Raw genomic sequence first — 72,089 nt, 5'->3', positions numbered from 1 at the left:
ACACGGAAGCAACCAAAATGTCCATCACCATATCAGTTGACAAAGAAGAAGTGGTCCATGTACACAATGGAATATTAGCCATGGAAAACAATGAAACACTGCTCTTTGAGGCACCATAGTTGAGCCTAGAGATAATCACAGAACATGAGGTAAGTCGGAAAGCAAGACACATATCCTATGATATCACTTATAGGCGTTATCTAACAACTGACACAAATGAACATATTTGCACAGAGAATGACACACACACACTTAGAAAACAAACTATGCTTATCTAAAAGGAAAGGTGGGGGGAATGGAACAATTAGAGATTAGGGTTACCATACGTGTACAAATACCTATTAAATACATATATCAAAAGACCGACCATATAACAAGGGAGGTCTATGGAACACTCTGCAATAATTTACATGGGAAGTGGATCTGTACATGAATATATATATATATATATATATATATATATATATATATATATATATATATATATATGTTATGCACAAATGACCCAGATTGTGTACACCTAGGACAAACAATATTCTAAACATTACCCCAATTAAAGAAACTAAAACAACAAACAAGAAATAATGTAACATAAACTTATGGGGGTTTCTCCTGGCACATTCCATTTTAATTTACAACCTAGGAACAGGGATTCCAGAACGGCTCTGCTGCCCTAGTAACCAGATTTGGGAATGGAGAAATGCTGCCGCCTAGTGGCCGTTTACCACAACAGCAGCTTTAAACCCAGTGCTAATGGTCACTAAATATTCACACTCATTACAGGCCTGTGAATGACACCTGCCCTCAAAAAAAATCCTGGGGGCGAATATTGACAAAAAAATTCAATTTTGAGGGCAACCTTTTAAGGAGATAATTTCAAGAGGTTAATTGTATTCTCCGTTTTTTTTCATTTTTTCTTTAACAGAAATTTAAAAAGGTGTGGGAAAATGAACCTTAGAAATAATTATAGACATGCAAATCCAAATTACAAAAGTCCTATCAGTTCACACCAGTCAGAATGGCCATCCCCAAAAATTCTGCAAACAATAAATGCTGAAGGGGTTGTGGAGAAACGCCTAGCCTTGGTTCAACGTGGGACATGGTAAGAGTCAGTAAGGTAAACACAAAGGAGGTGCCTTGAAAAGGTAAATACTGAGCTACCATTCAATCAAGCATACCCACTGCTGGGCCTATCGCCTGAGAGGATGAGAATCAAAAAGATACAGCCTGGACTTCACTGGTGGCGCAGTGGTTGAGGGTCCTCCGCTGAAGCAGGGGACACGGGTTCATGCCCCGGTTCGGGAAAATCACACGTGCCCCGGAGTGGCTGCTCCCGTGAGCTATGGCTGCTGGGCCTGTGCGTCCAGAGCCTGTGCTCTGCAATGGGAGTGGCCATGGCAGTGAGTGGCCCACGTACCGCAAAAAATAAAATAAAAAAAAACACAGGCTGGCAATCCTACACTCCAGCAATATTTATCATAGCCAACACTTGGAAGCTATGAAAATGTCCATCAACAGAGAAATGCACAAAGAAAAAGTGCTCCATGTACACAATGGAATATGACTCCAATAAAAAAATATAAATTCAATCTAGAAAACAAACATAAGTAAAGAAACATCAGCTTTTGGGGGTTTATCCAGGCACATTCCACTCTAATTTATAACCGAGGAATACCACTGCAAGGTACTCTGTTTCCCTAGTTAAAAGCTTGGGAAAAGCAGAAATGCTGCCACCCTCTGTCCATGACCTGCAACAGCAGCTTTCAAACCTGTGCTAAGGGTCACTTCATATGCACCAGTACTGGAGGGCTGTAAATGAAACCTGCCCTAAAAATGTCTTGAGGGGGGTAATGGCCAAAATATTTCTAAATGTCACACATACTTCAAGAAAACAATTTGAAGAGGTAAGCTGTACTCACAGTTTGAAGAAAATAAGGACATGCCAGAAAGCTCAATTTCAATGGATTATGAGACGCATGCAAATCCTACCACAAACATGTACCAGCTCACACTAGTCAGAATAAACATCGGCAAAAAATCTACAAACAATAAATGCTGAAGGTGTTGTGCAGAAGTGCATACCCTCAACGTTAAGTGGGACGTGACCTGGTAAGAGCCACTGATGAGAACAGAATGGAGGTGCCTTTAAAGGTAAACATTCTGCTACCATATGATCCAGCAGGCCCACTCCTGGGCCTATAACCTAAGAAGACAGAATTGGAAAGACACAGGCAGGCGAATGTGCATTGCCGCAGCATTACAATAGCCAAGTCATGGAAGCAACCAAAAAGTCCATCAACAGATGAGTGGACAAAGAAGAACTGGTACATGTACAGACGGAGTATTAGCCAAGGAAAAATAGGACACGATGCCATTTGCAGCACTGTAGATGAGCCTAGAGGTAATCACACAGCTTGTAGTATGGCAGGAAGAGAAAGACACATATCGTATGATATCACTTTTAGGTATTACCTATAAATTGATACCAGTGAAGATATTTCCACAGAGAAGGGCAACCACACATTCATTAAACAAACTTATGGTTCCCCAATGGAAACTTGTGAGGACTGGATACATTAGGATATTGGGGTTAACAGACATATACAAACACAGGTGAAATATATAATTACCAAAGACCTACGGAATACCAAGAGAAGCCTACTCAACATTCTGTCATAACGTACATGGGAAAAGGATTCCAGGAAGAAAAGACATATGTTTATGTGTACAAGAACCACATCTTGCACACCTAGAACAAGCCAAATATTGTAATCAAACTTGCTGTGGTAAAAATAAAAATTAAATTAAAAAAATGAACAAGAAGTAGGGAGACATATACTTAAGGGGCTTTTTCCTGGCACCTTCCATTCTAAATTACAACCTAGAACACGACTTCCATTGAGGCTCTTTTGCCCTACTAACCAGATTTGGTAAAGTAGAACTGCTGCCACTTTGTGGGTGTTTTGCAAAACAGCAGCTTTCATCCCAGCATCAATGGTCAGTTGATATTCAAAATAATTGCAGGCCTGTAAATCACACCTGCCCGGAAAACCAATCCTGGGGTCGTATATCGACCAAAAAATTCAAAAGGCGTCCATATTTCAAACCGACAGTTTCAAGAGGCATAATTTATGCACATTTGTTTTCCGTTTCTTTTTCTTTCTTTCTTTTTTGTTAAAAAAACGGGAACGGAAAAAGGCTGAACATCAGGAATTAATAAAGCCATGCAAATCCAGTGTACACAAACGTTCACCTGACAGCCGTCAGAATGATCATCAGCAAAAAAAGTCTACAAAGAATAAATGCTGAAGGGGTTTTAGAGAACTGCGTACCCTTTAGCTGCCGGTGGGATGTAACCTGGTAACAGCCAGTAGTGAGAGCAGAATGGAGGTGCGTTTAAGGGTAAAAATGGAGCTACCATGTGATGTGGTAGGCCCACTCATGGGCCTATCACCTGAAGAGAGCAGAATCAAAAAGACACAGGCTGGCAATCCTGCATTGCAGCAACATGTACCATAGCCAAGACCTGGAAGAAACCAAAATGTCCATCAACAGAAAAACGCACCAAGAAGAAGTCACCCATGTACACAATGGAATATTAACGATGAAAAAGCATGGAACAGTGCCGTTGGCACCACCATAGAAGGACCAAGAGATAATCACCCAACTTGAAGTAAGAAAGAAACAGAAAGGCCGACATCCTACGACATCACTTAGAGGTGTTACCTAAAAATTGATACCCATGAAATAATTTCCAAGAGAAGGACACACATAGATTCAGAAAACCAAATTATGTTTAACCAAATGGAAAGGTGTAAGGAATGTATGAATTAGGATATGGGGGTTAACAGACATATACTAATACATAGGAAATATATAATCACAAAATACCTATGGAATACGAAGAGAGGTCTACTCAACACTCTATAATAACACACACGGGAAGCGATCCAAACAGGAATAGACAGATACATTGATAGGATGAACCAGAAACTGTCCACCTAGGAGAATCTCCATTTTGATCAAATTGGCTCTGATAATTAATAAAAATTAAATTTAAATAACAAACAACAATTTAGGAGATATAAGCTCTTGGGGGTTTGGGCTGGCACATTCCACTCTAATTCGCAGCTTACTAACACGATTGCCGGGAAACCTCTGTTGCCCAAAAACCCAGAGTTGGAAATGTAGAAATGCTGCCGCCTTGTGGCCGTTTCCCACAAGAGCGGCTTTAAACCCACAGCTAATGGTCACTTAACATTCACAAGGATTCAGGGCTGTAAAGGACACCAGCCCTAAAAAATTGTGCGGAGGTAGGGAATGGCCAAAAAATTTCAAAACTGTCCAATGTTTCAAGGAGATTGTATGGCGGGGTAAGTTTTACTCACTCATTTTCAAAAAAGAGGAAATGGATAAAAGCTCAACATCAGTAATTATTAGACTCATGCAAATCTAACCTCCAAAAAGGTTTCAACTCACACATGTCAACTACCATCAACTAAAAGTCTACGAACATTACATGCTGAAGGGGTTTTAGAGAACTGTGTACCCTCTAGCTGCTGGTGAGATGTAAAGTGGTGACAGCCAATAATGAGAATAGAAAGGAGCTGCGTTTAAAAGTAAAAATTGAGCCACCATTCCGTTCAGCAGGCCCACCGCTGAGACTCTCACCTGACAAGTCCAGAGTCGAGAAGGCACAGGCTTCAACAGCTGCACTGCAGGAATTTTCACAGTCGCCAAGACACGGAAGCAACCAAAATGTCCATCACCATATCAGTTGAAAAAGAAGAAGTGGTCCATGTACACAATGGAATATTAGCCATGGAAAACAATGAAACACTGCTCTTTGAGGCACCATAGTTGAGCCTAGAGATAATCACAGAACATGAGGTAAGTCGGAAAGCAAAACACATATCCTATGATATCACTTATAGGCGTTATCTAACAACTGACACAAATGAACATATTTGCACAGAGAATGACACACACACACTTGGAAAACAAACTATGCTTATCTAAAAGGAAAGGTGGGGGGAATGGAACAATTAGAGATTAGGGTTACCATATGTGTACAAATACCTATTAAATACATATATCAAAAGAACGACCATATAACAAGGGAGGTCTATGGAACACTCTGCAATAATTTACATGGGAAGTGGATCTGTACATGAATATATATATATATATATATATATATATATATATGTTATGCACAAATGACCCAGATTGTGTACACCTAGGACAAACAATATTCTAAACATTACCCCAATTAAAGAAACTAAAACAACAAACAAGAAATAATGTAACATAAACTTATGGGGGTTTCTCCTGGCACATTCCATTTTAATTTACAACCTAGGAACAGGGATTCCAGAACGGCTCTGCTGCCCTAGTAACCAGATTTGGGAATGGAGAAATGCTGCCGCCTAGTGGCCGTTTACCACAACAGCAGCTTTAAACCCAGTGCTAATGGTCACTAAATATTCACACTCATTACAGGCCTGTGAATGACACCTGCCCTCAAAAAAAATCCTGGGGGCGAATATTGACCAAAAAAATTCAATTTTGAGGGCAACCTTTTAAGGAGATAATTTCAAGAGGTTAACTGTATTCTCCATTTTTTTTCATTTTTTCTTTAACAGAAATTTAAAAAGGTGTGGGAAAATGAACCTTAGAAATAATTATAGACATGCAAATCCAAATTACAAAAGTCCTATCAGTTCACACCAGTCAGAATGGCCATCCCCAAAAATTCTGCAAACAATAAATGCTGAAGGGGTTGTGGAGAAACGCCTAGCCTTGGTTCAACGTGGGACATGGTAAGAGCCAGTAAGGAAAACACAAAGGAGGTGCCTTGAAAAGGTAAATACTGAGCTACCATTCAATCAAGCATACCCACTGCTGGGCCTATCGCCTGAGAGGATGAGAATGAAAAAGATACAGGCTGGACTTCACTGGTGGTGCAGTGGTTGAGGGTCTTCCGCTGAAGCAGGGGACACGGGATCATGCCCTGGTTCGGGAAAATCACACGTGCCCCGGAGCGGATGGTCCCTTGAGCTATGGCTGCTGGGCCTGTGCGTCCAGAGCCTGTGCTCTGCAGTGGGAGTGGCCATGGCAGTGAGTGGCCCACGTACCGCAAATAATAAAAAAAAAACACAGGCTGGCAATCCTACACTCCAGCAATATTTATCATAGCCAACACTTGGAAGCTATGAAAATATCCATCAACAGAGGAATGCACAAAGAAAAAGTGGTCCATGTACACAATGGAATATGACTCCAATAAAAAAAATATAAATTCAATCTAGAAAACAAACATAACTAAAGAAACATCAGCTTTTGGGGGTTTATCAGGGCACATTCCACTCTAGTTTATAACTGAGGAATACCACTGCAAGGTACTCTGTTTCCCTAGTTAAAAGCTTGGGAAAAGCAGAAATGCTGCCACCCTCTGTCCATGATCTGCAACAGCAGCGTTAAAACCTGTGCTAAGGGTCACTTCATATGCACCAGTACTGGAGGGCTGTAAATGAAACCTGCTCTCAAAATGTCTTGAGGGGGGTAATGGCCAAAATATTTCTAAATGTCACACATACTTCAAGAAAACAATTTGAAGAGGTAAGCTGTACTCACAGTTTGAAGAAAATAAGGACATGCCAGAAAGCTCAATTTCAATGGATTATGAGACGCATGCAAATCCTACCACAAACATGTACCAGCTCACACTAGTCAGAATAAACATTGGCAAAAAATCTACAAACAATAAATGCTGAAGGTGTTGTGCAGAAGTGCATACCCTCAACGTTAAGTGGGACGTGACCTGGTAAGAGCCACTAATGAGAACAGAATGGAGGTGCCTTTAAAGGTAAACATTTTGCTACCATATGATCCAGCAGGCCCACTCCTGGGCCTATAACCTAAGAAGACAGAATTGGAAAGACACAGGCAGGCAAATGTGCATTGCCGCAGCATTACAATAGCCAAGTCATGGAAGCAACCAAAAAGTCCATCAACAGATGAGTGGACAAAGAAGAACTGGTACATGTACAGACGGAGTATTAGCCAAGGAAAAATAGGACACGATGCCATTTGCAGCACTGTAGATGAGCCTAGAGGTAATCACACAACTTGTACTATGTCAGGAAAAGAAAGACACATATCGTATGATATCACTTATAGGTATTACCTATAAATTGATACCAGTGAAGATATTTCCACAGAGAAGGGCAACCACATATTCATTAAACAAACTTATGGTTCCCCAATGGAAACTTGTGAGGACTGGATACATTAGGATATTGGGGTTAACAGACATATACAAACACAGGTGAAATATACAATTACCAAACACCTACGGAATACCAAGAGAAGACTACTCAACATTCTGTCATAAAGTACGTGGGAAAAGGATTCCAGGAAGAAAAGACATATGTTTATGTGTACAAGAGCCACATCTTGCACACCTAGAACAAGCCAAATATTGTAATCAAACTTGCTGTGGTAAAAATAAAAATTCAATTAAAAAAATGAACAAGAAGTAGGGAGACATATACTTAAGGGGCTTTTCCCTGGCACCTTTCATTCTAAATTACAACCTAGAACACGACTTCCATTGAGGCTCTGTTGCCCTAGTAACCAGATTTGGTAAAGTAGAACTGCTGCCACCTTTTGGGCGTTTCGCACAACAGCAGCTTTCATCCCAGCATCGATGGTCAGTTGATATTCAAAATAATTGCAGGCCTTTATATCACACCTGCCCGGAAAACCAATCCTGGGGTCGTATATCGACCAAAAAATTCAAAAGGCGTCCATATTTCAAACCGACAGTTTCAAGAGGCATAATTTATGCACATTTGTCTTCTGTTTCTTTTTCTTTCTTTCTTTTTTGTTAAAAAAAGGGAATGGAAAAAGGCTGAACATCAGGAATTAATAAAGCCATGCAAATCCAGTGTACACAAACGTTCACCTGACAGCCGTCAGAATGATCATCAGCAAAAAAAGTCTACAAAGAATAAATGCTGAAGGGGTTTTAGAGAACTGCGTACCCTTTAGCTGCCGGTGAGATGTAACCTGGTAACAGCCAGTAGTGAGAGCAGAATGGAGGTGCGTTTAAGGGTAAAAATGGAGCTACCATATGATGTGGTAGGCCCATGAGTGGGCCTATCACCTGAAGAGAGCAGAATCAAAAAGACACAGGCTGGCAATCCTGCACTGCAGCAACATGTACCATAGCCAAGACCTGGAAGAAACCAAAATGTCCATCAACAGAGAAATGCACCAAGAAGAAGTCGCCCATGTACACAATGGAATATTAGCCATGAAAAAGCATGGATCAGTGAGTGCCGTTGGCACCACCATAGAAGGACCAAGAGATAATCACCCAACTTGAAGTAAGAAAGAAACAGAAAGGCCGACATCCTACGACATCACTTAGAGGTGTTACCTAAAAATTGATACCCATGAAATAATTTCCAAGAGAAGGACACACATAGATTCAGAAAACCAAATTATCTTTAACCAAATGGAAAGGTGTAAGGAATGTATGAATTAGGATAGGGGGGTTAACAGACATATACTAATACATAGGAAATATATAATCACAAAATACCTATGGAATACGAAGAGAGGTCTACTCAACACTCTATAATAACATACACGGGAAAGGATCCAAACAGGAATAGACAGATACATTGATAGGATGAACCAGAAACTGTCCACCTAGGAGAATCTCCATTTTGATCAAATTGGCTCTGATAATTAATAAAAATTAAATTTAAATAACAAACAACAATTTAGGAGATATAAGCTCTTGGGGGTTTGGGCTGGCACATTCCACTCTAATTCGCAGCTTACTAACACGATTGCCGGGAAACCTCTGTTGCCCAAAAACCCATAGTTGGAAATGTAGAAATGCTGCCGCCTTGTGGCCGTTTCCCACAAGAGCGGCTTTAAACCCACAGCTAATGATCACTTAACATTCACAAGGATTCAGGGCTGTAAAGGACACCTGCCCTAAAAAATTGTGCGGAGGTAGGGAATGGCCAAAAAATTTCAAAACTCTCAAATTTTTCAAGGAGATTGTATGGAGGGGTGAGTTTTACTCACTCATTTTCAAAAAAGAGGAAAATGGATAAAAGCTCAACATCAGTAATTATTAGACTCATGCAAATCTAACCTCCAAAACGGTTTCAACTCACACATGTCAACTACCATCAACTAAAAGTCTACAAACATAACATGCTGAAGGGGTTTTAGAGAACTGTGTACCCTCTAGCTGCTGGTGAGATGTAAAGTGGTGACAGCCAATAATGAGAATAGAAAGGAGCTGCGTTTAAAAGTAAACATTGAGCCACCATTCCGTTCAGCAGGCCCACCGCTGAGACTCTCACCTGACAAGTCCAGAGTCGAGAAGGCACAGGCTTCAACAGCTGCACTGCAGGAATTTTCACAGTAGCCAAGACACGGAAGCAACCAAAATGTCCATCACCATATCAGTTGACAAAGAAGAAGTGGTCCATGTACACAATGGAATATTAGCCATGGAAAACAATGAAACACTGCTCTTTGAGGCACCATAGTTGAGCCTAGAGATAATCACAGAACATGAGGTAAGTCGGAAAGCAAAACACATATCCTATGATATCACTTATAGGCGTTATCTAACAACTGACACAAATGAACATATTTGCACAGAGAATGACACACACACACTTAGAAAACAAACTATGCTTATCTATAAGGAAAGGTGGGGGGAAAGGAAAAATTAGAGATTAGGGTTACCATACGTGTACAAATACCTATTAAATACATATATCAAAAGAACGACCATATAACAAGGGAGGTCTATGGAACACTGCAATAATTTACATGGGAAGTGGATCTGTACATATATATATATATATATATATATATATATATATATATAATATAAATATATGTTATCCACAAATGACCCAGATTGTGTACACCTAGGACAAACAATATTCTAAATATTACCCCAGTTAAAAAAACTAAAACAAGAAACAAGAAATAATGTAACATAAACTTATGGGGGTTTCTCCTGGCACATTCCATTTTAATTTACAACCTAGGAACAGGGATTCCAGAACGGCTCTGCTGCCCTAGTAACCAGATTTGGGAATGGAGAAATGCTGCCGCCTAGTGGCCGTTTACCACAACAGCAGCTTTAAACCCAGTGCTAATGGTCACTAAATATTCACACTCATTACAGGCCTGTGAATGACACCTGCCCTCAAAAAAAATCCTGGGGGCGAATATTGACCAAAAAATTCAATTTTGAGGGCAAACTTTCAAGAAGATAATTTCAAGAGGTTAATTGTATTCTCCGATTTTTTTCATTTTTTCTTTAACAGAAATTTAAAAAGGTGTGGGAAAATGAACATTAGAAATAATTAAAGACATGCAAATCCAAATTACAAAAGTCCTATCAGTTCACACCAGTCAGAATGGCCATCCCCAAAAATTCTGCAAACAATAAATGCTGAAGGGGTTGTGGAGAAATGCCTAGCCTTGGTTCAATGTGGGACATGGTAAGAGCCAGTAAGGAAAACACAAAGGAGGTGCCTTGAAAAGGTAAATACTGAGCTACCATTCAATCAAGCATACCCACTGCTGGGCCTATCGCCTGAGAGGATGAGAATCAAAAACATACAGGCTGGACTTCACTGGTGGCGCAGTGGTTGAGGGTCCTCCGCTGAAGCAGGGGACACGGGTTCACGCACCGGTTCGGGAAAATCACACATGCCCCGGAGAGTCTGGTCCCGTGAGCTATGGCTGCTGGACCTGTGCGTCCAGAGCCTGTGCTCTGCAATGGGAGTGGCCATGGCAGTGAGTGGCCCACGTACCGCCAATAATAAAAAAAAAAAAACACAGGCTGGCAATCCTACACTCCAGCAATATTTATCATAGCCAACACTTGGAAGCTATGAAAATGTCCATCAACAGAGGAATGCACAAAGAAAAAGTGGTCCATGTACACAATGGAATATGACTCCAATAAAAAAATATAAATTCAATCTAGAAAACAAACATAAGTAAAGAAACATCAGCTTTTGGGGGTTTATCCAGGCACATTCCACTCTAGTTTATAACTGAGGAATACCACTGCAAGGTACTCTGTTTCCCTAGTTAAAAGCTTGGGAAAAGCAGAAATGCTGCCACCCTCTGTCCATGACCTGCAACAGCAGCGTTAAAACCTGTGCTAAGGGTCACTTCATATGCACCAGTACTGGAGGGCTGTAAATGAAACCTGCCCTCAAAATGTCTTGAGGGCGGTAATGGCCAAAATATTTCTAAATGTCACACATACTTCAAGAAAACAATTTGAAGAGGTAAGCTGTACTCACAGTTTGAAGAAAATAAGGACATGCCAGAAAGCTCAATTTCAATGGATTATGAGACGCATGCAAATCCCACCACAAACATGTGCCAGCTCACACTAGTCAGAATAAACATCGGCAAAAAATCTACAAACAATAGATGCTGAAGGTGTTGTGCAGAAGTGCATACCCTCAACGTTAAGTGGGACGTGACCTGGTAAGAGCCACTAATGAGAACAGAATGGAGGTGCCTTTAAAGGTAAACATTTTGCTACCATATGATCCAGCAGGCCCACTCCTGGGCCTATAACCTAAGAAGACAAAATTGGAAAGACACAGGCAGGCAAATGTGCATTGCCGCAGCATTACTATAGCCAAGTCATGGAAGCAACCAAAAAGTCCATCAACAGATGAGTGGACAAAGAAGAACTGGTACATGTACAGACGGAGTATTAGCCAAGGAAAAATAGGACACGATGCCATTTGCAGCACTGTAGATGAGCCTAGAGGTAATCACACAACTTGTACTATGTCAGGAAAAGAAAGACACATATCGTATGATATCACTTTTAGGTATTACCTATAAATTGATACCAGTGAAGATATTTCCACAGAGAAGGGCAACCACACATTCATTAAACAAACTTATGGTTCCCCAATGGAAACTTGTGAGGACTGGATACATTAGGATATTGGGGTTAACAGACATATACAAACACAGGTGAAATATATAATTACCAAACACCTACGCAATACCAACAGAAGACTACTCAACATTCTGTCATAACGTACATGGGAAAAGGATTCCAGGAAGAAAAGACATATGTTTATGTGTACAAGAACCACATCTTGCACACCTAGAACAAGCCAAATATTGTAATCAAACTTGCTGTGGTAAAAATAAAAATTAAATTAAAAAAATGAACAAGAAGTAGGGAGACATATACTTAAGGGGCTTTTTCCTGGCACATTCCATTCTAAATTACAACCTAGAACACGACTTCCATTGAGGCTCTGTTGCCCTAGTAACCAGATTTGATAAAGTAGAACTGCTGCCACCTTGTGGGCGTTTCGCACAACAGCAGCTTTCATCCCGGCATCAATGGTCAGTTGATATTCAAAATAATTGCAGGCCTGTAAATCACACCTGCCCGGAAAACCAATCCTGGGGTCGTATATCGACCAAAAAATTCAAAAGGCGTCCATATTTCAAACCGACAGTTTCAAGAGGCATAATTTATGCACATTTGTCTTCTGGTTCTTTTTCTTTCTTTCTTTTTTGTTAAAAAATCGGGAATGGAAAAAGGCTGAACATCAGGAATTAATAAAGCCATGCAAATCCAGTGTACACAAACGTTCACCTGACAGCCGTCAGAATGATCATCAGCAAAAAAAGTCTACAAAGAATAAATGCTGAAGGGGTTTTAGAGAACTGCATACCCTTTAGCTGCCGGTGAGATGTAACCTGGTAACAGCCAGTAGTGAGAGCAGAATGGAGGTGCGTTTAAGGGTAAAAATGGAGCTACCATGTGATGTGGTAGGCCCACTCATGGGCCTATCACCTGAAGAGAGCAGAATCAAAAAGACACAGGCTGGCAATCCTGCACTGCAGCAACATGTACCATAGCCAAGACCTGGAAGAAACCAAAATGTCCATCAACAGAAAAACGCACCAAGAAGAAGTCGCCCATGTACACAATGGAATATTAGCCATGAAAAAGCATGGAACAGTGCCGTTGGCACCACCATAGAAGGACCAAGAGATAATCACCCAACTTGAAGTAAGAAAGAAACAGAAAGGCCGACATCCTACGACATCACTTAGAGGTGTTACCTAAAAATTGATACCCATGAAATAATTTCCAAGAGAAGGACACACATAGATTCAGAAAACCAAATTATGTTTAACCAAATGGAAAGGTGTAAGGAATGTATGAATTAGGATATGGGGGTTAACAGACATATGCTAATACATAGGAAATATATAATCACAAAATACCTATGGAATACGAAGAGAGGTCTACTCAACACTCTATAATAACACACACGGGAAAGGATACAAACAGGAATAGACAGATACATTGATAGGATGAACCAGAAACTCTCCACCTAGGAGAATCTCCATTTTGATCAAATTGGCTCTGATAATTAATAAAAATTAAATTTAAATAACAAACAACAATTTAGGAGATATAAGCTCTTGGGGGTTTGCGCTGGCACATTCCACTCTAATTCGCAGCTTACTAACATGATTGCCGGGAAACCTCTGTGGCCCAAAAACCCAGAGTTGGAAATGTAGAAATGCTGCCGCCTTGTGGCCGTTTCCCACAAGAGCGGCTTTAAATCCATAGCTAATGGTCACTTAACATTCACAAGGATTCAGGGCTGTAAAGGACACCTGCCCTAAAAAATTGTGCGGAGGTAGGGAATGGCCAAAACATTTCAAAACTCTCAAATTTTTCAAGGAGATTGTATGGAGGGGTAAGTTTTACTCACTCATTTTCAAAAAAGAGGAAAATGGATAAAAGCTCAACATCAGTAATTATTAGACTCATGCAAATCTAACCTCCAAAAAGGTTTCAACTCACACATGTCAACTACCATCAACTAAAAGTCTACAAACATTACATGCTGAAGGGGTTTTAGAGAACTGTGTACCCTCTAGCTGCTGGTGAGATGTAAAGTGGTGACAGCCAATAATGAGAATAGAAAGGAGCTGCGTTTAAAAGTAAACATTGAGCCACCATTCCGTTCAGCAGGCCCACTGCTGAGACTCTCACCTGACAAGTCCAGAGTTGAGAAGGCACAGGCTTCAACAGCTGCACTGCAGGAATTTTCACAGTAGCCAAGACACAGAAGCAACCAAAATATCCATCACCATATCAGTTGAAAAAGAAGAAGTGGTCCATGTACACAATGGAATATTAGCCATGGAAAACAATGAAACACTGCTCTTTGAGGCACCATAGTTGAGCCTAGAGATAATCACAGAACATGAGGTAAGTCGGAAAGCAAAACACATATCCTATGATATCACTTATAGGCGTTATCTAACAACTGACACAAATGAACATATTTGCACAGAGAATAACACACACACACTGAGAAAACAAACTATGCTTATCTAAAAGGAAAGGTGGGGGGAATGGAAAAATTAGAGATTAGGGTTACCATACGTGTACAAATACCTATTAAATACATATATCAAAAGTCCGACCATATAACAAGGGAGGTCTATGGGACACTCTGCAATAATTTACATGGGAAGTGGATTTGTACATGAATATATATATATATATATATATATATATATATGTTATGCACAAATGACCCAGATTGTGTACACCTAGGACAAACAATATTCTAAATATTACCCCAATTAAAAAAACTAAAACAACAAAGAAGAAATAATGTAACATAAACTTATGGGGGTTTCTCCTGGCACATTCCATTTTAATTTACAACCTAGGAACAGGGATTCCAGAACGGCTCTGCTGCCCTATTAACCAGATATGAGAATGGAGAAATGCTGCCGCCTAGTGGCCGTTTACCACAACAGCAGCTTTAAACCCAGTGCTAATGGTCACTAAATATTCACACTCATTACAGGCCTGTGAATGACACCTGCCCTCAAAAAAAAATCCTGGGGGCGAATATTGACCAAACAATTCAATTTTGAGGGCAAACTTTCAAGAAGATAATTTCAAGAGGTTAATTGTATTCTCCGTTTTTTTCATTTTTTCTTTAACAGAAATTTAAAAAGGTGTGGGATAATGAACCTTAGAAATAATTAAAGACATGCAAATCCAAATTACAAAAGTCCTATCAGTTCACACCAGTCAGAATGGCTATCCTGAAAAATTCTGCAAACAATAAATGCTGAAGGGGTTGTGGAGAAATGCCTAGCCTTGGTTCAACGTGGGACATGGTAAGAGCCAGTAAGGAAAACACAAAGGAGGTGCCTTGAAAAGGTAAATACTGAGCTACCATTCAATCAAGCATACCCACTGCTGGGCCTATCGCCTGAGAGGATGAGAATCAAAAAGATACAGACTGGACTTCAGTGGTGGCGCAGTGGTTGAGGGTCCTCTGCTGAAGCAGGGGACACGGGTTCATGCCCCAGTTCGGGAAAATCACACGTGCCCCGGAGCGGATGGTCCCATGAGCTATGGCTGCTGGGCCTGTGCGGCCAGAGCCTGTGCTCTGCCATGAGAGTGGCCATGGCAGTGAGTGGCCCACGTACCTCAAATAATAAAAAAATAAACACAGGCTGGCAATCCTACACTCCAGCAATATTTATCATAGCCAACACTTGGAAGCTATGAAAATGTCCATCAACAGAGGAATGCACAAAGAAAAAGTGGTCCATGTACACTATGGAATATGACTCCAATAAAAAAATATAAATTCAATCTAGAAAACAAATATAAGTAAAGAAACATCAGCTTTTGGGGGTTTATCCAGGCACATTCCACTCTAGTTTATAACTGAGGAATACCACTGCAAGGTACTCTGTTTCCCTAGTTAAAAGCTTGGGAAAAGCAGAAATGCTGCCACCCTCTGTCCATGACCTGCAACAGCAGCTTTAAAACCTGTGCTAAGGGTCACTTCATATGCACCAGTACTGGAGGGCTGTAAATGAAACCTGCCCTCAAAATGTCTTGAGGGCGGTAATGGCCAAAATATTTCTAAATGTCACACATACTTCAAGAAAACAATTTGAAGAGGTAAGCTGTACTCACAGTTTGAAGGAAATAAGGACATGCCAGAAAGCTCAATTTCAATGGATTATGAGACGCATGCAAATCCTACCACAAACATGTACCAGCTCACACTAGTCAGAATAAACGTCGGCAAAAAATCTACAAACAATAAATGCTGAAGGTGTTGTGCAGAAGTGCATACCCTCAACGTTAAGTGGGACGTGACCTGGTAAGAGCCACTAATGAGAACAGAATGGAGGTGCCTTTAAAGGTAAACATTTTGCTACCATATGATCCAGCAGGCCCACTCCTGGGCCTATAACCTAAGAAGACAGAATTGGAAAGACACAGGCAGGCAAATGTGCATTGCCGCAGCATTACAATAGCCAAGTCATGGAAGCAACCAAAAAGTCCATCAACAGATGAGTGGACAAAGAAGAACTGGTACATGTACCGACGGAGTATTAGCCAAGGAAAAATAGGACACGATGCCATTTGCAGCACTGTAGATGAGCCTAGAGGTAATCACACAACTTGTACTATGTCAGGAAAAGAAAGACACATATCGCATGATATCACTTATAGATATTACCTATAAATTGATACCAGTGAAGATATTTCCACAGAGAAGGGCAACCACACATTCATTAAACAAACTTATGGTTCCCCAATGGAAACTCGTGAGGACTGGATACATTAGGATATTGGGGTTAACAGACATATACAAACACAGGTGAAATATATAATTACCAAACACCTACGGAATACCAAGAGAAGACTACTCAACATTCTGTCATAACGTACGTGGGAAAAGGATTCCAGGAAGAAAAGACATATGTTTATGTGTACAAGAACCACATCTTGCACACCTAGAACAAGCCAAATATTGTAATCAAACTTGCTGTGGTAAAAATAAAAATTAAATTAAAAAAATGAACAAGAAGTAGGGAGACATATACTTAAGGGGCTTTTTCCTGGCACATTCCATTCTAAATTACAACCTAGAACACGACTTCCATTGAGGCTCTGTTGCCCTAGTAACCAGATTTGGTAAAGTAGAACTGCTGCCACCTTGTGGGCGTTTCGCACAACAGCAGCTTTCATCCCAGCATCGATGGTCAGTTGATATTCAAAATAATTCCAGGCCTTTATATCACACCTGCCCGGAAAACCAATCCTGGGGTCGTATATTGACCAAAAAATTCAAAAGGCGTCCATATTTCAAACCGACAGTTTCAAGAGGCATAATTTATGCACATTTGTCTTCTGGTTCTTTTTCTTTCTTTCTTTTTTGTTAAAAAAAAGGGAATGGAAAAAGGCTGAACATCAGGAATTAATAAAGCCATGCAAATCCAGTGTACACAAATGTTCACCTGACAGCAGTCAGAATGATCATCAGCAAAAAAAGTCTACAAAGAATAAATGCTGAAGGGGTTTTAGAGAACTGCATACCCTTTAGCTGCCGGTGAGATGTAACCTGGTAACAGCCAGTAGTGAGAGCAGAATGGAGGTGCGTTTAAGGGTAAAAATGGAGCTACCATGTGATGTGGTAGGCCCACTCATGGGCCTATCACCTGAAGAGAGCAGAATCAAAAAGACACAGGCTGGCAATCCTGCACTGCAGCAACATGTACCATAGCCAAGACCTGGAAGAAACCAAAATGTCCATCAACAGAAAAACGCACCAAGAAGAAGTCGCCCATGTACACAATGGAATATTAACCATGAAAAAGCATGGAACAGTGCCGTTGGCACCACCATAGAAGGACCAAGAGATAATCACCCAACTTGAAGTAAGAAAGAAACAGAAAGGCCGACATCCTACGACATCACTTAGAGGTGTTACCTAAAAATTGATACCCATGAAATAATTTCCAAGAGAAGGACACACATAGATTCAGAAAACCAAATTATCTTTAACCAAATGGAAAGGTGTAAGGAATGTATGAATTAGGATAGGGGGGTTAACAGACATATACTAATACATAGGAAATATATAATCACAAAATACCTATGGAATACGAAGAGAGGTCTACTCAACACTCTATAATAACATACACGGGAAAGGATCCAAACAGGAATAGACAGATACATTGATAGGATGAACCAGAAACTGTCCACCTAGGAGAATCTACATTTTGATCAAATAGGCTCTGATAATTAATAAAAATTAAATTTAAATAACAAACAACAATTTAGGAGATATAAGCTCTTGGGGGTTTGCGCTGGCACATTCCACTCTAATTCGCAGCTTACTAACACGATTGCCGGGAAACCTCTGTGGCCCAAAAACCCAGAGTTGGAAATGTAGAAATGCTGCCGCCTTGTGGCCGTTTCCCACAAGAGCGGCTTTAAACCCACAGCTAATGGTCACTTAACATTCACAAGGATTCAGGGCTGTAAAGGACACCTGCCCTAAAAAATTGTGCGGAGGTAGGGAATGGCCAAAAAATTTCAAAACTCTCAAATTTTTCAAGGAGATTGTATGGAGGGGTGAGTTTTACTCACTCATTTTCAAAAAAGAGGAAAATGGATAAAAGCTCAACATCAGTAATTATTAGACTCATGCAAATCTAACCTCCAAAAAGGTTTCAACTCACACATGTCAACTACCATCAACTAAAAGTCTACAAACATTACATGCTGAAGGGGTTTTAGAGAACTGTGTACCCTCTAGCTGCTGGTGAGATGTAAAGTGGTGACAGCCAATAATGAGAATAGAAAGGAGCTGCGTTTAAAAGTAAACATTGAGCCACCATTCCGTTCAGCAGGCCCACCGCTGAGACTCTCACCTGACAAGTCCAGAGTCGAGAAGGCACAGGCTTCAACAGCTGCACTGCAGGAATTTTCACAGTAGCCAAGACACGGAAGCAACCAAAATGTCCATCACCATATCAGTTGACAAAGAAGAAGCGGTCCATGTACACAATGGAATATTAGCCATGGAAAACAATGAAACACTGCTCTTTGAGGCACCATAGTTGAGCCTAGAGATAATCACAGAACATGAGGTAAGTCGGAAAGCAAGACACATATCCTATGATATCACTTATAGGCGTTATCTAACAACTGACACAAATGAACATATTTGCACAGAGAATGACACACACACACTTAGAAAACAAACTATGCTTATCTAAAAGGAAACGTGGAGGGAATGGAAAAATTAGAGATTAGGGTTACCATACGTGTACAAATACCTATTAAATACATATATCAAAAGAACGACCATATAACAAGGGAGGTCTATGGAACACTCTGCAATAATTTACATGGGAAGTGGATCTGTACATGAATATATATATATATATATATATATATATATATATATATATATATATAAAAATATACGTTATCCACAAATGACCCAGATTGTGTACACCTAGGACAAACAATATTCTAAATATTACCCCAGTTAAAAAAACTAAAACAACAAACAAGAAATAATGTAACATAAACTTATGGGGGTTTCTCCTGGCACATTCCATTTTAATTTACAACCTAGGAACAGGGATTCCAGAACGGCTCTGCTGCCCTAGTAACCAGATTTGCGAATGGAGAAATGCTGCCGCCTAGTGGCCGTTTACCACAACAGCAGCTTTAAACCCAGTGCTAATGGTCACTAAATATTCACACTCATTACAGGCCTGTGAATGACACCTGCCCTCAAAAAAAATCCTGGGGGCGAATATTGACCAAAAAATTCAATTTTGAGGGCAACCTTTCAAGAAGATAATTTCAAGAGGTTAATTGTATTCTCCGTTTTTTTTCATTTTTTCTTTAACAGAAATTTAAAAAGGTGTGGGAAAATGAACCTTAGAAATAATTATAGACATGCAAATCCAAATTACAAAAGTCCTATCAGTTCACACCAGTCAGAATGGCCATCCCCAAAAATTCTGCAAACAATAAATGCTGAAGGGGTTGTGGAGAAACGCCTAGGCTTGGTTCAACGTGGGACATGGTAAAAGTCAGTAAGGAAAACACAAAGGAGGTGCCTTGAAAAGGTAAATACTGAGCTACCATTCAATCAAGCATACCCACTGCTGGGCCTATCGCCTGAGAGGATGAGAATCAAAAAGATACAGCCTGGACTTCACTGGTGGCGCAGTGGTTGAGGGTCCTCCGCTGAAGCAGGGGACACGGGTTCATGCCCCGTTTCGGGAAAATCACACGTGCCCCGGAGTGGCTGGTCCCGTGAGCTATGGCTGCTGGGCCTGTGCGTCCAGAGCCTGTGCTCTGCAGTGGGAGTGGCCATGGCAGTGAGTGGCCCACGTACCGCAAAAAAAAAAATAAATAAAACACAGGCTGGCAATCCTACACTCCAGCAATATTTATCATAGCCAACACTTGGAAGCTATGAAAATGTCCATCAACAGAGGAATGCACAAAGAAAAAGTGGTCCATGTACACAATGGAATATGACTCCAATAAAAAAATATAAATTCAATCTAGAAAACAAACATAAGTAAAGAAACATCAGCTTTTGGGGGTTTATCCAGGCACATTCCACTCTAATTTATAACCGAGGAATACCACTGCAAGGTACTCTGTTTCCCTAGTTAAAAGCTTGGGAAAAGCAGAAATGCTGCCACCCTCTGTCCATGACCTGCAACAGCAGCTTTCAAACCTGTGCTAAGGGTCACTTCATATGCACCAGTACTGGAGGGCTGTAAATGAAACCTGCCCTCAAAATGTCTTGAGGGGGGTAATGGCCAAAATATTTCTAAATGTCACACATACTTCAAGAAAACAATTTGAAGAGGTAAGCTGTACTCACAGTTTGAAGAAAATAAGCACATGCCAGAAAGCTCAATTTCAATGGATTATGAGACGCATGCAAATCCTACCACAAACATGTACCAGCTCACACTAGTCAGAATAAACATCGGCAAAACATCTACAAACAATAAATGCTGAAGGTGTTGTGCAGAAGTGCATACCCTCAACGTTAAGTGGGACGTGACCTGGTAAGAGCCACTGATGAGAACAGAATGGAGGTGCCTTTAAAGGTAAACATTCTGCTACCATATGATCCAGCAGGCCCACTCCTGGGCCTATAACCTAAGAAGACAGAATTGGAAAGACACAGGCAGGCGAATGTGCATTGCCGCAGCATTACAATAGCCAAGTCATGGAAGCAACCAAAAAGTCCATCAACAGATGAGTGGACAAAGAAGAACTGGTACATGTACAGACGGAGTATTAGCCAAGGAAAAATAGGACACGATGCCATTTGCAGCACTGTAGATGAGCCTAGAGGTAATCACACAGCTTGTAGTATGGCAGGAAGAGAAAGACACATATCGTATGATATCACTTTTAGGTATTACCTATAAATTGATACCAGTGAAGATATTTCCACAGAGAAGGGCAACCACACATTCATTAAACAAACTTATGGTTCCCCAATGGAAACTTGTGAGGACTGGATACATTAGGATATTGGGGTTAACAGACATATACAAACACAGGTGAAATATATAATTACCAAAGACCTACGGAATACCAAGAGAAGACTACTCAACATTCTGTGATAACGTACGTGGGAAAAGGATTCCAGGAAGAAAAGACATATGTTTATGTGTACAAGAACCACATCTTGCACACCTAGAACAAGCCAAATATTGTAATCAAACTTGCTGTGGTAAAAATAAAAATTAAATTAAAAAAATGAACAAGAAGTAGGGAGACATATACTTAAGGGGCTTTTTCCTGGCACATTCCATTCTAAATTACAACCTAGAACACGACTTCCATTGAGGCTCTGTTGCCCTAGTAACCAGATTTGGTAAAGTAGAACTGCTGCCACTTTGTGGGCGTTTCGCACAACAGCAGCTTTCATCCAGGCATCAATGGTCAGTTGATATTCAAAATAATTGCAGGCCTGTAAATCACACCTGCCCGGAAAACCAATCCTGGGGTCGTATATCGACCAAAAAATTCAAAAGGCGTCCATATTTCAAACCGACAGTTTCAAGAGGCATAATTTATGCACATTTGTTTTCCGTTTCTTTTTCTTTCTTTCTTTTTTGTTAAAAAAACGGGAACGGAAAAAGGCTGAACATCAGGAATTAATAAAGCCATGCAAATCCAGTGTACACAAACGTTCACCTGACAGCCGTGAGAATGATCATCAGCAAAAAAAGTCTACAAAGAATAAATGCTGAAGGAGTTTTAGTGAACTGCGTACCCTTTAGCTGCCGGTGGGATGTAACCTGGTAACAGCCAGTAGTGAGAGCAGAATGGAGGTGCGTTTAAGGGTAAAAATGGAGCTACCATGTGATGTGGTAGGCCCACTCATGGGCCTATCACCTGAAGAGAGCAGAATCAAAAAGACACAGGCTGGCAATCCTGCATTGCAGCAACATGTACCATAGCCAAGACCTGGAAGAAACCAAAATGTCCATCAACAGAAAAACGCACCAAGAAGAAGTCACCCATGTACACAATGGAATATTAACGATGAAAAAGCATGGAACAGTGCCGTTGGCACCACCATAGAAGGACCAAGAGATAATCACCCAACTTGAAGTAAGAAAGAAACAGAAAGGCCGACATCCTACGACATCACTTAGAGGTGTTACCTAAAAATTGATACCCATGAAATAATTTCCAAGAGAAGGACACACATAGATTCAGAAATCCAAATTATGTTTAACCAAATGGAAAGGTGTAAGGAATGTATGAATTAGGATAGGGGGGTTAACAGACATATACTAATACATAGGAAATATATAATCACAAAATACCTATGGAATACGAAGAGAGGTCTACTCAACACTCTATAATAACACACACGGGAAACGATCCAAACAGGAATAGACAGATACATTGATAGGATGAACCAGAAACTGTCCACCTAGGAGAATCTCCATTTTGATCAAATTGGCTCTGATAATTAATAAAAATTAAATTTAAATAACAAACAACAATTTAGGAGATATAAGCTCTTGGGGGTTTGGGCTGGCACATTCCACTCTAATTCGCAGCTTACTAACACGATTGCCGGGAAACCTCTGTTGCCCAAAAACCCAGAGTTGGAAATGTAGAAATGCTGCCGCCTTGTGGCCGTTTCCCACAAGAGCGGCTTTAAACCCACAGCTAATGGTCACTTAACATTCACAAGGATTCAGGGCTGTAAAGGACACCAGCCCTAAAAAAGTGTGCGGAGGTAGGGAATGGCCAAAAAATTTCAAAACTGTCCAATTTTTCAAGGAGATTGTATGGCGGGGTAAGTTTTACTCACTCATTTTCAAACAAGAGGAAAATGGATAAAAGCTCAACATCAGTAATTATTAGACTCATGCAAATCTAACCTCCAAAAAGGTTTCAACTCACACATGTCAACTACCATCAACTAAAAGTCTACGAACATTACATGCTGAAGGGGTTTTAGAGAACTGTGTACCCTCTAGCTGCTGGTGAGATGTAAAGTGGTGACAGCCAATAATGAGAATAGAAAGGAGCTGCGTTTAAAAGTAAACATTGAGCCACCATTCCGTTCAGCAGGCCCACCGCTGAGCCTCTCACATGACAAGTCCAGAGTCGAGAAGGCACAGGCTTCAACAGCTGTACTGCAGGAATTTTCACAGTCGCCAAGACACGGAAGCAACCAAAATGTCCATCACCATATCAGTTGAAAAAGAAGAAGTGGTCCATGTACACAATGGAATATTAGCCATGGAAAACAATGAAACACTGCTCTTTGAGGCACCATAGTTGAGCCTAGAGATAATCACAGAACATGAGGTAAGTCGGAAAGCAAAACACATATCCTATGATATCACTTATAGGCGTTATCTAACAACTGACACAAATGAACATATTTGCACAGAGAATGACACACACACACTTGGAAAACAAACTATGCTTATCTAAAAGGAAAGGTGGGGGGAATGGAACAATTAGAGATTAGGGTTACCATACGTGTACAAATACCTATTAAATACATATATCAAAAGACCGACCATATAACAAGGGAGGTCTATGGAACACTCTGCAATAATTTTCATGGGAAGTGGATCTGTACATGAATATATATATATATATATATATATATATATATATATATATATATATATATATATATGTTATGCACAAATGACCCAGATTGTGTACACCTAGGACAAACAATATTCTAAACATTACCCCAATTAAAGAAACTAAAACAACAAACAAGAAATAATGTAACATAAACTTATGGGGGTTTCTCCTGGCACATTCCATTTTAATTTACAACCTAGGAACAGGGATTCCAGAACGGCTCTGCTGCCCTAGTAACCAGATTAGGGAATGGAGAAATGCTGCCGCCTAGTGGCCGTTTACCACAACAGCAGCTTTAAACCCAGTGCTAATGGTCACTAAATATTCACACTCATTACAGGCCTGTGAATGACACCTGCCCTCAAAAAAAATCCTGGGGGCGAATATTGACAAAAAAATTCAATTTTGAGGGCAACCTTTTAAGGAGATAATTTCAAGAGGTTAATTGTATTCTCCGTTTTTTTTCATTTTTTCTTTAACAGAAATTTAAAAAGGTGTGGGAAAATGAACCTTAGAAATAATTAAATACATGCAAATCCAAATTACAAAAGTCCTATCAGTTCACACCAGTCAGAATGGCCATCCCCAAAAATTCTGCAAACAATAAATGCTGAAGGGGTTGTGGAGAAACGCCTAGCCTTGGTTCAACGTGGGACATGGTAAGAGTCAGTAAGGAAAACACAAAGGAGGTGCCTTGAAAAGGTAAATACTGAGCTACCATTCAATCAAGCATACCCACTGCTGGGCCTATCGCCTGAGAGGATGAGAATCAAAAAGATACAGCCTGGACTTCACTGGTGGCGCAGTGGTTGAGGGTCCTCCGCTGAAGCAGGGGACACGGGTTCATGCCCCGTTTCGGGAAAATCACACGTGCCCCGGAGTGGCTGGTCCCGTGAGCTATGGCTGCTGGGCCTGTGCGTCCAGATCCTGTGCTCTGCAATGGGAGTGGCCATGGCAGTGAGTGGCCCACGTACCGCAAAAAATAAAAAAAAAAAAAAACACAGGCTGGCAATCCTACACTCCAGCAATATTTATCATAGCCAACACTTGGAAGCTATGAAAATGTCCATCAACAGAGAAATGCACAAAGAAAAAGTGGTCCATGTACACAATGGAATATGACTCCAATAAAAAAATATAAATTCAATCTAGAAAACAAACATAAGTAAAGAAACATCAGCTTTTGGGGGGTTATCCAGGCACATTCCACTCTAATTTATAACCGAGGAATACCACTGCAAGGTACTCTGTTTCCCTAGTTAAAAGCTTGGGAAAAGCAGAAATGCTGCCACCCTCTGTCCATGACCTGCAACAGCAGCTTTCAAACCTGTGCTAAGGGTCACTTCATATGCACCAGTACTGGAGGGCTGTAAATGAAACCTGCCCTCTAAATGTCTTGAGGGGGGTAATGGCCAAAATATTTCTAAATGTCACACATACTTCAAGAAAACAATTTGAAGAGGTAAGCTGTACTCACAGGTTGAAGAAAATAAGCACATGCCAGAAAGCTCAATTTCAATGGATTATGAGACGCATGCAAATCCTACCACAAACATGTACCAGCTCACACTAGTCAGAATAAACATCGGCAAAACATCTACAAACAATAAATGCTGAAGGTGTTGTGCAGAAGTGCATACCCTCAACGTTAAGTGGGACGTGACCTGGTAAGAGCCACTGATGAGAACAGAATGGAGGTGCCTTTAAAGGTAAACATTCTGCTACCATATGATCCAGCAGGCCCACTCCTGGGCCTATAACCTAAGAAGACAGAATTGGAAAGACACAGGCAGGCGAATGTGCATTGCCGCAGCATTACAATAGCCAAGTCATGGAAGCAACCAAAAAGTCCATCAACAGATGAGTGGACAAAGAAGAACTGGTACATGTACAGACGGAGTATTAGCCAAGGAAAAATAGGACACGATGCCATTTGCAGCACTGTAGATGAGCCTAGAGGTAATCACACAGCTTGTAGTATGGCAGGAAGAGAAAGACACATATCGTATGATATCACTTTTAGGTATTACCTATAAATTGATACCAGTGAAGATATTTCCACAGAGAAGGGCAACCACACATTCATTAAACAAACTTATGGTTCCCCAATGGAAACTTGTGAGGACTGGATACATTAGGATATTGGGGTTAACAGACATATACAAACACAGGTGAAATATATAATTACCAAAGACCTACGGAATACCAAGAGAAGACTACTCAACATTCTGTGATAACGTACGTGGGAAAAGGATTCCAGGAAGAAAAGACATATGTTTATGTGTACAAGAACCACATCTTGCACACCTAGAACAAGCCAAATATTGTAATCAAACTTGCTGTGGTAAAAATAAAAATTAAATTAAAAAAATGAACAAGAAGTAGGGAGACATATACTTAAGGGGCTTTTTCCTGGCACATTCCATTCTAAATTACAACCTAGAACACGACTTCCATTGAGGCTCTGTTGCCCTAGTAACCAGATTTGGTAAAGTAGAACTGCTGCCACTTTGTGGGCGTTTCGCACAACAGCAGCTTTCATCCAGGCATCAATGGTCAGTTGATATTCAAAATAATTGCAGGCCTGTAAATCACACCTGCCCGGAAAACCAATCCTGGGGTCGTATATCGACCAAAAAATTCAAAAGGCGTCCATATTTCAAACCGACAGTTTCAAGAGGCATAATTTATGCACATTTGTTTTCCGTTTCTTTTTCTTTCTTTCTTTTTTGTTAAAAAAACGGGAACGGAAAAAGGCTGAACATCAGGAATTAATAAAGCCATGCAAATCCAGTGTACACAAACGTTCACCTGACAGCCGTGAGAATGATCATCAGCAAAAAAAGTCTACAAAGAATAAATGCTGAAGGAGTTTTAGTGAACTGCGTACCCTTTAGCTGCCGGTGGGATGTAACCTGGTAACAGCCAGTAGTGAGAGCAGAATGGAGGTGCGTTTAAGGGTAAAAATGGAGCTACCATGTGATGTGGTAGGCCCACTCATGGGCCTATCACCTGAAGAGAGCAGAATCAAAAAGACACAGGCTGGCAATCCTGCATTGCAGCAACATGTACCATAGCCAAGACCTGGAAGAAACCAAAATGTCCATCAACAGAAAAACGCACCAAGAAGAAGTCACCCATGTACACAATGGAATATTAACGATGAAAAAGCATGGAACAGTGCCGTTGGCACCACCATAGAAGGACCAAGAGATAATCACCCAACTTGAAGTAAGAAAGAAACAGAAAGGCCGACATCCTACGACATCACTTAGAGGTGTTACCTAAAAATTGATACCCATGAAATAATTTCCAAGAGAAGGACACACATAGATTCAGAAATCCAAATTATGTTTAACCAAATGGAAAGGTGTAAGGAATGTATGAATTAGGATAGGGGGGTTAACAGACATATACTAATACATAGGAAATATATAATCACAAAATACCTATGGAATACGAAGAGAGGTCTACTCAACACTCTATAATAACACACACGGGAAACGATCCAAACAGGAATAGACAGATACATTGATAGGATGAACCAGAAACTGTCCACCTAGGAGAATCTCCATTTTGATCAAATTGGCTCTGATAATTAATAAAAATTAAATTTAAATAACAAACAACAATTTAGGAGATATAAGCTCTTGGGGGTTTGGGCTGGCACATTCCACTCTAATTCGCAGCTTACTAACACGATTGCCGGGAAACCTCTGTTGCCCAAAAACCCAGAGTTGGAAATGTAGAAATGCTGCCGCCTTGTGGCCGTTTCCCACAAGAGCGGCTTTAAACCCACAGCTAATGGTCACTTAACATTCACAAGGATTCAGGGCTGTAAAGGACACCAGCCCTAAAAAAGTGTGCGGAGGTAGGGAATGGCCAAAAAATTTCAAAACTGTCCAATTTTTCAAGGAGATTGTATGGCGGGGTAAGTTTTACTCACTCATTTTCAAACAAGAGGAAAATGGATAAAAGCTCAACATCAGTAATTATTAGACTCATGCAAATCTAACCTCCAAAAAGGTTTCAACTCACACATGTCAACTACCATCAACTAAAAGTCTACGAACATTACATGCTGAAGGGGTTTTAGAGAACTGTGTACCCTCTAGCTGCTGGTGAGATGTAAAGTGGTGACAGCCAATAATGAGAATAGAAAGGAGCTGCGTTTAAAAGTAAACATTGAGCCACCATTCCGTTCAGCAGGCCCACCGCTGAGCCTCTCACATGACAAGTCCAGAGTCGAGAAGGCACAGGCTTCAACAGCTGTACTGCAGGAATTTTCACAGTCGCCAAGACACGGAAGCAACCAAAATGTCCATCACCATATCAGTTGAAAAAGAAGAAGTGGTCCATGTACACAATGGAATATTAGCCATGGAAAACAATGAAACACTGCTCTTTGAGGCACCATAGTTGAGCCTAGAGATAATCACAGAACATGAGGTAAGTCGGAAAGCAAAACACATATCCTATGATATCACTTATAGGCGTTATCTAACAACTGACACAAATGAACATATTTGCACAGAGAATGACACACACACACTTGGAAAACAAACTATGCTTATCTAAAAGGAAAGGTGGGGGGAATGGAACAATTAGAGATTAGGGTTACCATACGTGTACAAATACCTATTAAATACATATATCAAAAGACCGACCATATAACAAGGGAGGTCTATGGAACACTCTGCAATAATTTTCATGGGAAGTGGATCTGTACATGAATATATATATATATATATATATATATATATATATATATATGTTATGCACAAATGACCCAGATTGTGTACACCTAGGACAAACAATATTCTAAACATTACCCCAATTAAAGAAACTAAAACAACAAACAAGAAATAATGTAACATAAACTTATGGGGGTTTCTCCTGGCACATTCCATTTTAATTTACAACCTAGGAACAGGGATTCCAGAACGGCTCTGCTGCCCTAGTAACCAGATTTGGGAATGGAGAAATGCTGCCGCCTAGTGGCCGTTTACCACAACAGCAGCTTTAAACCCAGTGCTAATGGTCACTAAATATTCACACTCATTACAGGCCTGTGAATGACACCTGCCCTCAAAAAAAATCCTGGGGGCGAATATTGACAAAAAAATTCAATTTTGAGGGCAACCTTTTAAGGAGATAATTTCAAGAGGTTAATTGTATTCTCCGTTTTTTTTCATTTTTTCTTTAACAGAAATTTAAAAAGGTGTGGGAAAATGAACCTTAGAAATAATTAAATACATGCAAATCCAAATTACAAAAGTCCTATCAGTTCACACCAGTCAGAATGGCCATCCCCAAAAATTCTGCAAACAATAAATGCTGAAGGGGTTGTGGAGAAACGCCTAGCCTTGGTTCAACGTGGGACATGGTAAGAGTCAGTAAGGAAAACACAAAGGAGGTGCCTTGAAAAGGTAAATACTGAGCTACCATTCAATCAAGCATACCCACTGCTGGGCCTATCGCCTGAGAGGATGAGAATCAAAAAGATACAGCCTGGACTTCACTGGTGGCGCAGTGGTTGAGGGTCCTCCGCTGAAGCAGGGGACACGGGTTCATGCCCCGTTTCGGGAAAATCACACGTGCCCCGGAGTGGCTGGTCCCGTGAGCTATGGCTGCTGGGCCTGTGCGTCCAGATCCTGTGCTCTGCAATGGGAGTGGCCATGGCAGTGAGTGGCCCACGTACCGCAAAAAATAAAAAAAAAAAAAAACACAGGCTGGCAATCCTACACTCCAGCAATATTTATCATAGCCAACACTTGGAAGCTATGAAAATGTCCATCAACAGAGAAATGCACAAAGAAAAAGTGGTCCATGTACACAATGGAATATGACTCCAATAAAAAAATATAAATTCAATCTAGAAAACAAACATAAGTAAAGAAACATCAGCTTTTGGGGGGTTATCCAGGCACATTCCACTCTAATTTATAACCGAGGAATACCACTGCAAGGTACTCTGTTTCCCTAGTTAAAAGCTTGGGAAAAGCAGAAATGCTGCCACCCTCTGTCCATGACCTGCAACAGCAGCTTTAAAACCTGTGCTAAGGGTCACTTCATATGCACCAGTACTGGAGGGCTGTAAATGAAACCTGCCCTCTAAATGTCTTGAGGGGGGTAATGGCCAAAATATTTCTAAATGTCACACATACTTCAAGAAAACAATTTGAAGAGGTAAGCTGTACTCACAGGTTGAAGAAAATAAGCACATGCCAGAAAGCTCAATTTCAATGGATTATGAGACGCATGCAAATCCTACCACAAACATGTACCAGCTCACACTAGTCAGAATAAACATCGGCAAAAAATCTACAAACAATAAATGCTGAAGGTGTTGTGCAGAAGTGCATACCCTCAACGTTAAGTGGGACGTGACCTGGTAAGAGCCACTGATGAGAACAGAATGGAGGTGCCTTTAAAGGTAAACATTCTGCTACCATATGATCCAGCAGGCCCACTCCTGGGCCTATAACCTAAGAAGACAGAATTGGAAAGACACAGGCAGGCGAATGTGCATTGCCGCAGCATTACAATAGCCAAGTCATGGAAGCAACCAAAAAGTCCATCAACAGATGAGTGGACAAAGAAGAACTGGTACATGTACAGACGGAGTATTAGCCAAGGAAAAATAGGACACGATGCCATTTGCAGAACTGTCGATGAGCCTAGAGGTAATCACACAGCTTGTAGTATGGCAGGAAGAGAAAGACACATATCGTATGATATCACTTTTAGGTATTACCTATAAATTGATACCAGTGAAGATATTTCCACAGAGAAGGGCAACCACACATTCATTAAACAAACTTATGGTTCCCCAATGGAAACTTGTGAGGACTGGATACATTAGGATATTGGGGTTAACAGACATATACAAACACAGGTGAAATGTATAATTACCAAAGACCTACGGAATACCAAGAGAAGACTACTCAACATTCTGTCATAACGTACATGGGAAAAGGATTCCAGGAAGAAAAGACATATGTTTATGTGTACAAGAACCACATCTTGCACACCTAGAACAAGCCAAATATTGTAATCAAACTTGCTGTGGTAAAAATAAAAATTAAATTAAAAAAATGAACAAGAAGTAGGGAGACATATACTTAAGGGGCTTTTTCCTGGCACCTTCCATTCTAAATTACAACCTAGAACACGACTTCCATTGAGGCTCTTTTGCCCTACTAACCAGATTTGGTAAAGTAGAACTGCTGCCACTTTGTGGGTGTTTTGCAAAACAGCAGCTTTCATCCCAGCATCAATGGTCAGTTGATATTCAAAATAATTGCAGGCCTGTAAATCACACCTGCCCGGAAAACCAATCCTGGGGTCGTATATCGACCAAAAAATTCAAAAGGCGTCCATATTTCAAACCGACAGTTTCAAGAGGCATAATTTATGCACATTTGTTTTCCGTTTCTTTTTCTTTCTTTCTTTTTTGTTAAAAAAACGGGAACGGAAAAAGGCTGAACATCAGGAATTAATAAAGCCATGCAAATCCAGTGTACACAAACGTTCACCTGACAGCCGTGAGAATGATCATCAGCAAAAAAAGTCTACAAAGAATAAATGCTGAAGGGGTTTTAGAGAACTGCGTACCCTGTAGCTGCCGGTGGGATGTAACCTGGTAACAGCCAGTAGTGAGAGCAGAATGGAGGTGCGTTTAAGGGTAAAAATGGAGCTACCATGTGATGTGGTAGGCCCACTCATGGGCCTATCACCTGAAGAGAGCAGAATCAAAAAGACACAGGCTGGCAATCCTGCATTGCAGCAACATGTACCATAGCCAAGACCTGGAAGAAACCAAAATGTCCATCAACAAAAAAACGCACCAAGAAGAAGTCACCCATGTACACAATGGAATATTAACGATGAAAAAGCATGGAACAGTGCCGTTGGCACCACCATAGAAGGACCAGGAGATAATCACCCAACTTGAAGTAAGAAAGAAACAGAAAGACCGACATCCTACGATATCACTTACAGGTGTTACCTAAAAATTGATACCCATGAAATAATTTCCAAGAGAAGGACACACATAGATTCAGAAAACCAAATTATGTTTAACCAAATGGAAAGGTGTAAGGAATGTATGAATTAGGATATGGGGGTTAACAGACATATACTAATACATAGGAAATATATAATCACAAAATACCTATGGAATACGAAGAGAGGTCTACTCAACACTCTATAATAACACACACGGGAAGCGATCCAAACAGGAATAGACAGATACATTGATAGGATGAACCAGAAACTGTCTACCTAGGAGAATCTCCATTTTGATCAAATGGGCTCTGATAATTAATAAAAATTAAATTTAAATAACAAACAACAATTTAGGAGATATAAGCTCTTGGGGGTTTGGGCTGGCACATTCCACTCTAATTCGCAGCTTACTAACACGATTGCCGGGAAACCTCTGTTGCCCAAAAACCCAGAGTTGGAAATGTAGAAATGCTGCCGCCTTGTGGCCGTTTCCCACAAGAGCGGCTTTAAACCCACAGCTAATGGTCACTTAACATTCACAAGGATTCAGGGCTGTAAAGGACACCAGCCCTAAAAAATTGTGCGGAGGTAGGGAATGGCCAAAAAATTTCAAAACTGTCCAATGTTTCAAGGAGATTGTATGGCGGGGTAAGATTTACTCACTCATTTTCAAAAAAGAGGAAAATGGATAAAAGCTCAACATCAGTAATTATTAGACTCATGCAAATCTAACCTCCAAAAAGGTTTCAACTCACACATGTCAACTACCATCAACTAAAAGTCTACGAACATTACATGCTGAAGGGGTTTTAGAGAACTGTGTACCCTCTAGCTGCTGGTGAGATGTAAAGTGGTGACAGCCAATAATGAGAATAGAAAGGAGCTGCGTTTAAAAGTAAAAATTGAGCCACCATTCCGTTCAGCAGGCCCACCGCTGAGACTCTCACCTGAGAAGTCCAGAGTCAAGAAGGCACAGGCTTCAACAGCTGCACTGCAGGAATTTTCACAGTCGCCAAGACACGGAAGCAACCAAAATGTCCATCACCATATCAGTTGAAAAAGAAGAAGTGGTCCATGTACACAATAGAATATTAGCCATGGAAAACAATGAAACACTGCTCTTTGAGGCACCATAGTTGAGCCTAGAGATAATCACAGAACATGAGGTAAGTCGGAAAGCAAAACACATATCCTATGATATCACTTATAGGCGTTATCTAACAACTGACACAAATGAACATATTTGCACAGAGAATGACACACACACACTTGGAAAACAAACTATGCTTATCTAAAAGGAAAGGTGGGGGGAATGGAACAATTAGAGATTAGGGTTACCATACGTGTACAAATACCTATTAAATACATATATCAAAAGACCGACCATATAACAAGGGAGGTCTATGGAACACTCTGCAATAATTTACATGGGAAGTGGATCTGTACATGAATATATATATATATATATATGTTATGCACAAATGACCCAGATTGTGTACACCTAGGACAAACAATATTCTAAACATTACCCCAATTAAAGAAACTAAAACAACAAACAAGAAATAATGTAACATAATCTTATGGGGGTTTCTCCTGGCACATTCCATTTTAATTTACAACCTAGGAACAGGGATTCCAGAACGGCTCTGCTGCCCTAGTAACCAGATTTGGGAATGGAGAAATGCTGCCGCCTAGTGGCCGTTTACCACAACAGCAGCTTTAAACCCAGTGCTAATGGTCACTAAATATTCACACTCATTACAGGCCTGTGAATGACACCTGCCCTCAAAAAAAATCCTGGGGGCGAATATTGACAAAAAAATTCAATTTTGAGGGCAACCTTTTAAGGAGATAATTTCAAGAGGTTAATTGTATTCTCCATTTTTTTTCATTTTTTCTTTAACAGAAATTTAAAAAGGTGTGGGAAAATGAACCTTAGAAATAATTATAGACATGCAAATCCAAATTACAAAAGTCCTATCAGTTCACACCAGTCAGAATGGCCATCCCCAAAAATTCTGCAAACAATAAATGCTGAAGGGGTTGTGGAGAAACGCCTAGCCTTGGTTCAACGTGGGACATGGTAAGAGTCAGTAAGGAAAACACAAAGGAGGTGCCTTGAAAAGGTAAATACTGAGCTACCATTCAATCAAGCATACCCACTGCTGGGCCTATCGCCTGAGAGGATGAGAATCAAAAAGATACAGCCTGGACTTCACTGGTGGCGCAGTGGTTGAGGGTCCTCCGCTGAAGCAGGGGACACGGGTTCATGCCCCGGTTCGGGAAAATCACACGTGCCCCGGAGTGGCTGGTCCCGTGAGCTATGGCTGCTGGGCCTGTGCGTCCAGAGCCTGTGCTCTGCAATGGGAGTGGCCATGGCAGTGAGTGGCCCACGTACCGCAAAAAATAAAATAAAAAAAAACACAGGCTGGCAATCCTACACTCCAGCAATATTTATCATAGCCAACACTTGGAAGCTATGAAAATGTCCATCAACAGAGAAATGCACAAAGAAAAAGTGGTCCATGTACACAATGGAATATGACTCCAATAAAAAAATATAAATTCAATCTAGAAAACAAACATAAGTAAAGAAACATCAGCTTTTGGGGGTTTATCCAGGCACATTCCACTCTAATTTATAACCGAGGAATACCACTGCAAGGTACTCTGTTTCCCTAGTTAAAAGCTTGGGAAAAGCAGAAATGCTGCCACCCTCTGTCCATGACCTGCAACAGCAGCTTTAAAACCTGTGCTAAGGGTCACTTCATATGCACCAGTACTGGAGGGCTGTAAATGAAACCTGCCCTCTAAATGTCTTGAGGGGGGTAATGGCCAAAATATTTCTAAATGTCACTCATACTTCAAGAAAACAATTTGAAGAGGTAAGCTGTACTCACAGTTTGAAGAATATAAGCACATGCCAGAAAGCTCAATTTCAATGGATTATGAGATGCATGCAAATCCTACCACAAACATGTACCAGCTCACACTAGTCAGAATAAACATCGGCAAAACATCTACAAACAATAAATGCTGAAGGTGTTGTGCAGAAGTGCATACCCTCAACGTTAAGTGGGACGTGACCTGGTAAGAGCCACTGATGAGAACAGAATGGAGGTGCCTTTAAAGGTAAACATTCTGCTACCATATGATCCAGCAGGCCCACTCCTGGGCCTATAACCTAAGAAGACAGAATTGGAAAGACACAGGCAGGCGAATGTGCATTGCCGCAGCATTACAATAGCCAAGTCATGGAAGCAACCAAAAAGTCCATCAACAGATGAGTGGACAAAGAAGAACTGGTACATGTACAGACGGAGTATTAGCCAAGGAAAAATAGGACACGATGCCATTTGCAGCACTGTAGATGAGCCTAGAGGTAATCACACAGCTTGTAGTATGGCAGGAAGAGAAAGACACATATCGTATGATATCACTTTTAGGTATTACCTATAAATTGATACCAGTGAAGATATTTCCACAGAGAAGGGCAACCACACATTCATTAAACAAACTTATGGTTCCCCAATGGAAACTTGTGAGGACTGGATACATTAGGATATTGGGGTTAACAGACATATACAAACACAGGTGAAATATATAATTACCAAAGACCTACGGAATACCAAGAGAAGACTACTCAACATTCTGTGATAACGTACGTGGGAAAAGGATTCCAGGAAGAAAAGACATATGTTTATGTGTACAAGAACCACATCTTGCACACCTAGAACAAGCCAAATATTGTAATCAAACTTGCTGTGGTAAAAATAAAAATTAAATTAAAAAAATGAACAAGAAGTAGGGAGACATATACTTAAGGGGCTTTTTCCTGGCACATTCCATTCTAAATTACAACCTAGAACACGACTTCCATTGAGGCTCTGTTGCCCTAGTAACCAGATTTGGTAAAGTAGAACTGCTGCCACTTTGTGGGCGTTTCGCACAACAGCAGCTTTCATCCAGGCATCAATGGTCAGTTGATATTCAAAATAATTGCAGGCCTGTAAATCACACCTGCCCGGAAAACCAATCCTGGGGTCGTATATCGACCAAAAAATTCAAAAGGCGTCCATATTTCAAACCGACAGTTTCAAGAGGCATAATTTATGCACATTTGTTTTCCGTTTCTTTTTCTTTCTTTCTTTTTTGTTAAAAAAACGGGAACGGAAAAAGGCTGAACATCAGGAATTAATAAAGCCATGCAAATCCAGTGTACACAAACGTTCACCTGACAGCCGTGAGAATGATCATCAGCAAAAAAAGTCTACAAAGAATAAATGCTGAAGGAGTTTTAGTGAACTGCGTACCCTTTAGCTGCCGGTGGGATGTAACCTGGTAACAGCCAGTAGTGAGAGCAGAATGGAGGTGCGTTTAAGGGTAAAAATGGAGCTACCATGTGATGTGGTAGGCCCACTCATGGGCCTATCACCTGAAGAGAGCAGAATCAAAAAGACACAGGCTGGCAATCCTGCATTGCAGCAACATGTACCATAGCCAAGACCTGGAAGAAACCAAAATGTCCATCAACAGAAAAACGCACCAAGAAGAAGTCACCCATGTACACAATGGAATATTAACGATGAAAAAGCATGGAACAGTGCCGTTGGCACCACCATAGAAGGACCAAGAGATAATCACCCAACTTGAAGTAAGAAAGAAACAGAAAGGCCGACATCCTACGACATCACTTAGAGGTGTTACCTAAAAATTGATACCCATGAAATAATTTCCAAGAGAAGGACACACATAGATTCAGAAATCCAAATTATGTTTAACCAAATGGAAAGGTGTAAGGAATGTATGAATTAGGATAGGGGGGTTAACAGACATATACTAATACATAGGAAATATATAATCACAAAATACCTATGGAATACGAAGAGAGGTCTACTCAACACTCTATAATAACACACACGGGAAACGATCCAAACAGGAATAGACAGATACATTGATAGGATGAACCAGAAACTGTCCACCTAGGAGAATCTCCATTTTGATCAAATTGGCTCTGATAATTAATAAAAATTAAATTTAAATAACAAACAACAATTTAGGAGATATAAGCTCTTGGGGGTTTGGGCTGGCACATTCCACTCTAATTCGCAGCTTACTAACACGATTGCCGGGAAACCTCTGTTGCCCAAAAACCCAGAGTTGGAAATGTAGAAATGCTGCCGCCTTGTGGCCGTTTCCCACAAGAGCGGCTTTAAACCCACAGCTAATGGTCACTTAACATTCACAAGGATTCAGGGCTGTAAAGGACACCAGCCCTAAAAAAGTGTGCGGAGGTAGGGAATGGCCAAAAAATTTCAAAACTGTCCAATTTTTCAAGGAGATTGTATGGCGGGGTAAGTTTTACTCACTCATTTTCAAACAAGAGGAAAATGGATAAAAGCTCAACATCAGTAATTATTAGACTCATGCAAATCTAACCTCCAAAAAGGTTTCAACTCACACATGTCAACTACCATCAACTAAAAGTCTACGAACATTACATGCTGAAGGGGTTTTAGAGAACTGTGTACCCTCTAGCTGCTGGTGAGATGTAAAGTGGTGACAGCCAATAATGAGAATAGAAAGGAGCTGCGTTTAAAAGTAAACATTGAGCCACCATTCCGTTCAGCAGGCCCACCGCTGAGCCTCTCACATGACAAGTCCAGAGTCGAGAAGGCACAGGCTTCAACAGCTGTACTGCAGGAATTTTCACAGTCGCCAAGACACGGAAGCAACCAAAATGTCCATCACCATATCAGTTGAAAAAGAAGAAGTGGTCCATGTACACAATGGAATATTAGCCATGGAAAACAATGAAACACTGCTCTTTGAGGCACCATAGTTGAGCCTAGAGATAATCACAGAACATGAGGTAAGTCGGAAAGCAAAACACATATCCTATGATATCACTTATAGGCGTTATCTAACAACTGACACAAATGAACATATTTGCACAGAGAATGACACACACACACTTGGAAAACAAACTATGCTTATCTAAAAGGAAAGGTGGGGGGAATGGAACAATTAGAGATTAGGGTTACCATACGTGTACAAATACCTATTAAATACATATATCAAAAGACCGACCATATAACAAGGGAGGTCTATGGAACACTCTGCAATAATTTTCATGGGAAGTGGATCTGTACATGAATATATATATATATATATATATATATATATATATATATATATGTTATGCACAAATGACCCAGATTGTGTACACCTAGGACAAACAATATTCTAAACATTACCCCAATTAAAGAAACTAAAACAACAAACAAGAAATAATGTAACATAAACTTATGGGGGTTTCTCCTGGCACATTCCATTTTAATTTACAACCTAGGAACAGGGATTCCAGAACGGCTCTGCTGCCCTAGTAACCAGATTTGGGAATGGAGAAATGCTGCCGCCTAGTGGCCGTTTACCACAACAGCAGCTTTAAACCCAGTGCTAATGGTCACTAAATATTCACACTCATTACAGGCCTGTGAATGACACCTGCCCTCAAAAAAAATCCTGGGGGCGAATATTGACAAAAAAATTCAATTTTGAGGGCAACCTTTTAAGGAGATAATTTCAAGAGGTTAATTGTATTCTCCGTTTTTTTTCATTTTTTCTTTAACAGAAATTTAAAAAGGTGTGGGAAAATGAACCTTAGAAATAATTAAATACATGCAAATCCAAATTACAAAAGTCCTATCAGTTCACACCAGTCAGAATGGCCATCCCCAAAAATTCTGCAAACAATAAATGCTGAAGGGGTTGTGGAGAAACGCCTAGCCTTGGTTCAACGTGGGACATGGTAAGAGTCAGTAAGGAAAACACAAAGGAGGTGCCTTGAAAAGGTAAATACTGAGCTACCATTCAATCAAGCATACCCACTGCTGGGCCTATCGCCTGAGAGGATGAGAATCAAAAAGATACAGCCTGGACTTCACTGGTGGCGCAGTGGTTGAGGGTCCTCCGCTGAAGCAGGGGACACGGGTTCATGCCCCGTTTCGGGAAAATCACACGTGCCCCGGAGTGGCTGGTCCCGTGAGCTATGGCTGCTGGGCCTGTGCGTCCAGATCCTGTGCTCTGCAATGGGAGTGGCCATGGCAGTGAGTGGCCCACGTACCGCAAAAAATAAAAAAAAAAAAAAACACAGGCTGGCAATCCTACACTCCAGCAATATTTATCATAGCCAACACTTGGAAGCTATGAAAATGTCCATCAACAGAGAAATGCACAAAGAAAAAGTGGTCCATGTACACAATGGAATATGACTCCAATAAAAAAATATAAATTCAATCTAGAAAACAAACATAAGTAAAGAAACATCAGCTTTTGGGGGGTTATCCAGGCACATTCCACTCTAATTTATAACCGAGGAATACCACTGCAAGGTACTCTGTTTCCCTAGTTAAAAGCTTGGGAAAAGCAGAAATGCTGCCACCCTCTGTCCATGACCTGCAACAGCAGCTTTAAAACCTGTGCTAAGGGTCACTTCATATGCACCAGTACTGGAGGGCTGTAAATGAAACCTGCCCTCTAAATGTCTTGAGGGGGGTAATGGCCAAAATATTTCTAAATGTCACACATACTTCAAGAAAACAATTTGAAGAGGTAAGCTGTACTCACAGGTTGAAGAAAATAAGCACATGCCAGAAAGCTCAATTTCAATGGATTATGAGACGCATGCAAATCCTACCACAAACATGTACCAGCTCACACTAGTCAGAATAAACATCGGCAAAAAATCTACAAACAATAAATGCTGAAGGTGTTGTGCAGAAGTGCATACCCTCAACGTTAAGTGGGACGTGACCTGGTAAGAGCCACTGATGAGAACAGAATGGAGGTGCCTTTAAAGGTAAACATTCTGCTACCATATGATCCAGCAGGCCCACTCCTGGGCCTATAACCTAAGAAGACAGAATTGGAAAGACACAGGCAGGCGAATGTGCATTGCCGCAGCATTACAATAGCCAAGTCATGGAAGCAACCAAAAAGTCCATCAACAGATGAGTGGACAAAGAAGAACTGGTACATGTACAGACGGAGTATTAGCCAAGGAAAAATAGGACACGATGCCATTTGCAGAACTGTCGATGAGCCTAGAGGTAATCACACAGCTTGTAGTATGGCAGGAAGAGAAAGACACATATCGTATGATATCACTTTTAGGTATTACCTATAAATTGATACCAGTGAAGATATTTCCACAGAGAAGGGCAACCACACATTCATTAAACAAACTTATGGTTCCCCAATGGAAACTTGTGAGGACTGGATACATTAGGATATTGGGGTTAACAGACATATACAAACACAGGTGAAATGTATAATTACCAAAGACCTACGGAATACCAAGAGAAGACTACTCAACATTCTGTCATAACGTACATGGGAAAAGGATTCCAGGAAGAAAAGACATATGTTTATGTGTACAAGAACCACATCTTGCACACCTAGAACAAGCCAAATATTGTAATCAAACTTGCTGTGGTAAAAATAAAAATTAAATTAAAAAAATGAACAAGAAGTAGGGAGACATATACTTAAGGGGCTTTTTCCTGGCACCTTCCATTCTAAATTACAACCTAGAACACGACTTCCATTGAGGCTCTTTTGCCCTACTAACCAGATTTGGTAAAGTAGAACTGCTGCCACTTTGTGGGTGTTTTGCAAAACAGCAGCTTTCATCCCAGCATCAATGGTCAGTTGATATTCAAAATAATTGCAGGCCTGTAAATCACACCTGCCCGGAAAACCAATCCTGGGGTCGTATATCGACCAAAAAATTCAAAAGGCGTCCATATTTCAAACCGACAGTTTCAAGAGGCATAATTTATGCACATTTGTTTTCCGTTTCTTTTTCTTTCTTTCTTTTTTGTTAAAAAAACGGGAACGGAAAAAGGCTGAACATCAGGAATTAATAAAGCCATGCAAATCCAGTGTACACAAACGTTCACCTGACAGCCGTGAGAATGATCATCAGCAAAAAAAGTCTACAAAGAATAAATGCTGAAGGGGTTTTAGAGAACTGCGTACCCTGTAGCTGCCGGTGGGATGTAACCTGGTAACAGCCAGTAGTGAGAGCAGAATGGAGGTGCGTTTAAGGGTAAAAATGGAGCTACCATGTGATGTGGTAGGCCCACTCATGGGCCTATCACCTGAAGAGAGCAGAATCAAAAAGACACAGGCTGGCAATCCTGCATTGCAGCAACATGTACCATAGCCAAGACCTGGAAGAAACCAAAATGTCCATCAACAAAAAAACGCACCAAGAAGAAGTCACCCATGTACACAATGGAATATTAACGATGAAAAAGCATGGAACAGTGCCGTTGGCACCACCATAGAAGGACCAGGAGATAATCACCCAACTTGAAGTAAGAAAGAAACAGAAAGACCGACATCCTACGATATCACTTACAGGTGTTACCTAAAAATTGATACCCATGAAATAATTTCCAAGAGAAGGACACACATAGATTCAGAAAACCAAATTATGTTTAACCAAATGGAAAGGTGTAAGGAATGTATGAATTAGGATATGGGGGTTAACAGACATATACTAATACATAGGAAATATATAATCACAAAATACCTATGGAATACGAAGAGAGGTCTACTCAACACTCTATAATAACACACACGGGAAGCGATCCAAACAGGAATAGACAGATACATTGATAGGATGAACCAGAAACTGTCTACCTAGGAGAATCTCCATTTTGATCAAATGGGCTCTGATAATTAATAAAAATTAAATTTAAATAACAAACAACAATTTAGGAGATATAAGCTCTTGGGGGTTTGGGCTGGCACATTCCACTCTAATTCGCAGCTTACTAACACGATTGCCGGGAAACCTCTGTTGCCCAAAAACCCAGAGTTGGAAATGTAGAAATGCTGCCGCCTTGTGGCCGTTTCCCACAAGAGCGGCTTTAAACCCACAGCTAATGGTCACTTAACATTCACAAGGATTCAGGGCTGTAAAGGACACCAGCCCTAAAAAATTGTGCGGAGGTAGGGAATGGCCAAAAAATTTCAAAACTGTCCAATGTTTCAAGGAGATTGTATGGCGGGGTAAGATTTACTCACTCATTTTCAAAAAAGAGGAAAATGGATAAAAGCTCAACATCAGTAATTATTAGACTCATGCAAATCTAACCTCCAAAAAGGTTTCAACTCACACATGTCAACTACCATCAACTAAAAGTCTACGAACATTACATGCTGAAGGGGTTTTAGAGAACTGTGTACCCTCTAGCTGCTGGTGAGATGTAAAGTGGTGACAGCCAATAATGAGAATAGAAAGGAGCTGCGTTTAAAAGTAAAAATTGAGCCACCATTCCGTTCAGCAGGCCCACCGCTGAGACTCTCACCTGAGAAGTCCAGAGTCAAGAAGGCACAGGCTTCAACAGCTGCACTGCAGGAATTTTCACAGTCGCCAAGACACGGAAGCAACCAAAATGTCCATCACCATATCAGTTGAAAAAGAAGAAGTGGTCCATGTACACAATAGAATATTAGCCATGGAAAACAATGAAACACTGCTCTTTGAGGCACCATAGTTGAGCCTAGAGATAATCACAGAACATGAGGTAAGTCGGAAAGCAAAACACATATCCTATGATATCACTTATAGGCGTTATCTAACAACTGACACAAATGAACATATTTGCACAGAGAATGACACACACACACTTGGAAAACAAACTATGCTTATCTAAAAGGAAAGGTGGGGGGAATGGAACAATTAGAGATTAGGGTTACCATACGTGTACAAATACCTATTAAATACATATATCAAAAGACCGACCATATAACAAGGGAGGTCTATGGAACACTCTGCAATAATTTACATGGGAAGTGGATCTGTACATGAATATATATATATATATATATGTTATGCACAAATGACCCAGATTGTGTACACCTAGGACAAACAATATTCTAAACATTACCCCAATTAAAGAAACTAAAACAACAAACAAGAAATAATGTAACATAAACTTATGGGGGTTTCTCCTGGCACATTCCATTTTAATTTACAACCTAGGAACAGGGATTCCAGAACGGCTCTGCTGCCCTAGTAACCAGATTTGGGAATGGAGAAATGCTGCCGCCTAGTGGCCGTTTACCACAACAGCAGCTTTAAACCCAGTGCTAATGGTCACTAAATATTCACACTCATTACAGGCCTGTGAATGACACCTGCCCTCAAAAAAAATCCTGGGGGCGAATATTGACAAAAAAATTCAATTTTGAGGGCAACCTTTTAAGGAGATAATTTCAAGAGGTTAATTGTATTCTCCATTTTTTTTCATTTTTTCTTTAACAGAAATTTAAAAAGGTGTGGGAAAATGAACCTTAGAAATAATTATAGACATGCAAATCCAAATTACAAAAGTCCTATCAGTTCACACCAGTCAGAATGGCCATCCCCAAAAATTCTGCAAACAATAAATGCTGAAGGGGTTGTGGAGAAACGCCTAGCCTTGGTTCAACGTGGGACATGGTAAGAGTCAGTAAGGAAAACACAAAGGAGGTGCCTTGAAAAGGTAAATACTGAGCTACCATTCAATCAAGCATACCCACTGCTGGGCCTATCGCCTGAGAGGATGAGAATCAAAAAGATACAGCCTGGACTTCACTGGTGGCGCAGTGGTTGAGGGTCCTCCGCTGAAGCAGGGGACACGGGTTCATGCCCCGGTTCGGGAAAATCACACGTGCCCCGGAGTGGCTGGTCCCGTGAGCTATGGCTGCTGGGCCTGTGCGTCCAGAGCCTGTGCTCTGCAATGGGAGTGGCCATGGCAGTGAGTGGCCCACGTACCGCAAAAAATAAAATAAAAAAAAACACAGGCTGGCAATCCTACACTCCAGCAATATTTATCATAGCCAACACTTGGAAGCTATGAAAATGTCCATCAACAGAGAAATGCACAAAGAAAAAGTGGTCCATGTACACAATGGAATATGACTCCAATAAAAAAATATAAATTCAATCTAGAAAACAAACATAAGTAAAGAAACATCAGCTTTTGGGGGTTTATCCAGGCACATTCCACTCTAATTTATAACCGAGGAATACCACTGCAAGGTACTCTGTTTCCCTAGTTAAAAGCTTGGGAAAAGCAGAAATGCTGCCACCCTCTGTCCATGACCTGCAACAGCAGCTTTAAAACCTGTGCTAAGGGTCACTTCATATGCACCAGTACTGGAGGGCTGTAAATGAAACCTGCCCTCTAAATGTCTTGAGGGGGGTAATGGCCAAAATATTTCTAAATGTCACTCATACTTCAAGAAAACAATTTGAAGAGGTAAGCTGTACTCACAGTTTGAAGAATATAAGCACATGCCAGAAAGCTCAATTTCAATGGATTATGAGATGCATGCAAATCCTACCACAAACATGTACCAGCTCACACTAGTCAGAATAAACATCGGCAAAAAATCTACAAACAATAAATGCTGAAGGTGTTGTGCAGAAGTGCATACCCTCAACGTTAAGTGGGACGTGACCTGGTAAGAGCCACTGATGAGAACAGAATGGAGGTGCCTTTAAAGGTAAACATTCTGCTACCATATGATCCAGCAGGCCCACTCCTGGGCCTATAACCTAAGAAGACAGAATTGGAAAGACACAGGCAGGCGAATGTGCATTGCCGCAGCATTACAATAGCCAAGTCATGGAAGCAACCAAAAAGTCCATCAACAGATGAGTGGACAAAGAAGAACTGGTACATGTACAGACGGAGTATTAGCCAAGGAAAAATAGGACACGATGCCATTTGCAGCACTGTCGATGAGCCTAGAGGTAATCACACAGCTTGTAGTATGGCAGGAAGAGAAAGACACATATCGTATGATATCACTTTTAGGTATTACCTATAAATTGATACCAGTGAAGATATTTCCACAGAGAAGGGCAACCACACATTCATTAAACAAACTTATGGTTCCCCAATGGAAACTTGTGAGGACTGGATACATTAGGATATTGGGGTTAACAGACATATACAAACACAGGTGAAATGTATAATTACCAAAGACCTACGGAATACCAAGAGAAGACTACTCAACATTCTGTCATAACGTACATGGGAAAAGGATTCCAGGAAGAAAAGACATATGTTTATGTGTACAAGAACCACATCTTGCACACCTAGAACAAGCCAAATATTGTAATCAAACTTGCTGTGGTAAAAATAAAAATTAAATTAAAAAAATGAACAAGAAGTAGGGAGACATATACTTAAGGGGCTTTTTCCTGGCACCTTCCATTCTAAATTACAACCTAGAACACGACTTCCATTGAGGCTCTTTTGCCCTACTAACCAGATTTGGTAAAGTAGAACTGCTGCCACTTTGTGGGTGTTTTGCACAACAGCAGCTTTCATCCCAGCATCAATGGTCAGTTGATATTCAAAATAATTGCAGGCCTGTAAATCACACCTGCCCGGAAAACCAATCCTGGGGTCGTATATCGACCAAAAAATTCAAAAGGCATCCATATTTCAAACCGACAGTTTCAAGAGGCATAATTTATGCACATTTGTTTTCCGTTTCTTTTTCTTTCTTTCTTTTTTGTTAAAAAAACGGGAACGGAAAAAGGCTGAACATCAGGAATTAATAAAGCCATGCAAATCCAGTGTACACAAACGTTCACCTGACAGCCGTGAGAATGATCATCAGCAAAAAAAGTCTACAAAGAATAAATGCTGAAGGGGTTTTAGAGAACTGCGTACCCTTTAGCTGCCGGTGGGATGTAACCTGGTAACAGCCAGTAGTGAGAGCAGAATGGAGGTGCATTTAAGGGTAAAAATGGAGCTACCATGTGATGTGGTAGGCCCACTCATGGGCCTATCACCTGAAGAGAGCAGAATCAAAAAGACACAGGCTGGCAGTCCTGCACTGCAGCAACATGTACCATAGCTAAGACCTGGAAGAAACCAAAATGTCCATCAACAGAAAAATGCACCAAGAAGAAGTCGCCCATGTACACAATGGAATATTAGCCATGAAAAAGCATGGAACAGTGCCGTTGGCACCACCATAGAAGGACCAAGAGATAATCACCCAACTTGAAGTAAGAAAGAAACAGAAAGGCCGACATCCCACGACATCACTTAGAGGTGTTACCTAAAAATTGATACCCATGAAATAATTTCCAAGAGAAGGACACACATAGATTCAGAAAACCAAATTATCTTTAACCAAATGGAAAGGTGTAAGGAATGTATGAATTAGGATATGGGGGTTAACAGACATATACTAATACATAGGAAATATATAATCACAAAATACCTATGGAATACGAAGAGAGGTCTACTCAACACTCTATAATAACACACACGGGAAAGGATCCAAACAGGAATAGACAGATACATTGATAGGATGAACCAGAAACTGTCCACCTAGGAGAATCTCCATTTTGATCAAATGGGCTCTGATAATTAATAAAAATTAAATTTAAATAACAAACAACAATTTAGGAGATATAAGCTCTTGGGGGTTTGGGCTGGCATATTCCACTCTAATTCGCAGCTTACTAACACGATTGCCGGGAAACCTCTGTTGCCCAAAAACCCAGAGTTGGAAATGTAGAAATGCTGCCGCCTTGTGGCCGTTTCCCACAAGAGCGGCTTTAAACCCACAGCTAATGGTCACTTAACATTCACAAGGATTCAGGGCTGTAAAGGACACCAGCCCTAAAAAATTGTGCGGAGGTAGGGAATGGCCAAAAAATTTCAAAACTGTCCAATGTTTCAAGGAGATTGTATGGCGGGGTAAGTTTTACTCACTCATTTTCAAAAAAGAGGAAAATGGATAAAAGCTCAACATCAGTAATTATTAGACTCATGCAAATCTAACCTCCAAAAAGGTTTCAACTCACACATGTCAACTACCATCAACTAAAAGTCTACGAACATTACATGCTGAAGGGGTTTTAGAGAACTGTGTACCCTCTAGCTGCTGGTGAGATGTAAAGTGGTGACAGCCAATAATGAGAATAGAAAGGAGCTGCGTTTAAAAGTAAAAATTGAGCCACCATTCCGTTCAGCAGGCCCACCGCTGAGACTCTCACCTGACAAGTCCAGAGTCGAGAAGGCACAGGCTTCAACAGCTGCACTGCAGGAATTTTCACAGTCGCCAAGACACGGAAGCAACCAAAATGTCCATCACCATATCAGTTGAAAAAGAAGAAGTGGTCCATGTACACAATGGAATATTAGCCATGGAAAACAATGAAACACTGCTCTTTGAGGCACCATAGTTGAGCCTAGAGATAATCACAGAACATGAGGTAAGTCGGAAAGCAAAACACATATCCTATGATATCACTTATAGGCGTTATCTAACAACTGACACAAATGAACATATTTGCACAGAGAATGACACACACACACTTGGAAAACAAACTATGCTTATCTAAAAGGAAAGGTGGGGGGAATGGAACAATTAGAGATTAGGGTTACCATACGTGTACAAATACCTATTAAATACATATATCAAAAGACCGACCATATAACAAGGGAGGTCTATGGAACACTCTGCAATAATTTACATGGGAAGTGGATCTGTACATGAATATATATATATATATATATATATATATATATATATGTTATGCACAAATGACCCAGATTGTGTACACCTAGGACAAACAATATTCTAAACATTACCCCAATTAAAGAAACTAAAACAACAAACAAGAAATAATGTAACATAAACTTATGGGCGTTTCTCCTGGCACATTCCATTTTAATTTACAACCTAGGAACAGGGATTCCAGAACGGCTCTGCTGCCCTAGTAACCAGATTTGGGAATGGAGAAATGCTGCCGCCTAGTGGCCGTTTACCACAACAGCAGCTTTAAACCCAGTGCTAATGGTCACTAAATATTCACACTCATTACAGGCCTGTGAATGACACCTGCCCTCAAAAAAAATCCTGGGGGCGAATATTGACAAAAAAATTCAATTTTGAGGGCAACCTTTTAAGGAGATAATTTCAAGAGTTTAATTGTATTCTCCATTTTTTTTCATTTTTTCTTTAACAGAAATTTAAAAAGGTGTGGGAAAATGAAACTTAGAAATAATTATAGACATGCAAATCCAAATTACAAAAGTCCTATCAGTTCACACCAGTCAGAATGGCCATCCCCAAAAATTCTGCAAACAATAAATGCTGAAGGGGTTGTGGAGAAACGCCTAGCCTTGGTTCCACGTGGGACATGGTAAAAGTCAGTAAGGAAAACACAAAGGAGGTGCCTTGAAAAGGTAAATACTGAGCTACCATTCAATCAAGCATACCCACTGCTGGGCCTATCGCCTGAGAGGATGAGAATCAAAAAGATACAGCCTGGACTTCACTGGTGGCGCAGTGGTTGAGGGTCCTCCGCTGAAGCAGGGGACACGGGTTCATGCCCCGGTTCGGGAAAATCACATGTGCCCCGGAGTGGCTGGTCCCGTGAGCTATGGCTGCTGGGCCTGTGCGTCCAGAGCCTGTGCTCTGCAGTGGGAGTGGCCATGGCAGTGAGTGGCCCACGTACTGCAAATAATAAAAAAAAAAAACACAGGCTGGCAATCCTACACTCCAGCAATATTTATCATAGCCAACACTTGGAAGCTATGAAAATATCCATCAACAGAGGAATGCACAAAGAAAAAGTGGTCCATGTACACAATGGAATATGACTCCAATAAAAAAAATATAAATTCAATGTAGAAAACAAACATAAGTAAAGAAACATCAGCTTTCGGGGGTTTATCCAGGCACATTCCACTCTAATTTATAACCGAGGAATACCACTGAAAGGTACTCTGTTTCCCTAGTTAAAAGCTTGGGAAAAGCAGAAATGCTGCCACCCTCTGTCCATGACCTGCAACAGCAGCTTTAAAACCTGTGCTAAGGGTCACTTCATATGCACCAGTGCTGGAGGGCTGTAAATGAAACCTGCCCTCAAAATGTCTTGAGGGGGGTAATGGCCAAAATATTTCTAAATGTCACACATACTTCAAGAAAACAATTTAAAGAGGTAAGCTGTACTCACAGTTTGAAGAAAATAAGGACATGCCAGAAAGCTCAATTTCAATGGATTATGAGACGCATGCAAATCCTACCACAAACATGTACCAGCTCACACTAGTCAGAATAAACATCGGCAAAAAATCTACAAACAATAAATGCTGAAGGTGTTGTGCAGAAGTGCATACCCTCAACGTTAAGTGGGACGTGACCTGGTAAGAGCCACTGATGAGAACAGAATGGAGGTGCCTTTAAAGGTAAACATTCTGCTACCATATGATCCAGCAGGCCCACTCCTGGGCCTATAACCTAAGAAGACAGAATTGGAAAGACACAGGCAGGCGAATGTGCATTGCCGCAGCATTACAATAGCCAAGTCATGGAAGCAACCAAAAAGTCCATCAACAGATGAGTGGACAAAGAAGAACTGGTACATGTACAGACGGAGTATTAGCCAAGGAAAAATAGGACACGATGCCATTTGCAGCACTGTAGATGAGCCTAGAGGTAATCACACAGCTTGTAGTATGGCAGGAAGAGAAAGACACATATCGTATGATATCACTTTTAGGTATTACCTATAAATTGATAACAGTGAAGATATTTCCACAGAGAAGGGCAACCACACATTCATTAAACAAACTTAGGGTTCCCCAATGGAAACTTGTGAGGACTGGATACATTAGGATATTGGGGTTAACAGACATATACAAACACAGGTGAAATATATAATTACCAAAGACCTACGCAATACCAAGAGAAGACTACTCAACATTCTGTCATAACGTACATGGGAAAAGGATTCCAGGAAGAAAAGACATATGTTTATGTGTACAAGAACCACATCTTGCACACCTAGAACAAGCCAAATATTGTAATCAAACTTGCTGTGGTAAAAATAAAAATTAAATTAAAAAAATGAACAAGAAGTAGGGAGACATATACTTAAGGGGCTTTTTCCTGGCACATTCCATTCTAAATTACAACCTAGAACACAACTTCCATTGAGGCTCTGTTGCCCTAGTAACCAGATTTGGTAAAGTAGAACTGCTGCCACCTTGTGGGCGTTTCGCACAACAGCAGCTTTCATCCAGGCATCAATGGTCAGTTGATATTCAAAATAATTGCAGGCCTGTAAATCACACCTGCCCGGAAAACCAATCCTGGGGTCGTATATCGACCAAAAAATTCAAAAGGCGTCCATATTTCAAACCGACAGTTTCAAGAGGCATAATTTATGCACATTTGTTTTCCGTTTCTTTTTCTTTCTTTCTTTTTTGTTAAAAAAACGGGAACGGAAAAAGGCTGAACATCAGGAATTAATAAAGCCATGCAAATCCAGTGTACACAAACGTTCACCTGACAGCCGTGAGAATGATCATCAGCAAAAAAAGTCTACAAAGAATAAATGCTGAAGGGGTTTTAGAGAACTGCGTACCCTTTAGCTGCCGGTGGGATGTAACCTGGTAACAGCCAGTAGTGAGAGCAGAATGGAGGTGCGTTTAAGGGTAAAAATGGAGCTACCATGTGATGTGGTAGCCCCACTCATGGGCCTATCACCTGAAGAGAGCAGAATCAAAAAGACACACGCTGGCAATCCTGCATTGCAGCAACATGTACCATAGCCAAGACCTGGAAGAAACCAAAATGTCCATCAACAGAAAAAGGCACCAAGAAGAAGTCACCCATGTACACAATGGAATATTAACGATGAAAAAGCATGGAACAGTGCCGTTGGCACCACCATAGAAGGACCAAGAGATAATCACCCAACTTGAAGTAAGAAAGAAACAGAAAGGCCGACATCCTACGACATCACTTAGAGGTGTTACCTAAAAATTGATACCCATGAAATAATTTCCAAGCGAAGGACACACATAGATTCAGAAAACCAAATTATGTTTAACCAAATGGAAAGGTGTAAGGAATGTATGAATTAGGATATGGGGGTTAACAGACATATACTAATACATAGGAAATATATAATCACAAAATACCTATGGAATACGAAGAGAGGTCTACTCAACACTCTATAATAACACACACGGGAAACGATCCAAACAGGAATAGACAGATACATTGATAGGATGAACCAGAAACTGTCCACCTAGGAGAATCTCCATTTTGATCAAATGGGCTCTGATAATTAATAAAAATTAAATTTAAATAACAAACAACAATTTAGGAGATATAAGCTCTTGGGGGTTTGGGCTGGCATATTCCACTCTAATTCGCAGCTTACTAACACGATTGCCGGGAAACCTCTGTTGCCCAAAAACCCAGAGTTGGAAATGTAGAAATGCTGCCGCCTTGTGGCCGTTTCCCACAAGAGCGGCTTTAAACCCACAGCTAATGGTCACTTAACATTCACAAGGATTCAGGGCTGTAAAGGACACCAGCCCTAAAAAATTGTGCGGAGGTAGGGAATGGCCAAAAAATTTCAAAACTGTCCAATGTTTCAAGGAGATTGTATGGCGGGGTAAGTTTTACTCACTCATTTTCAAAAAAGAGGAAAATGGATAAAAGCTCAACATCAGTAATTATTAGACTCATGCAAATCTAACCTCCAAAAAGGTTTCAACTCACACATGTCAACTACCATCAACTAAAAGTCTACGAACATTACATGCTGAAGGGGTTTTAGAGAACTGTGTACCCTCTAGCTGCTGGTGAGATGTAAAGTGGTGACAGCCAATAATGAGAATAGAAAGGAGCTGCGTTTAAAAGTAAACATTGAGCCACCATTCCGTTCAGCAGGCCCACCGCTGAGACTCTCACCTGACAAGTACAGAGTCGAGAAGGCACAGGCTTCCACAGCTGCACTGCAGGAATTTTCACAGTCGCCAAGACACGGAAGCAACCAAAATGTCCATCACCATATCAGTTGAAAAAGAAGAAGTGGTCCATGTACACAATGGAATATTAGCCATGGAAAACAATGAAACACTGCTCTTTGAGGCACCATAGTTGAGCCTAGAGATAATCACAGAACATGAGGTAAGTCGGAAAGCAAAACACATATCCTATGATATCACTTATAGGCGTTATCTAACAACTGACACAAATGAACATATTTGCACAGAGAATGACACACACACACTTGGAAAACAAACTATGCTTATCTAAAAGGAAAGGTGGGGGGAATGGAACAATTAGAGATTAGGGTTACCATACGTGTACAAATACCTATTAAATACATATATCAAAAGACCGACCATATAACAAGGGAGGTCTATGGAACACTCTGCAATAATTTACATGGGAAGTGGATCTGTACATGAATATATATATATATATATATATATATATATGTTATGCACAAATGACCCAGATTGTGTACACCTAGGACAAACAATATTCTAAACATTACCCCAATTAAAGAAACTAAAACAACAAACAAGAAATAATGTAACATAAACTTATGGGCGTTTCTCCTGGCACATTCCATTTTAATTTACAACCTAGGAACAGGGATTCCAGAACGGCTCTGCTGCCCTAGTAACCAGATTTGGGAATGGAGAAATGCTGCCGCCTAGTGGCCGTTTACCACAACAGCAGCTTTAAACCCAGTGCTAATGGTCACTAAATATTCACACTCATTACAGGCCTGTGAATGACACCTGCCCTCAAAAAAAATCCTGGGGGCGAATATTGACAAAAAAATTCAATTTTGAGGGCAACCTTTTAAGGAGATAATTTCAAGAGTTTAATTGTATTCTCCATTTTTTTTCATTTTTTCTTTAACAGAAATTTAAAAAGGTGTGGGAAAATGAACCTTAGAAATAATTATAGACATGCAAATCCAAATTACAAAAGTCCTATCAGTTCACACCAGTCAGAATGGCCATCCCCAAAAATTCTGCAAACAATAAATGCTGAAGGGGTTGTGGAGAAACGCCTAGCCTTGGTTCAACGTGGGACATGGTAAAAGTCAGTAAGGAAAACACAAAGGAGGTGCCTTGAAAAGGTAAATACTGAGCTACCATTCAATCAAGCATACCCACTGCTGGGCCTATCGCCTGAGAGGATGAGAATCAAAAAGATACAGCCTGGACTTCACTGGTGGCGCAGTGGTTGAGGGTCCTCCGCTGAAGCAGGGGACACGGGTTCATGCCCCGGTTCGGGAAAATCACACGTGCCCCGGAGTGGCTGGTCCCGTGAGCTATGGCTGCTGGGCCTGTGCGTCCAGAGCCTGTGCTCTGCAGTGGGAGTGGCCATGGCAGTGAGTGGCCCACGTACCGCAAATAATAAAAAAAAAAAACACAGGCTGGCAATCCTACACTCCAGCAATATTTATCATAGCCAACACTTGGAAGCTATGAAAATATCCATCAACAGAGGAATGCACAAAGAAAAAGTGGTCCATGTACACAATGGAATATGACTCCAATAAAAAAAATATAAATTCAATGTAGAAAACAAACATAAGTAAAGAAACATCAGCTTTCGGGGGTTTATCCAGGCACATTCCACTCTAATTTATAACCGAGGAATACCACTGAAAGGTACTCTGTTTCCCTAGTTAAAAGCTTGGGAAAAGCAGAAATGCTGCCACCCTCTGTCCATGACCTGCAACAGCAGCTTTAAAACCTGTGCTAAGGGTCACTTCATATGCACCAGTGCTGGAGGGCTGTAAATGAAACCTGCCCTCAAAATGTCTTGAGGGGGGTAATGGCCAAAATATTTCTAAATGTCACACATACTTCAAGAAAACAATTTGAAGAGGTAAGCTGTACTCACAGTTTGAAGAAAATAAGGACATGCCAGAAAGCTCAATTTCAATGGATTATGAGACGCATGCAAATCCTACCACAAACATGTACCAGCTCACACTAGTCAGAATAAACATCGGCAAAAAATCTACAAACAATAAATGCTGAAGGTGTTGTGCAGAACTGCATACCCTCAACGTTAAGTGGGACGTGACCTGGTAAGAGCCACTGATGAGAACAGAATGGAGGTGCCTTTAAAGGTAAACATTCTGCTACCATATGATCCAGCAGGCCCACTCCTGGGCCTATAACCTAAGAAGACAGAATTGGAAAGACACAGGCAGGCGAATGTGCATTGCCGCAGCATTACAATAGCCAAGTCATGGAAGCAACCAAAAAGTCCATCAACAGATGAGTGGACAAAGAAGAACTGGTACATGTACAGACGGAGTATTAGCCAAGGAAAAATAGGACACGATGCCATTTGCAGCACTGTAGATGAGCCTAGAGGTAATCACACAGCTTGTAGTATGGCAGGAAGAGAAAGACACATATCGTATGATATCACTTTTAGGTATTACCTATAAATTGATAACAGTGAAGATATTTCCACAGAGAAGGGCAACCACACATTCATTAAACAAACTTAGGGTTCCCCAATGGAAACTTGTGAGGACTGGATACATTAGGATATTGGGGTTAACAGACATATACAAACACAGGTGAAATATATAATTACCAAAGACCTACGCAATACCAAGAGAAGACTACTCAACATTCTGTCATAACGTACATGGGAAAAGGATTCCAGGAAGAAAAGACATATGTTTATGTGTACAAGAACCACATCTTGCACACCTAGAACAAGCCAAATATTGTAATCAAACTTGCTGTGGTAAAAATAAAAATTAAATTAAAAAAATGAACAAGAAGTAGGGAGACATATACTTAAGGGGCTTTTTCCTGGCACATTCCATTCTAAATTACAACCTAGAACACAACTTCCATTGAGGCTCTGTTGCCCTAGTAACCAGATTTGGTAAAGTAGAACTGCTGCCACCTTGTGGGCGTTTCGCACAACAGCAGCTTTCATCCAGGCATCAATGGTCAGTTGATATTCAAAATAATTGCAGGCCTGTAAATCACACCTGCCCGGAAAACCAATCCTGGGGTCGTATATCGACCAAAAAATTCAAAAGGCGTCCATATTTCAAACCGACAGTTTCAAGAGGCATAATTTATGCACATTTGTTTTCCGTTTCTTTTTCTTTCTTTCTTTTTTGTTAAAAAAACGGGAACGGAAAAAGGCTGAACATCAGGAATTAATAAAGCCATGCAAATCCAGTGTACACAAACGTTCACCTGACAGCCGTGAGAATGATCATCAGCAAAAAAAGTCTACAAAGAATAAATGCTGAAGGGGTTTTAGAGAACTGCGTACCCTTTAGCTGCCGGTGGGATGTAACCTGGTAACAGCCAGTAGTGAGAGCAGAATGGAGGTGCGTTTAAGGGTAAAAATGGAGCTACCATGTGATGTGGTAGCCCCACTCATGGGCCTATCACCTGAAGAGAGCAGAATCAAAAAGACACACGCTGGCAATCCTGCATTGCAGCAACATGTACCATAGCCAAGACCTGGAAGAAACCAAAATGTCCATCAACAGAAAAAGGCACCAAGAAGAAGTCACCCATGTACACAATGGAATATTAACGATGAAAAAGCATGGAACAGTGCCGTTGGCACCACCATAGAAGGACCAAGAGATAATCACCCAACTTGAAGTAAGAAAGAAACAGAAAGGCCGACATCCTACGACATCACTTAGAGGTGTTACCTAAAAATTGATACCCATGAAATAATTTCCAAGAGAAGGACACACATAGATTCAAAAAACCAAATTATGTTTAACCAAATGGAAAGGTGTAAGGAATGTATGAATTAGGATATGGGGGTTAACAGACATATACTAATACATAGGAAATATATAATCACAAAATACCTATGGAATACGAAGAGAGGTCTACTCAACACTCTATAATAACACACACGGGAAGCGATCCAAACAGGAATAGACAGATACATTGATAGGATGAACCAGAAACTGTCCACCTAGGAGAATCTCCACTTTGATCAAATTGGCTCTGATAATTAATAAAAATTAAATTAAATAACAAACAACAATTTAGGAGATATAAGCTCTTGGGGGTTTGGGCTGGCACATTCCACTCTAATTCGCAGCTTACTAACACGATTGCCGGGAAACCTCTGTTGCCCAAAAACCCAGAGTTGGAAATGTAGAAATGCTGCCGCCTTGTGGCCGTTTCCCACAAGAGCGGCTTTAAACCCACAGCTAATGGTCACTTAACATTCACAAGGATTCAGGGCTGTAAAGGACACCAGCCCTAAAAAATTGTGCGGAGGTAGGGAATGGCCAAAAAATTTCAAAACTGTCCAATGTTTCAAGGAGATTGTATGGCGGGGTAAGTTTTACTCACTCATTTTCAAAAAAGAGGAAAATGGATAAAAGCTCAACATCAGTAATTATTAGACTCATGCAAATCTAACCTCCAAAAAGGTTTCAACTCACACATGTCAACTACCATCAACTAAAAGTCTACGAACATTACATGCTGAAGGGGTTTTAGAGAACTGTGTACCCTCTAGCTGCTGGTGAGATGTAAAGTGGTGACAGCCAATAATGAGAATAGAAAGGAGCTGCGTTTAAAAGTAAACATTGAGCCACCATTCCGTTCAGCAGGCCCACCGCTGAGACTCTCACCTGACAAGTCCAGAGTCGAGAAGGCACAGGCTTCAAGAGCTGCACTGCAGGAATTTTCACAGTCGCCAAGACACGGAAGCAACCAAAATGTCCATCACCATATCAGTTGAAAAAGAAGAAGTGGTCCATGTACACAATGGAATATTAGCCATGGAAAACAATGAAACACTGCTCTTTGAGGCACCATAGTTGAGCCTAGAGATAATCACAGAACATGAGGTAAGTCGGAAAGCAAAACACATATCCTATGATATCACTTATAGGTGTTATCTAACAACTGACACAAATGAACATATTTGCACAGAGAATGACACACACACACTTGGAAAACAAACTATGCTTATCTAAAAGGAAAGGTGGGGGGAATGGAACAATTAGAGATTAGGGTTACCATACGTGTACAAATACCTATTAAATACATATATCAAAAGACCGACCATATAACAAGGGAGGTCTATGGAACACTCTGCAATAATTTACATGGGAAGTGGATCTGTACATGAATATATATATATATATATATATATATATATGTTATGCACAAATGACCCAGATTGTGTACACCTAGGACAAACAATATTCTAAACATTACCCCAATTAAAGAAACTAAAACAACAAACAAGAAATAATGTAACATAAACTTATGGGGGTTTCTCCTGGCACATTCCATTTTAATTTACAACCTAGGAACAGGGATTCCAGAACGGCTCTGCTGCCCTAGTAACCAGATTTGGGAATGGAGAAATGCTGCCGCCTAGTGGCCGTTTACCACAACAGCAGCTTTAAACCCAGTGCTAATGGTCACTAAATATTCACACTCATTACAGGCCTGTGAATGACACCTGCCCTCAAAAAAAATCCTGGGGGCGAATATTGACAAAAAAATTCAATTTTGAGGGCAACCTTTTAAGGAGATAATTTCAAGAGTTTAATTGTATTCTCCATTTTTTTTCATTTTTTCTTTAACAGAAATTTAAAAAGGTGTGGGAAAATGAACCTTAGAAATAATTATAGACATGCAAATCCAAATTACAAAAGTCCTATCAGTTCACACCAGTCAGAATGGCCATCCCCAAAAATTCTGCAAACAATAAATGCTGAAGGGGTTGTGGAGAAACGCCTAGCCTTGGTTCAACGTGGGACATGGTAAAAGTCAGTAAGGAAAACACAAAGGAGGTGCCTTGAAAAGGTAAATACTGAGCTACCATTCAATCAAGCATACCCACTGCTGGGCCTATCGCCTGAGAGGATGAGAATCAAAAAGATACAGCCTGGACTTCACTGGTGGCGCAGTGGTTGAGGGTCCTCCGCTGAAGCAGGGGACACGGGTTCATGCCCCGGTTCGGGAAAATCACACGTGCCCCGGAGTGGCTGGTCCCGTGAGCTATGGCTGCTGGGCCTGTGCGTCCAGAGCCTGTGCTCTGCAGTGGGAGTGGCCATGGCAGTGAGTGGCCCACGTACCGCAAATAATAAAAAAAAAAAACACAGGCTGGCAATCCTACACTCCAGCAATATTTATCATAGCCAACACTTGGAAGCTATGAAAATATCCATCAACAGAGGAATGCACAAAGAAAAAGTGGTCCATGTACACAATGGAATATGACTCCAATAAAAAAAATATAAATTCAATGTAGAAAACAAACATAAGTAAAGAAACATCAGCTTTCGGGGGTTTATCCAGGCACATTCCACTCTAATTTATAACCGAGGAATACCACTGAAAGGTACTCTGTTTCCCTAGTTAAAAGCTTGGGAAAAGCAGAAATGCTGCCACCCTCTGTCCATGACCTGCAACAGCAGCTTTAAAACCTGTGCTAAGGGTCACTTCATATGCACCAGTGCTGGAGGGCTGTAAATGAAACCTGCCCTCAAAATGTCTTGAGGGGGGTAATGGCCAAAATATTTCTAAATGTCACACATACTTCAAGAAAACAATTTGAAGAGGTAAGCTGTACTCACAGTTTGAAGAAAATAAGGACATGCCAGAAAGCTCAATTTCAATGGATTATGAGACGCATGCAAATCCTACCACAAACATGTACCAGCTCACACTAGTCAGAATAAACATCGGCAAAAAATCTACAAACAATAAATGCTGAAGGTGTTGTGCAGAACTGCATACCCTCAACGTTAAGTGGGACGTGACCTGGTAAGAGCCACTGATGAGAACAGAATGGAGGTGCCTTTAAAGGTAAACATTCTGCTACCATATGATCCAGCAGGCCCACTCCTGGGCCTATAACCTAAGAAGACAGAATTGGAAAGACACAGGCAGGCGAATGTGCATTGCCGCAGCATTACAATAGCCAAGTCATGGAAGCAACCAAAAAGTCCATCAACAGATGAGTGGACAAAGAAGAACTGGTACATGTACAGACGGAGTATTAGCCAAGGAAAAATAGGACACGATGCCATTTGCAGCACTGTAGATGAGCCTAGAGGTAATCACACAGCTTGTAGTATGGCAGGAAGAGAAAGACACATATCGTATGATATCACTTTTAGGTATTACCTATAAATTGATAACAGTGAAGATATTTCCACAGAGAAGGGCAACCACACATTCATTAAACAAACTTAGGGTTCCCCAATGGAAACTTGTGAGGACTGGATACATTAGGATATTGGGGTTAACAGACATATACAAACACAGGTGAAATATATAATTACCAAAGACCTACGCAATACCAAGAGAAGACTACTCAACATTCTGTCATAACGTACATGGGAAAAGGATTCCAGGAAGAAAAGACATATGTTTATGTGTACAAGAACCACATCTTGCACACCTAGAACAAGCCAAATATTGTAATCAAACTTGCTGTGGTAAAAATAAAAATTAAATTAAAAAAATGAACAAGAAGTAGGGAGACATATACTTAAGGGGCTTTTTCCTGGCACATTCCATTCTAAATTACAACCTAGAACACAACTTCCATTGAGGCTCTGTTGCCCTAGTAACCAGATTTGGTAAAGTAGAACTGCTGCCACCTTGTGGGCGTTTCGCACAACAGCAGCTTTCATCCAGGCATCAATGGTCAGTTGATATTCAAAATAATTGCAGGCCTGTAAATCACACCTGCCCGGAAAACCAATCCTGGGGTCGTATATCGACCAAAAAATTCAAAAGGCGTCCATATTTCAAACCGACAGTTTCAAGAGGCATAATTTATGCACATTTGTTTTCCGTTTCTTTTTCTTTCTTTCTTTTTTGTTAAAAAAACGGGAACGGAAAAAGGCTGAACATCAGGAATTAATAAAGCCATGCAAATCCAGTGTACACAAACGTTCACCTGACAGCCGTGAGAATGATCATCAGCAAAAAAAGTCTACAAAGAATAAATGCTGAAGGGGTTTTAGAGAACTGCGTACCCTTTAGCTGCCGGTGGGATGTAACCTGGTAACAGCCAGTAGTGAGAGCAGAATGGAGGTGCGTTTAAGGGTAAAAATGGAGCTACCATGTGATGTGGTAGCCCCACTCATGGGCCTATCACCTGAAGAGAGCAGAATCAAAAACACACACGCTGGCAATCCTGCATTGCAGCAACATGTACCATAGCCAAGACCTGGAAGAAACCAAAATGTCCATCAACAGAAAAAGGCACCAAGAAGAAGTCACCCATGTACACAATGGAATATTAACGATGAAAAAGCATGGAACAGTGCCGTTGGCACCACCATAGAAGGACCAAGAGATAATCACCCAACTTGAAGTAAGAAAGAAACAGAAAGGCCGACATCCTACGACATCACTTAGAGGTGTTACCTAAAAATTGATACCCATGAAATAATTTCCAAGCGAAGGACACACATAGATTCAGAAAACCAAATTATGTTTAACCAAATGGAAAGGTGTAAGGAATGTATGAATTAGGATATGGGGGTTAACAGACATATACTAATACATAGGAAATATATAATCACAAAATACCTATGGAATACGAAGAGAGGTCTACTCAACACTCTATAATAACACACACGGGAAGCGATCCAAACAGGAATAGACAGATACATTGATAGGATGAACCAGAAACTGTCCACCTAGGAGAATCTCCATTTTGATCAAATTGGCTCTGATAATTAATAAAAATTAAATTAAATAACAAACAACAATTTAGGAGATATAAGCTCTTGGGGGTTTGGGCTGGCACATTCCACTCTAATTCGCAGCTTACTAACACGATTGCCGGGAAACCTCTGTTGCCCAAAAACCCAGAGTTGGAAATGTAGAAATGCTGCCGCCTTGTGGCCGTTTCCCACAAGAGCGGCTTTAAACCCACAGCTAATGGTCACTTAACATTCACAAGGATTCAGGGCTGTAAAGGACACCAGCCCTAAAAAATTGTGCGGAGGTAGGGAATGGCCAAAAAATTTCAAAACTGTCCAATGTTTCAAGGAGATTGTATGGCGGGGTAAGTTTTACTCACTCATTTTCAAAAAAGAGGAAAATGGATAAAAGCTCAACATCAGTAATTATTAGACTCATGCAAATCTAACCTCCAAAAAGGTTTCAACTCACACATGTCAACTACCATCAACTAAAAGTCTACGAACATTACATGCTGAAGGGGTTTTAGAGAACTGTGTACCCTCTAGCTGCTGGTGAGATGTAAAGTGGTGACAGCCAATAATGAGAATAGAAAGGAGCTGCGTTTAAAAGTAAACATTGAGCCACCATTCCGTTCAGCAGGCCCACCGCTGAGACTCTCACCTGACAAGTCCAGAGTCGAGAAGGCACAGGCTTCAACAGCTGCACTGCAGGAATTTTCACAGTCGCCAAGACACGGAAGCAACCAAAATGTCCATCACCATATCAGTTGAAAAAGAAGAAGTGGTCCATGTACACAATGGAATATTAGCCATGGAAAACAATGAAACACTGCTCTTTGAGGCACCATAGTTGAGCCTAGAGATAATCACAGAACATGAGGTAAGTCGGAAAGCAAAACACATATCCTATGATATCACTTATAGGTGTTATCTAACAACTGACACAAATGAACATATTTGCACAGAGAATGACACACACACACTTGGAAAACAAACTATGCTTATCTAAAAGGAAAGGTGGAGGGAATGGAACAATTAGAGATTAGGGTTACCATACGTGTACAAATACCTATTAAATACATATATCAAAAGACCGACCATATAACAAGGGAGGTCTATGGAACACTCTGCAATAATTTACATGGGAAGTGGATCTGTACATGAATATATATATATATATATATATATATATATATATATATATATATATATATGTTATGCACAAATGACCCAGATTGTGTACACCTAGGACAAACAATATTCTAAACATTACCCCAATTAAAGAAACTAAAACAACAAACAAGAAATAATGTAACATAAACTTATGGGGGTTTCTCCTGGCACATTCCATTTTAATTTACAACCTAGGAACAGGGATTCCAGAACGGCTCTGCTGCCCTAGTAACCAGATTTGGGAATGGAGAAATGCTGCTGCCTAGTGGCCGTTTACCACAACAGCAGCTTTAAACCCAGTGCTAATGGTCACTAAATATTCACACTCATTACAGGCCTGTGAATGACACCTGCCCTCAAAAAAAATCCTGGGGGCGAATATTGACAAAAAAATTCAATTTTGAGGGCAACCTTTTAAGGAGATAATTTCAAGAGGTTAATTGTATTCTCCAGTTTTTTTCATTTTTTCTTTAACAGAAATTTAAAAAGGTGTGGGAAAATGAACCTTAGAAATAATTATAGACATGCAAATCCAAATTACAAAAGTCCTATCAGTTCACACCAGTCAGAATGGCCATCCCCAAAAATTCTGCAAACAATAAATGCTGAAGGGGTTGTGGAGAAACGCCTAGCCTTGGTTCAACGTGGGACATGGTAAGAGCCAGTAAGGAAAACACAAAGGAGGTGCCTTGAAAAGGTAAATACTGAGCTACCATTCAATCAAGCATACCCACTGCTGGGCCTATCGCCTGAGAGGATGAGAATGAAAAAGATACAGGCTGGACTTCACTGGTGGTGCAGTGGTTGAGGGTCCTCCGCTGAAGCAGGGGACACGGGTTCATGCCCTGGTTCGGGAAAATCACACGTGCCCCGGAGCGGATGGTCCCTTGAGCTATGGCTGCTGGGCCTGTGCGTCCAGAGCCTGTGCTCTGCAGTGGGAGTGGCCATGGCAGTGAGTGGCCCACGTACCGCAAATAATAAAAAAAAAAACACAGGCTGGCAATCCTACACTCCAGCAATATTTATCATAGCCAACACTTGGAAGCTATGAAAATGTCCATCAACAGAGGAATGCACAAAGAAAAAGTGGTCCATGTACACAATGGAATATGACTCCAATAAAAAAATATAAATTCAATCTAGAAAACAAACATAACTAAAGAAACATCAGCTTTTGGGGGTTTATCCAGGCACATTCCACTCTAGTTTATAACTGAGGAATACCACTGCAAGGTACTCTGTTTCCCTAGTTAAAAGCTTGGGAAAAGCAGAAATGCTGCCACCCTCTGTCCATGATCTGCAACAGCAGCGTTAAAACCTGTGCTAAGGGTCACTTCATATGCACCAGTACTGGAGGGCTGTAAATGAAACCTGCCCTCAAAATGTCTTGAGGGGGGTAATGGCCAAAATATTTCTAAATGTCACACATACTTCAAGAAAACAATTTGAAGAGGTAAGCTGTACTCACAGTTTGAAGAAAATAAGGACATGCCAGAAAGCTCAATTTCAATGGATTATGAGACGCATGCAAATCCTACCACAAACATGTACCAGCTCACACTAGTCAGAATAAACATCGGCAAAAAATCTACAAACAATAAATGCTGAAGGTGTTGTGCAGAAGTGCATACCCTCAACGTTAAGTGGGACGTGACCTGGTAAGAGCCACTGATGAGAACAGAATGGAGGTGCCTTTAAAGGTAAACATTTTGCTACCATATGATCCAGCAGGCCCACTCATGGGCCTATAAGCTAAGAAGACAGAATTGGAAAGACACAGGCAGGCAAATGTGCATTGCCGCAGCATTACAATAGCCAAGTCAAGGAAGCAACCAAAAAGTCCATCAATAGATGAGTGGACAAAGAAGAACTGGTACATGTACAGACGGAGTATTAGCCAAGGAAAAATAGGACACGATGCCATTTGCAGCACTGTAGATGAGCCTAGAGGTAATCACACAACTTGTACTATGTCAGGAAAAGAAAGACACATATCGTATGATATCACTTATAGGTATTACCTATAAATTGATACCAGTGAAGATATTTCCACAGAGAAGGGCAACCACACATTCATTAAACAAACTTATGGTTCCCCAATGGAAACTTGTGAGGACTGGATACATTAGGATATTGGGGTTAACAGACATATACAAACACAGGTGAAATATACAATTACCAAACACCTACGGAATACCAAGAGAAGACTACTCAACATTCTGTCATAACGTACGTGGGAAAAGGATTCCAGGAAGAAAAGACATATGTTTATGTGTACAAGAACCACATCTTGCACACCTAGAACAAGCCAAATATTGTAATCAAACTTGCTGTGGTAAAAATAAAAATTAAATTAAAAAAATGAACAAGAAGTAGGGAGACATATACTTAAGGGGCTTTTCCCTGGCACCTTCCATTCTAAATTACAACCTAGAACACGACTTCCATTGAGGCTCTGTTGCCCTAGTAACCAGATTTGGTAAAGTAGAACTGCTGCCACCTTTTGGGCGTTTCGCACAACAGCAGCTTTCATCCCAGCATCGATGGTCAGTTGATATTCAAAATAATTGCAGGCCTTTATATCACACCTGCCCGGAAAACCAATCCTGGGGTCGTATATCGACCAAAAAATTCAAAAGGCGTCCATATTTCAAACCGACAGTTTCAAGAGGCATAATTTATGCACATTTGTCTTCTGTTTCTTTTTCTTTCTTTCTTTTTTGTTAAAAAAAGGGAATGGAAAAAGGCTGAACATCAGGAATTAATAAAGCCATGCAAATCCAGTGTACACAAACGTTCACCTGACAGCCGTCAGAATGATCATCAGCAAAAAAAGTCTACAAAGAATAAATGCTGAAGGGGTTTTAGAGAACTGCGTACCCTTTAGCTGCCGGTGAGATGTAACCTGGTAACAGCCAGTAGTGAGAGCAGAATGGAGGTGCGTTTAAGGGTAAAAATGGAGCTACCATATGATGTGGTAGGCCCATGAGTGGGCCTATCACCTGAAGAGAGCAGAATCAAAAAGACACAGGCTGGCAATCCTGCACTGCAGCAACATGTACCATAGCCAAGACCTGGAAGAAACCAAAATGTCCATCAACAGAAAAACGCACCAAGAAGAAGTCGCCCATGTACACAATGGAATATTAGCCATGAAAAAGCATGGATCAGTGAGTGCCGTTGGCACCACCATAGAAGTACCAAGAGATAATCACCCAACTTGAAGTAAGAAATAAACAGAAAGGCCGACATCCTACGACATCACTTAGAGGTGTTACCTAAAAATTGATACCCATGAAATAATTTCCAAGAGAAGGACACACATAGATTCAGAAAACCAAATTATCTTTAACCAAATGGAAAGGTGTAAGGAATGTATGAATTAGGATAGGGGGGTTAACAGACATATACTAATACATAGGAAATATATAATCACAAAATACCTATGGAATACGAAGAGAGGTCTACTCAACACTCTATAATAACATACACGGGAAAGGATCCAAACAGGAATAGACAGATACATTGATAGGATGAACCAGAAACTGTCCACCTAGGAGAATCTACATTTTGATCAAATTGGCTCTGATAATTAATAAAAATTAAATTTAAATAACAAACAACAATTTAGGAGATATATGCTCTTGGGGGTTTGCGCTGGCACATTCCACTCTAATTCGCAGCTTACTAACACGATTGCCGGGAAACCTCTGTGGCCCAAAAACCCAGAGTTGGAAATGTAGAAATGCTGCCGCCTTGTGGCCGTTTCCCACAAGAGCGGCTTTAAACCCACAGCTAATGATCACTTAACATTCACAAGGATTCAGGGCTGTAAAGGACACCTGCCCTAAAAAATTGTGCGGAGGTAGGGAATGGCCAAAAAATTTCAAAACTGTCCAATGTTTCAAGGAGATTGTATGGAGGGGTGAGTTTTACTCACTCATTTTCAAAAAAGAGGAAAATGGATAAAAGCTCAACATCAGTAATTATTAGACTCATGCAAATCTAACCTCCAAAAAGGTTTCAACTCACACATGTCAACTACCATCAACTAAAAGTCTACAAACATAACATGCTGAAGGGGTTTTAGAGAACTGTGTACCCTCTAGCTGCTGGTGAGATGTAAAGTGGTGACAGCCAATAATGAGAATAGAAAGGAGCTGCGTTTAAAAGTAAACATTGAGCCACCATTCCGTTCAGCAGGCCCACCGCTGAGACTCTCACCTGACAAGTCCAGAGTCGAGAAGGCACAGGCTTCAACAGCTGCACTGCAGGAATTTTCACAGTAGCCAAGACACGGAAGCAACCAAAATGTCCATCACCATATCAGTTGAAAAAGAAGAAGTGGTCCATGTACACAATGGAATATTAGCCATGGAAAACAATGAAACACTGCTCTTTGAGGCACCATAGTTGAGCCTAGAGATAATCACAGAACATGAGGTAAGTCGGAAAGCAAAACACATATCCTATGATATCACTTATAGGCGTTATCTAACAACTGACACAAATGAACATATTTGCACAGAGAATGACACACACACACTTAGAAAACAAACTATGCTTATCTAAAAGGAAAGGTGGGGGGAAAGGAAAAATTAGAGATTAGGGTTACCATACGTGTACAAATACCTATTAAATACATATATCAAAAGAACGACCATATAACAAGGGAGGTCTATGGAACACTGCAATAATTTACATGGGAAGTGGATCTGTACATGAATATATATATATATATATATATATAAATATAAATATATGTTATCCACAAATGACCCAGATTGTGTACACCTAGGACAAACAATATTCTAAATATTACCCCAGTTAAAAAAACTAAAACAAGAAACAAGAAATAATGTAACATAAACTTATGGGGGTTTCTCCTGGCACATTCCATTTTAATTTACAACCTAGGAACAGGGATTCCAGAACGGCTCTGCTGCCCTAGTAACCAGATTTGGGAATGGAGAAATGCTGCCGCCTAGTGGCCGTTTACCACAACAGCAGCTTTAAACCCAGTGCTAATGGTCACTAAATATTCACACTCATTACAGGCCTGTGAATGACACCTGCCCTCAAAAAAAAATCCTGGGGGCGAATATTGACCAAACAATTCAATTTTGAGGGCAAACTTTCAAGAAGATAATTTCAAGAGGTTAATTGTATTCTCCGTTTTTTTCATTTTTTCTTTAACAGAAATTTAAAAAGGTGTGGGATAATGAACCTTAGAAATAATTAAAGACATGCAAATCCAAATTACAAAAGTCCTATCAGTTCACACCAGTCAGAATGGCCATCCCCAAAAATTCTGCAAACAATAAATGCTGAAGGGGTTGTGGAGAAATGCCTAGCCTTGGTTCAACGTGGGACATGGTAAGAGCCAGTAAGGAAAACACAAAGGAGGTGCCTTGAAAAGGTAAATACTGAGCTACCATTCAATCAAGCATACCCACTGCTGGGCCTATCGCCTGAGAGGATGAGAATCAAAAAGATACAGACTGGACTTCAGTGGTGGCGCAGTGGTTGAGGGTCCTCTGCTGAAGCAGGGGACACGGGTTCATGCCCCAGTTCGGGAAAATCACACGTGCCCCGGAGCGGATGGTCCCATTAGCTATGGCTGCTGGGCCTGTGCGGCCAGAGCCTGTGCTCTGCCATGAGAGTGGCCATGGCAGTGAGTGGCCCACGTACCGCAAATAATAAAAAAATAAACACAGGCTGGCAATCCTACACTCCAGCAATATTTATCATAGCCAACACTTGGAAGCTATGAAAATGTCCATCAACAGAGGAATGCACAAAGAAAAAGTGGTCCATGTACACTATGGAATATGACTCCAATAAAAAAATATAAATTCAATCTAGAAAACAAATATAAGTAAAGAAACATCAGCTTTTGGGGGTTTATCCAGGCACATTCCACTCTAGTTTATAACTGAGGAATACCACTGCAAGGTACTCTGTTTCCCTAGTTAAAAGCTTGGGAAAAGCAGAAATGCTGCCACCCTCTGTCCATGACCTGCAACAGCAGCTTTAAAACCTGTGCTAAGGGTCACTTCATATGCACCAGTACTGGAGGGCTGTAAATGAAACCTGCCCTCAAAATGTCTTGAGGGCGGTAATGGCCAAAATATTTCTAAATGTCACACATACTTCAAGAAAACAATTTGAAGAGGTAAGCTGTACTCACAGTTTGAAGAAAATAAGGACATGCCAGAAAGCTCAATTTCAATGGATTATGAGACGCATGCAAATCCTACCACAAACATGTACCAGCTCACACTAGTCAGAATAAACATCGGCAAAAAATCTACAAACAATAAATGCTGAAGGTGTTGTGCAGAAGTGCATACCCTCAACGTTAAGTGGGACGTGACCTGGTAAGAGCCACTAATGAGAACAGAATGGAGGTGCCTTTAAAGGTAAACATTTCGCTACCATATGATCCAGCAGGCCCACTCCTGGGCCTATAACCTAAGAAGACAGAATTGGAAAGACACAGGCAGGCAAATGTGCATTGCCGCAGCATTACAATAGCCAAGTCATGGAAGCAACCAAAAAGTCCATCAACAGATGAGTGGACAAAGAAGAACTGGTACATGTACCGACGGAGTATTAGCCAAGGAAAAATAGGACACGATGCCATTTGCAGCACTGTAGATGAGCCTAGAGGTAATCACACAACTTGTACTATGTCAGGAAAAGAAAGACACATATCGCATGATATCACTTATAGATATTACCTATAAATTGATACCAGTGAAGATATTTCCACAGAGAAGGGCAACCACACATTCATTAAACAAACTTATGGTTCCCCAATGGAAACTCGTGAGGACTGGATACATTAGGATATTGGGGTTAACAGACATATACAAACACAGGTGAAATATATAATTACCAAAGACCTACGGAATACCAAGAGAAGACTACTCAACATTCTGTCATAACGTACGTGGGAAAAGGATTCCAGGAAGAAAAGACATATGTTTATGTGTACAAGAACCACATCTTGCACACCTAGAACAAGCCAAATATTGTAATCAAACTTGCTGTGGTAAAAATAAAAATTAAATTAAAAAAATGAACAAGAAGTAGGGAGACATATACTTAAGGGGCTTTTTCCTGGCACATTCCATTCTAAATTACAACCTAGAACACGACTTCCATTGAGGCTCTGTTGCCCTAGTAACCAGATTTGGTAAAGTAGAACTGCTGCCACCTTGTGGGCGTTTCGCACAACAGCAGCTTTCATCCCAGCATCGATGGTCAGTTGATATTCAAAATAATTGCAGGCCTTTATATCACACCTGCCCGGAAAACCAATCCTGGGGTCGTATATTGACCAAAAAATTCAAAAGGCGTCCATATTTCAAACCGACAGTTTCAAGAGGCATAATTTATGCACATTTGTCTTCTGGTTCTTTTTCTTTCTTTCTTTTTTGTTAAAAAAAAGGGAATGGAAAAAGGCTGAACATCAGGAATTAATAAAGCCATGCAAATCCAGTGTACACAAATGTTCACCTGACAGCAGTCAGAATGATCATCAGCAAAAAAAGTCTACAAAGAATAAATGCTGAAGGGGTTTTAGAGAACTGCATACCCTTTAGCTGCCGGTGAGATGTAACCTGGTAACAGCCAGTAGTGAGAGCAGAATGGAGGTGCGTTTAAGGGTAAAAATGGAGCTACCATGTGATGTGGTAGGCCCACTCATGGGCCTATCACCTGAAGAGAGCAGAATCAAAAAGACACAGGCTGGCAATCCTGCACTGCAGCAACATGTACCATAGCCAAGACCTGGAAGAAACCAAAATGTCCATCAACAGAAAAACGCACCAAGAAGAAGTCACCCATGTACACAATGGAATATTAACGATGAAAAAGCATGGAACAGTGCCGTTGGCACCACCATAGAAGGCCCAAGAGATAATCACCCAACTTGAAGTAAGAAAGAAACAGAAAGGCCGACATCCTACGACATCACTTATAGGTGTTACCTAAAAATTGATACCCATGAAATAATTTCCAAGAGAAGGACACACATAGATTCAGAAAACCAAATTATCTTTAACCAAATGGAAAGGTGTAAGGAATGTATGAATTAGGATAGGGGGGTTAACAGACATATACTAATACATAGGAAATATATAATCACAAAATACCTATGGAATACGAAGAGAGGTCTACTCAACACTCTATAATAACATACACGGGAAAGGATCCAAACAGGAATAGACAGATACATTGATAGGATGAACCAGAAACTGTCCACCTAGGAGAATCTACATTTTGATCAAATAGGCTCTGATAATTAATAAAAATTAAATTTAAATAACAAACAACAATTTAGGAGATATAAGCTCTTGGGGGTTTGCGCTGGCACATTCCACTCTAATTCGCAGCTTACTAACACGATTGCCGGGAAACCTCTGTGGCCCAAAAACCCAGAGTTGGAAATGTAGAAATGCTGCCGCCTTGTGGCCGTTTCCCACAAGAGCGGCTTTAAACCCACAGCTAATGGTCACTTAACATTCACAAGGATTCAGGGCTGTAAAGGACACCTGCCCTAAAAAATTGTGCGGAGGTAGGGAATGGCCAAAAAATTTCAAAACTCTCAAATTTTTCAAGGAGATTGTATGGAGGGGTGAGTTTTACTCACTCATTTTCAAAAAAGAGGAAAATGGATAAAAGCTCAACATCAGTAATTATTAGACTCATGCAAATCTAACCTCCAAAAAGGTTTCAACTCACACATGTCAACTACCATCAACTAAAAGTCTACAAACATTACATGCTGAAGGGGTTTTAGAGAACTGTGTACCCTCTAGCTGCTGGTGAGATGTAAAGTGGTGACAGCCAATAATGAGAATAGAAAGGAGCTGCGTTTAAAAGTAAACATTGAGCCACCATTCCGTTCAGCAGGCCCACCGCTGAGACTCTCACCTGACAAGTCCAGAGTCGAGAAGGCACAGGCTTCAACAGCTGCACTGCAGGAATTTTCACAGTAGCCAAGACACGGAAGCAACCAAAATGTCCATCACCATATCAGTTGACAAAGAAGAAGTGGTCCATGTACACAATGGAATATTAGCCATGGAAAACAATGAAACACTGCTCTTTGAGGCACCATAGTTGAGCCTAGAGATAATCACAGAACATGAGGTAAGTCGGAAAGCAAGACACATATCCTATGATATCACTTATAGGCGTTATCTAACAACTGACACAAATGAACATATTTGCACAGAGAATGACACACACACACTTAGAAAACAAACTATGCTTATCTAAAAGGAAACGTGGGGGGAATGGAAAAATTAGAGATTAGGGTTACCATACGTGTACAAATACCTATTAAATACATATATCAAAAGAACGACCATATAACAAGGGAGGTCTATGGAACACTCTGCAATAATTTACATGGGAAGTGGATCTGTACATGAATATATATATATATATATATATATATATATATATATATATATATATATAAATATATGTTATCCACAAATGACCCAGATTGTGTACACCTAGGACAAACAATATTCTAAATATTACCCCAGTTAAAAAAACTAAAACAACAAACAAGAAATAATGTAACATAAACTTATGGGGGTTTCTCCTGGCACATTCCATTTTAATTTACAACCTAGGAACAGGGATTCCAGAACGGCTCTGCTGCCCTAGTAACCAGATTTGCGATGGAGAAATGCTGCCACCTAGTGGCCGTTTACCACAACAGCAGCTTTAAACCCAGTGCTAATGGTCACTAAATATTCACACTCATTACAGGCCTGTGAATGACACCTGCCCTCAAAAAAAATCCTGGGGGCGAATATTGACCAAAAAATTCAATTTTGAGGGCAACCTTTCAAGAAGATAATTTCAAGAGGTTAATTGTATTCTCCGTTTTTTTTCATTTTTTCTTTAACAGAAATTTAAAAAGGTGTGGGAAAATGAACCTTAGAAATAATTATAGACATGCAAATCCAAATTACAAAAGTCCTATCAGTTCACACCAGTCAGAATGGCCATCCCCAAAAATTCTGCAAACAATAAATGCTGAAGGGGTTGTGGAGAAACGCCTAGGCTTGGGTCAACGTGGGACATGGTAAAAGTCAGTAAGGAAAACACAAAGGAGGTGCCTTGAAAAGGTAAATACTGAGCTACCATTCAATCAAGCATACCCACTGCTGGGCCTATCGCCTGAGAGGATGAGAATCAAAAAGATACAGC

Source organism: Hyperoodon ampullatus (genome assembly GCF_949752795.1).
Source record: "Hyperoodon ampullatus genome assembly, chromosome: X".
Lineage (NCBI taxonomy): Eukaryota > Metazoa > Chordata > Mammalia > Artiodactyla > Ziphiidae > Hyperoodon > Hyperoodon ampullatus.
Note: the sequence above shows the minus strand (reverse complement) of the source record.